Source organism: Cannabis sativa, chromosome 5 (assembly GCF_029168945.1).
Source record: "Cannabis sativa cultivar Pink pepper isolate KNU-18-1 chromosome 5, ASM2916894v1, whole genome shotgun sequence".
Taxonomy (NCBI): Eukaryota; Viridiplantae; Streptophyta; class Magnoliopsida; order Rosales; family Cannabaceae; genus Cannabis; species Cannabis sativa.
The window spans coordinates 67944197-68016285 of record NC_083605.1 but is presented as its reverse complement, the minus strand read 5'-3'; the positions used below and the strand labels follow the sequence as shown (position 1 = coordinate 68016285).

The 72089-nt window shown below is 29.5% G+C and overlaps 4 protein-coding genes across 6 annotated transcripts in view; 2 read left to right on the top strand and 2 right to left on the bottom strand.

The window, feature by feature from the left end:
- Positions 1-23188: 23188 nt before the first annotated feature.
- LOC115716529 (beta-1,6-galactosyltransferase GALT31A) lies at positions 23189-27863 on the top strand. 3 transcript variants are annotated; one of them, XM_030645341.2, is made up of 12 exons: positions 23501-23642; positions 23994-24074; positions 25004-25106; positions 25189-25250; positions 25386-25600; positions 25689-25752; positions 25835-25907; positions 26208-26328; positions 26433-26520; positions 26606-26731; positions 26850-26959; positions 27493-27863. In XM_030645341.2, the coding sequence occupies exons 2-12, from the start codon at positions 24070-24072 to the stop codon at positions 27639-27641; spliced, it is 1116 nt and encodes a 371-aa protein (XP_030501201.1). In that variant the 5' UTR covers positions 23501-23642; positions 23994-24069; the 3' UTR covers positions 27642-27863. The 3 variants fall into 3 exon arrangements, with proteins under 3 accessions (XP_030501200.2, XP_030501201.1, XP_030501202.1); XM_030645340.2 differs by lacking the exon at positions 23994-24074 and having other exon boundaries at positions 23189-23642; XM_030645342.2 differs by lacking the exons at positions 23501-23642; positions 23994-24074 and adding an exon at positions 24083-24586.
- A 5183-nt stretch (positions 27864-33046) lies between these two features.
- Positions 33047-34784, bottom strand: LOC115716931 (phenylcoumaran benzylic ether reductase Pyrc5). Its single transcript, XM_030645852.2, has 4 exons — positions 34130-34784; positions 33790-34027; positions 33481-33684; positions 33047-33385 (listed from the first exon to the last, which is right to left on the bottom strand). Exons 1-4 carry the CDS (start codon positions 34448-34450, stop codon positions 33219-33221), a joined length of 930 nt encoding a protein of 309 aa, XP_030501712.1. The 5' UTR covers positions 34451-34784; the 3' UTR covers positions 33047-33218.
- Positions 34785-41302: 6518 nt separating this feature from the next.
- On the bottom strand, positions 41303-43158 carry LOC115716930 (phenylcoumaran benzylic ether reductase Pyrc5). Its single transcript, XM_030645851.2, has 4 exons — positions 42680-43158; positions 42133-42370; positions 41812-42015; positions 41303-41691 (listed from the first exon to the last, which is right to left on the bottom strand). Exons 1-4 carry the CDS (start codon positions 42998-43000, stop codon positions 41525-41527), a joined length of 930 nt encoding a protein of 309 aa, XP_030501711.2. The 5' UTR covers positions 43001-43158; the 3' UTR covers positions 41303-41524.
- A 28719-nt stretch (positions 43159-71877) lies between these two features.
- LOC133037994 (uncharacterized) overlaps positions 71878-72089 on the top strand; it is a 1521-nt gene continuing 1309 nt past the window's right edge. Inside the window, exon 1 of the mRNA XM_061115878.1 lies at positions 71878-72089. This exon is cut by the window's right edge and continues 282 nt beyond it. Within this exon, the coding sequence (XP_060971861.1) occupies positions 71996-72089 (94 nt within the window). The 5' untranslated portion in view covers positions 71878-71995.

The following is a 72089-nucleotide window of genomic DNA, read 5'->3' as shown; positions in this document are numbered from 1 at the left end:
GGGTGGTGTTTGAAGCGAGATGGGTGGATTTGCAGAAATGGGGTTGGGATGAATCGGGGTGGGGTTTCTGGGTACTGGGTGGGGGGGTTTGTCGATCTCAACGTGTGGCTGCCAGAGAAGGAGAGAGAGAGAGAGCTCTGAGGGAGAGTGAAGAAAAGAAGAAGAGGAGGGCTAGGATTTTGGTTGGGGGTTTTGGTCTTGCACGCAGGAAAAGAAGAAGAAGAAGAAGAAAAGAAAAAAAAAAAAGAAAAGGAAAGAAAAAAAGAAAAAAAAAACAAAATATTTTTTTTATAATTTATTTATTTTTTATAATTTTTAAATATTTATAATAATTTTTTAAAATATTTTTTTCTGTTTTTTTAATTTTTTTAAATATTTATAATTATTTTTCAAAATTAATATTACGTGGGCCACTAAAAACTTGCCACGTGTACAAGTGTGTACACGTGGACAGTCCACCGTGGCACTTAACTGTGATTCTTGGACGGAGGTATGCAGAACAAAACGGAAGTGGAGTTCAGGTAGTTTAGCCGCCAAAATTTGAGTTTTGGTGGTTAACTGTCACAAACCCAAAAGTTTGGGGGGTTTAGCCGCCAATATCCCTATGAGAAATTATTGAGTGACTTTTTTTTAAATAAAAAGAAATAACAAATTATTAAATGTTGCTACGTAAATGGTCAACATCCATGTAGTTAATTAAACCTAAATATAATTAATCTACCTAAAGTATTGCAATTAATAATAAATTTGTTCATATTGTTTATTTTTTTTTTATTAAATTTTGATATTTAGAATTAGTTAAATTTTAAATATTATTTTTAAATTAAATTTAAATGTAAAAAGCTACCGATCAAATGTATCTACTCGCATATATTTACCATCATGAACAACAATCTATGATCAAATGTAATAATAATAGAAACTTACAAAAATATTTTTAACTAAATCAAATCCTCTATGATCATAATAGTGGTTTATTGTTATTGGTATTTAGAATTACTCCCCTCATATTAATTTATATTTATTAATGTACTTATTGTAAGTCTAAAAAATATTTTAGATTTAGTAATTTTTGATTTTATTTAAATCACTATTATGCTTTCAAATTTCAATGATTATTACTACATTGAATATTATTAATTTTAAAATTATGATATTAAAAAAAACTAAAAATTAAAATAAAATTAACATACGTTACGTGACTTGGCACGTAATATTTATCTAGCATATATATACAAGACTATGGTATGACCTAGCAAAAGTTCTCTACCGGTAGGAAACTTTTTTTGACTATTGATTTTAGATCATGTGGTTATTATAATGTAAAGTGTATACTCTTACGATAGGACTGCATGTATACAATTAAAACTTTAAACATATTATAATAATATTTAATTTTATTTTTTAAAAAAATAATATTAATAATTAAAAAATTTATATTTTTTTTTCAATTATTATTATTTTTTTAAAATTACTTTGAATTATTTTTATATTGGTATTTATTTTTAAAAAAAAAAATATTTTTTCTACTCATTTTTTTGTGGCTTCTCATTTTTTGGCTTTTCATAATTTACTGATGGTTTTTTTATGTTTACACCTAGTTTTTTATTTGTTTTGCTTTTAGGCTATGCGTAGTTCTAGTGTTATTAACTATTTTTTCAATAAAATTAAAAACTATTTTTTCAGTAGTTTTTATCTTGTTGCTTGGTTACTCTTTTGAGACGCCACTTATAAAAAAAAATTAATTAATTTAGTTAGATATTATTTTTTCTGTCCAAAAAATTAAGTTTAAAAGAAGCAAGTTGGTACGGTTCCAATTAAAAAGCATCTAAAATCATTCAAGTAAGCCTACATCAGAGGAACTTTTGAAAATAAATATCTATATAAAAATAATTTAAGTTATAAAGTCAAATAGCTTCTTTTTGTTTTTCAATCAAGTAAATATGAGTACAAGTCCAAAATATTTATTATTACGATAAACCTGATTTAATAAATTATAAAACAAAGAACTATTACTTAATCTTAATGGTGATAAGGAGAGAAAAAAAAGAATAGTAATAAGAATTTGATCTTGACATATATAGTAAACTAATGTACAGAGATTCATATTCACATGTAATTTATGTTATAGATATAGAGAGATTTACATATAATTATTGAGTCTTGAGTGAGGGAAACAGAGAACTATTTACAACAAAAACCAGTTAAGTGAATTGTTTCAGTCAATTTTTTTTAATTTTATTTAAAAAGTGTTTTAGCTATTCAACATATTTAAATATTTATTTGGTTTTTCCAATATAAGCTGATCACTTATAAAGCATCTAAATAAATAGTTAGCAGGAAAAAAAAAAAAAATCAATAAAGTAAAATATCAATTTTTTTTTTTTTATTTGTTAAATCAGTAAAATATCAATTAATAATGAAATAATCTCCTATTTTAGTTTTATACAATTTATCTACACTCTATTTTCTTAAGCTTGTGATTGGGTCAATTTGTTTCCCTATAGCATAGGGGCAAAACAAGCAGCCCCACACTAGAATTCCCCTATATATATATATATATATATATATATATATATATGTTTGTGATTTTGGATAAATATGTAATATAATGGATGAAAATAGATTTCTAATTGATAGAAGATCAAGGCTGTTATTGGAGAATTAGTGACAAACTAATGAGATAAGTGCAATTCTATACAATGCCTTAAATAAAATGTATGATCTTATAGATTATGAGCATTGATTGGGTTTATTATTGTAGATAATACAATACTCTGTATAGTAAATATAACACAAACACCACAACAATAAAAAAGGATTGGTTTCCAAACCAACATCAACAGTAAAAATATTAAAGAAAGACAAAAATAAGAAAAATCATATAAGATACATAAGAATAGTTGTAGTAGGAACATTAGTAGTAGTAATGATTATCATGATTCTTGTTAATGACTCAAGATTAGCCATTAACCGATCTAAACATATTCATTAGATTATGTAATAGTTATATTAATAAAATATATATTATTAAAAACATTTGAAACTAGAGGGCATGTCCTTGCCACAGGTGCTAAGAAACTTTTCCACTGCAATTGAAATATCAAGATTGATGATACCCAAAATATTAGCTTTAAAGGCAGTGCAAAGACATACTGCAGCTTCCAGATCAATTAGACCTAGGAGAAGGTTGCAACAGGGGGAGCTCCCTGGAGTCCCAATAATAATGTCCCCCAAATTACTTATCAAGTTTCCACAACATCCAAACTTAAGAGGGTTTAATGAACATATTGTCTTAGAATTAGGAGGTGATAGGTGGTGTCTATGATGACCCACAAATGGTGGTGGTGGGCAAATGCCATTATGGCAAGTGGAGCTAACCATGGTGAAGAACACCAAATTGAGGGATAGAAAGAAAACTATGGATACTTGAGCTTTAGAATTCATATTTTTCAAAATGTACAAGTAATTAATTACTAAGGATTTGAAAATATTTTTTATTAGCTCAATATAAGTTGATTAATTGATGAAAGATGTTGAATGTGATGTGCTTTTATAAGTATTCATACATACTTTATTTAGAGTAAAGAAATATGTTAAACTAAATTCAAGTATTATTAATGGGCATGGAATTGATAAGTATAATATATGGCTTTTACTTGTTACATATAGTTTTTGTAATTGAATGTTAGTTTTTCTTGCTAGGATATAGTTCGTAATTCAAAAGTATGGTTTGAAAGTTAGTTTTACATTTAGAGAGTTTTTGTGATTTATATTGAGAAGAACTATGAAGGCCAAGAAAAATAATAAACCTCTTTTTTTGTATTTTTTTTTATATTGATTATGTTATACTATTTATTAAATAATATAATATGGATTATAATATTAAAATGTGACAAATAAATATAGTATATAGTTTTAAAAACATTTTATATGTTATATAGTTATTGTGACCAATGTAATATAAAGAGAATAAAAACTAGTAACTGATTTTTTTGAAAAATAAAAACTAGTAACTAATTTTTTCGTTCGTAAAAATCTTGTATATTACAATTTCATGAGTGTAATTAAGAGAATTATTGTACAATTAATCAATTTAGGATCTAAATTATCAACATATAGATATTAGAGGAGATTATTACACTAATTTAAATTATTAAAATGCGATAAAAAAAAACATTAAAAATAAAAGAAGGTCGAAGAAGAGTTACAAAACTCTAAAACTTTTAAAATTAAGCCAGGGACATGTCGCCTAGCAGCAGGCAACATGGAGCTAGAGTTTCATGTAAAATTCCTTCACGACATGGGATTGGTGAGACTTGATTGATCCTAACTTCATTCTCTAATATCTGTGTTCTCATTTACATCCATTTAAGAACTGATAACAACAATAAGATGTTGAAAGTTTGAATCTTGAAATTATGGTTACCAAACACTATTATAGGTTCACTTTCTGGAGACTAGTTTCCATCAAGCACATTGTTAGAAGCTATTTTGCGGTAGGCGAAAATAAATTTTTGGACAGATGTATGGGTTGTTCTCACGCTTCTTCTATTTCTTGCTATAAATCTTTGTGTTTTATTTGCAGTTTGGTATTGTATTTTTTTTTCTTTTCTTTTAAACTCTATTTATATGTAACTTTTTTTAAAATTGGATTGGCTAGAACAACTGTAGCTGCCACCTAAAATCAAGATTTTTGCACGGGTAGTTGTTCATAATGTTCTACCAGTAGTTGATTCTTTGCTGAAATAAAATATTAATGAAGTAACTATCTCTTCTTTATGTTCAAGTGCTTGGGAAACAATTGGCCTGTTTGGTTGTAAATATGCTAAGCCAGTTTGGAAACATTCAGGCTGATGCGGGCCGAAGCTATTTATTTAGGAAGAAATTGAGAATTACCTCTTTTCTTTAATAACTAATCAAAAATAACTCCATATTAAATTCAATTGAAACATACATGCTTTTAAGTGTAATGTGCCTAAAATACCCTCAAGATTTAATCTCTTATTAAATTCTCAATTTCTCTCCACCGAAAGTTGACCATCACATTATTTTTGTATTTTGTATGAGTTTTTTTTAATCAATCATTACTTTATCATGTAATTGGGGTTTCTTTTATTTCAGGAATTTTATATATAAAAGTATATCTAAAATGAAATGTCTTCTAAGTATTTGTTCAAATGCATTCTATCTCTCTTCATATATAATCAAATAAACAACTAAGGGTAAATTGGGATTTTACTTATAATAGTGGGTATAAATTAAATAATATACAAGGAAAGGTAAAAATAAAAGAAGGTAATGAAAAGTGGGTATGAGGTGCAATTTCCTCATTTATTTACACCATATGGACTATCCAAATGATTTAATAATTATTAATGAGAATTTGATTGGCACAACGACTAAGGTCTGGGATTTTGAGTGGTATTAAGAGATCATTATGGGAAAATTGTGGGTGCTCTATCCAAACCAATGCAAAGTTATTATTATATATCTTTTTTCTTTTGATTAGGTTGTATATAATCTCTTGAGATGCAAGCTAAAGCCATGTTTTATGGTCTTGATTAGGTTGTTTATATTTGTTTTCATTCCATTAAAAAAAAAAAACAAAAAGCTTTCAATCCAATTACATTAACATCAACACCACCTAAAATAACATAACCAAACCTTAGTCTAAAATTACTCATTTGTAGACTATAATCGCATGAAATTGCAATTTTAAGATCATTAACCGAATTTTCTTTTTTCAAATTAAAAATACTGTATGAACACATTATATTTAATTTGTTCACATGAACGAAATATTTTTTTTCTTAAAAAATAATTCTTGTGATTTTCTAATAAAATAAAATAAAATAAAAGTGAAGTATCATGTACGGCACAACTGATAATTTAAAGAACGCGGAACTCTACCCTCTTAATTTTTTTCATTTTTTCAGAATCGAAGTACAAAATTAAAACGACATCAATACATAAAAAACGGCGGTGTAATTTGAGCCCACTAATTGTGATGATGCAAATGCATAAACTAATTCTTAGTAAATGTTTGCATCATAACTAAAAAACAAATAATTAATTTTTGAAAACAATTTAGTTTGTTAAAATTAAAAAAAATAAGAATTTTAAAAATAATAAAATATTGTTTTTTATTTTAAAAATAATAAAATATTAATTTTGAAAAACACTAACCAAAGATCTTGTCTCTAAAAACAATGTTTTTTGAAAATAAAAAAACACAAAACAATAACAAACAATTATTTCTTACTATGTTCCCAAGACATTTTAACTGGGAAATTAAAAATGAAAATATAACTGGGCATAGACGAAAATGAAAGATCATTAAATTTAAAACCTGATTTAACAAATTCAGACCAGGATCTCTGACAAGAAGTCAAAATAAAATTGGGAATAAAATTGGGTTATTTAAGCAAAAATAATAATAATTAAAAAATTAAACGTAGTGATTTTGCATAGAATAATAAATGGAAAAGTGAGAGATGCATCAGAGTCATGGAAGTTACAAGGCTGAACATGGCTTGTATTTAAAAATATCAAGCTTCTCATACCACAAAATAGTCATCGTCATTTGCATAACTTCTCTCCATTATTACTACATATAATATAATAGAAAATCCAAGACTATTAATAAATTAACAAATATATGGGATGAAGAGATGGAAGAATAGAATATCATATAAATTTTTAAAGCATGATTCGTATTTAGAAGAGAAAACCAGTCGACAATCCCTGACCCAAGCTAGGGATTTGAGAGCCGACTCGGTCGAGTTTTGGAAGTGGAACAAAGATTAGGTTATCAATCTTATGCTTAAATAAGAAAAGATAGATAACCTGGAATGGATCTCAATTGGAACTTATAACAAGCCCAAATTGTTGTTGGGCCCTTAACCCAGAATATGAAGGGTTTTAAAAATATCAATTTTATTAATCAATTAATTAAATTTATCTCTAATTTTATATTCAAATGAAACATACCTCTTTTTATATATATTGTTCCCAAAATACCCTGACATAAGAAAGTCACATGGAGAGTATCTTGAAGTGACAGGGGTAAAATTGATATAATCTTTAAAATAAAAGGTAAAAATGATAGACTTTAAAAAAAAGTAAAAATAAAAGAGGACAATATAAAAATGGTATAGGGTATAATTTCCTCACAAAAATATAGAAAAATGAAAATCTGTTTTGATATATATGATATAAATATTTAATTACACTAAATATGATATTTAAAAAAAAAGCTTACAAATATGAAAAAAAAAAAAAAGTCCTAGGGAATGCCATAAAAAACCTTAAATTTGTGTCTTTTTTCTTTTCTTTTTTAAGAAATAAAAAACTAAAATAAATAAAAAATAATCTCAATTGTAGATGCTGTTTTTTTATTTAAATTACTGTTTTTTTTTTGTTATAAACTAATTATTTCATTACAAGCAACAGAAAAAAAAAATAAAAATAAAAAAAAAACAGTTTCATCAACATCATTCTGAAAAAGAAAAAAACAATATAAAAAATTATAATCTAAAAATAATACAAACTTTAAAAATCAGTTTCATCAACATTGAAAGAAACTAATAATTTCATTAAAAGAATAAAAAAATAGTTTCACAACAAGATAATGAAAAAAAATTATCATCTAAAAATGATACTAACTTTAAAAACTAGTTTCATTAGTATTAAAAGAAACTAATTATTTAATTCAAAGAGACAAAAAAAAAATAATTTCATCAATAACATAATGAAAAATACACAATGCCTCATAACTAAACTTTTACAAACGATACTAAATTTAAAAACCAGTTTCAAACATATAAATTTTATTTCAATACGTAATAACTAAATTTCTAACTACATTCTTTATTTTGGTATTTAATTTTTTATTTGCTTGCTCAAAAACTAGAGTTGATTTAGCAAATATAACAAAGAGAATTAGAAATTAAAATCAAAGAGAAAAAAAGAAATAAAAAAAAATAAAGAGACAAAAATGCAATAAAAACTATAAAAGAATAACAAAAAAAAACAGTGGAATGTGAGAAACTAATTAGTAAAACAATCAAAATAAAAACTAGTTTCCAGAAATAATCAAATAAAAAATTAAAACTTAAAACTTAAAACGTAATTATGAACAACAATAAAAAAAAAAAAAATCAGTTATGAAAACAAATTACTTAACAAAATTAGATATAAAAATAATAAAATAATATGAGTGTCAGAAATTAATTATTTAGAATGTATCTTAAAAAAACAGTTGGTGACAATTATTGTGGTCTAATGCACACGAGTTTTTTTTCTTCATAAAAGGCCTAATTTTAACTTTTACTTAATGCTCCAAAATAATTAGGACAACCCTAAATATTATACATTATAATTATACCATACATTCTAACCATTTTTGAAATAATTTATATCATTAAAAAAACTCATTGAATCACTTCACTTGCATATTAGAAATAGAATGTTAGGAGGTCCGACTTTGGATATAGGCGGACTAAATCTATGTTTAGGGTTTATTTAGTTGAGAGATCCAAAGTTTTTTCCCTTTTTAAATTTTTTTATTATTATTGATTTAGAGAAATACTACATTTTTCTTCAATAAGAGCTTAAAAATAGAGAAAATTACATTATTTATCTATTTTAGTTTTTATCTTTATTTTTATAATATTTAAGATATACCCACTTTTATAAATAATGTTTCCATTATACTCTTTAAGCTAATGTAAATTATATGTTAGACTTAAGTGAAAAGTGAGGACATATTGAGCAACTTAGTACATTTTAATGAAATATAATATGAGAATAGAATATTTTTAATTAATGAATAAAAAAAATATTCCTCAATTTATCCCTTAAAAATATATACATTTTTTTTTATCACCCACCAAATTTGAAAGCTAAGCCCTGAATGTTTTTTTTAGGGAAGGGATGCTTTTATGCGAAAAGGAGAGATTCAGGATTGCATGGGTCATCACCAATTCAGATAGCAATTTCTTCTAATCCCAATGTTAACTTTGCCAGTTTGTGAGCAAACATGTTTGTTGAGCGATTAACATGATGGATTGTGGCATTAGGGAGATGAGATAAAGCTGATTGAATTTGCTTGATAATGTCTCCGAAAAGGGAGATATCCTCTTTGTTGGCAGCTAAGGCGTCTGTGATTCTTTTGCAGTCCGTCTCAATTTGACTAATAGGGAAGGATTCTTCAATGCACCAGAAAAGCGCTTTGAGGATGGATTTTGCTTCGAGAGTTGTAGCGTCTCCTCCTCCTTGATAAGGGGAGGCAATGGCTGCAATCACTTCACCATCGCTGTTACGAATTACACCCCCAAATCCTACTGAATGAGTTGACTGCATAGAGGCCGCATCAGTGTTAAGCTTGAGAAGTCCTGGTTGGGGGGGGGGGGGGGTGTCCACGTGGGTGGAGTAGCTTCTGAATGTGGGGGACCTTCTGTGTTGAGATTCCTTGTCCCTGTTGTGTATTTAGCCAAGTAGAGTTCCGCAAGAGTGGGAATAACATGAAGATGGTTCGTTCGTTGATGCATGATCTCCTTGTTTCTGTTATGCCAAATAAACCAAGAGATACAAAAAAAAAAAAAAAAAAAAAAACATTTCCACTTCTTTCTTATTCAAGTTAGTATAAATATTATAAGCAATTTCATGAAAAAGAAGTGTTATTATCCATGATGAGATAAGGATAGAAAATACTACCTTTCCAAACTCTTCGAATTCGTTTGCAATGGAATAAAGCATGAGGGACAGATTCCTCTTCTCTTGAGCAGAGGTTACAAACAGGGGAGTGGGTGATTTTCTTAAAGAATATGGATTGTTTAGTGAGGAGGGTTGATGTGGAGGCTCTATAGGTGAAGTGTTTCAATTTGGAAGGGGTATCAAGGTGCCATGAGTTTCCACCAGGATGAGGAGGAGGGGATAGTGGGAGGGGGTGTGGTGGGAGAAACTTCGGTGGTATCCAATTTTGACAGTGTAGGTGCCAGACATCGTGAGCTTCCAAATAAGCTTGTCTTCTGTCGGGTGAAGTGGTAGAGGGATAGACAGGATGTCATCGACAACATGGGGAGGGGGGAGATTGGTTTAGGCGAGATATATCCTAAGTCATATTACTAGAGATATAGAAAGCGACATTAGTGGGGGCAGGGGCCTGAGGGTGAAAGTGTTTGTGGGCAGGAATCCAATGATTGTGAATTGGAAAGGTGTTCTTACCATTGCCTATCTTCATGATGAGCCCTTTGCACATGAGATCTCTTCCCCAGTGGATGCTACGCCAAACAAAGGATGGGGAATGACCAATGGTGCAATTCAAAAACGAGGATTGAAAGTAGTACTTGGCAGCAAAGATTTTTGCCACAAGAGAGTGAGGATGGTGAAAGATTCTCCAAGCTTACTTGGCAAGTATGGCTTGAATGTTAGCACCCACCAATTCTTTGTTTGTAGAAATGAAAGGAATAATGAATAATGATATTGATGGCTATGGCTATTAGGGTTGTTCATAAAAATTGATAAACCAAAATCGACCATCAAACCGACCAGACTGTAACTGAATTTTCGGTTCCACGTCATCACCGAATTGGGTGGTCGGTTTCGATTTCGGTTTTTTTATATGGCGGTCGGTTTCGGTTTTTGAAATAAAAAAAAAAAGTTAAACCAAAAAATCACCAAAACCGCCAAAAACTGTAATAAACCACCTAAAATTACCAAAAATCGTCCAAAACCGCTAAACTGAAAAACCGCCAAAAACCATACGGTCAATTTTATACAGTTATAATTTCTAAACAGTCAATTACGGTTTTTGTAAAATAAAAACCGCAACCGACCAGTCAATTATAAAATTGTAAAAACCGATCATAATTGACTGATTTTCACCCTTAATAACAATGAGTGTACATAGAATAGAAATATGTACATGTACATGTACAATTGGAGTGACGTGTGAATAGAAAATAAAAAAGTGGGAAGTAGTGAGGACTGAGGAGTGGTCTGTGGTGTAGTGATTTGAATTTGATCACACCCATCTTTCTCTCTCCCAATTATTCTCATCCCCACCCACCTATATGCCTTTTTACCGCCCACACCTACATTATTCTTAAGTTTTCCTATCTGGGTTAAAAACAAAAACAAAGAATCGCGGGCACAATTTATATTTAACCTCTCCCACTATCTTTTTTTTTATTTATAATTATAATATATGTTTTATATATTTTTAAAAATTTAGAATAATTTGTTGTATGGAAATAAAACTTAAAATAGTTAGTTACCATGATAAAAAAAAATTAAAAATTGGTTGAAATTAGTACATGTTACAACACTGGTATACATTTAATTGGAGCTAATATTGTTATACATCTTTTATAATCGTCAGATCAATTATTGGGTTGAGATGAATCGGCTGTTACTTGATATAAATGTATAAAAAATGACATTAAATTTAATTCAAAAGTCATGACAGTATAAAACGATATGCATTATGTTTTTACAAGAAGGAAACAAATTAAATTCATTGTGCCTACTTTTTAATAGCTCACAATAAATAATGGGTAATTATTATTTTAGATTTTATATTTTGTAAAAATTATTAATTGAACTCTTTTTTTTTGTTAAATAATAAAATAAATCATATATTCTTTAAAACGGTAAATATAGAACCTGAACTTAATTTTAATAATTTTTTTTTTATGAATCAAAAGTTTCATTGCACAAACCTCTTTTTTTTTTTTTACAGTCTAAGCACTCCTATAAAAGGATGCAAAATATCTATACAAATAATGTTTACAAACTATCAAACCACATTCTATCTTCTTGTTTGATTTTCTTTGGTAACACACAAGAAATTCTTGTTTTGATCTGCCATTTAAGTTCTTGAATTTGTAGAGTTTTCGGGTTCTGCTGCCATAAGATTTCATTTCGTTGCAGCCAAATAAAATACACCAAACTAGCAATGACAGCCGAGAGGACCTGCTGCTGGAAGTTGCTTCTTTTGGACTTGCTAATGCTTCGGATCAAAGCATTCAGGTCAGATGTAGGGGACTTCCAACCGATCCATTCTTTCACCTGTTGGAGCATGCTGCCTGTTCTGCTGCATTGAAAGAAAAGGTGATCTTTACTCTCTATTTTATTGCTGCAGAAACAACAGTCATCTACCTCTGTTATATGCATTCTTTTAAGTCTTTCTCTTGTTTTAAGTCTGTCAAACACAACCAACCAAAGAATAAAACTATGCTTGGGGTGGTTGAGTCTAGACCAAACTTGATTACACCAGTGAGTTCGGTCTTGAGGTTGCTGCAGCTTCTTGTATCCATCTGAAATTTTATATTCCAAATCATGAACCTGACTTGAATCCCAGTTTCATTTCATCTCATCTTTTATTTCCACAAGCTTCCCCCAATACCAACTACTATGGATGGAAGCCTTGTGGTTCCAGCAATCTCCATTCTTCAAATAGACACTATGGATCCATTTGACCCATAAATTATCTTTCTTTACCGCTAGTGTCCATATATTCTTCATCAAGGCTGCTTTGTTCCAAGTACTGACATTTAAAAATCCCATTCCACCTTCAGATTTAGAAAGACAAATTTTCTCCCAAGCAACAACTCCAGCTCCAATCATATTGTTAGAGCCTTTCCATAGAAAACTCCTACAAATTCTTTCAATCTCAGCAACTACCCTCTTCGGCAATATTAGAATCTGACTCCAGTATGTATATATGGTGAGTAATACTGAGTTGATGAGAACAGCCCTACCTGCAAAAGAAATATGTCTAGAGCTCTAGGTTTTGATGCGAGATGTCATTTTGTCAACTAGAGTATTGCACTCATTCTGTGAGATTCTCTTTGAGTAGATTGGTATCCCCAGATATTTAAAAGGAATTGAGCTGCGGGTAAATCCTGAAAGCTGTGTCACTTTTTGGATCTCTGGTTTAGACATTCTTGCACAGTAAATAGCGAACTTGCTATTATTTGGCCATAGACCTGAAGATCTTGAAAAGAGTTTTAAGCCTTGAAGCATCAATCTAATGCTTTGCGGATCTCCTTTGTAAAAAAGGAGGACATCATCAGCGAAGCAAAGGTGGTTGAGCTTCAATTCTTTGCATCTTTCATGGAAGCCAAAATCTGCTTTATTCCCCACTTTCTTCATAATCCTACTCAGATATTCCATGCCAAGAACAAAGAGAAGGGGAGACATAGGATCTCATTGCCTCACTCCTCTTTTAGCACCAAAAAAACCATGTAGGACACCATTGAAGTACAATGAGAATCTGACTGTAGAGACACATTGCATGATCAAAGAGATGACCTTAGAAGGAAACTTAAAGGAAAAAAGAATTTCCTCTAAGAAATCCAAGTCTAAGGTATCATAAGCTTTTTGAAGATCAAGCTTGATCATGCAATTTGGCTTTACAGATTTCCTTCCATGGTGCCTAATAAGATCCTGACAGATCATAATGTTGTGAGCGATAAACCTCCCTTTTACAAATCCCCCTTAATTTTGAGCAACCAGATCCGGTAGTATAATCTTCAATCTATTACAGAAAAGTTTGGTAACGACTTTATAAAGAACATTACAACAAGCAATGGGCCTGAAGTCACTTACAGTGTTCGGACATTTGATCTTTAGGATTAACGTAAGCACCGTTGAGTTCAACTCTTTTAGTATTTGACCCGTTTGCAGAATTTCTTTAACAACTAGGCACACATCCTCCTCCATCAGTTCCCAATTTTCCTGTAAAAAAGAGCTACTATATCCGTCAGGCCCCGGGGCTTTATTCTCCGGAATACTGAAAACAATTTGCTTGATTTCCTCCCTTGTGCACTCTGAATTAAGAATGGCTTCATGTAGCTTAGTGATCACTGCCCCTTGCTCCATCACTTTTTTATTAACTGGCAATCTTCCCTGCATCTTTGTTCCAAGCAACCCTTGATAATACTTCAAAAAAGCTTCAGTAATGGCTGCGAGGTTCTCAACCCGATTTCCATCTCCATCTTCTATTGATAGTATCTTGTTTTGTCTTCTTCTTTCTTTTAGGCAGCTATGGAATAATGCTGAGTTTTGATCTCCTTCTTTTATCGGGGAGATTTTGGCTTTCTGCTGCATAAAAGAAATGTATGCTTTATGAACTGCAGCATAGTGTTCCCTGACTTCTTTTTCCTCTTGCTGGAGTGTGCTATTTAGAGGGTCTGTTTGTAGTTCTTCTTGCCTGGAGTTGAGCTCTTCTCTAGCTTTAAAATCAGCAGCTTGTATTTCTGAAAAGCCTCTTTTATTTAATTCTTTGAACACTCCTTTCAGCCTTTTCTGTTTGGAGACAATTTGAAACATCTTGGAGCCTTTAACTACTTGTTGCCACACTTTCTTTACTTCTTGTTTGTATTCCGGATGCATTGCCCACATTTTGAAGTACTTAAAAGGCTTCTTCCCACTTTGAATTTCAGGATACACTTTGATAATTGTTGGTGTATGATCAAAGAGACCTTCATTTAAGAATAAGGCCTCGACTTTCTGAAATAAATCCACCCACTTTTCATTTGCAAGAACTCTATCAAGCTTTGCATAGATCTTATCATGACCTTGTTGTTTGTTGCTCCATGTGTATAAATTTCCACTATACTGAATATCTTCTAGATGACATGCATGAACACAATCTAGAAACTCATTGCAAACATGACTCCTTACTTTGTCTCCTATTCTTTCATCCATTTGTAAAGTTGCATTAAAGTCACCAAGCACCACCCATGGTTCTTTTGTGTTTAGTTCTTTTAGCTCACGCCACAACGCTTTCCTTCCCATCTCATCATTGAAGCCATAGACAAAAGATAATTGGAATTGTAAGTTATTTCCAACTGTACAAATTCCTAAATGTATTACTTGACTTGAACATTTCATGATACTTACTTGGAATTGAAGAGGATTCCAAGCAATAATTATTCTTCCTCTTTTGTGCCATGCAATATTTGTTGTGAAGCACCACCCTTGAAACATTTGTTGGTATAAGGCCCCCAATTTGGAGGCCTTAACCCTTGTCTCGAGGAGACCAACTAACCCAACATTATGATGAGCAATAAATTGCTTTACTTCTCTTTGTTTTTGTTGAGAGTTGATCCCTCGGACATTCCAACTTAAGATCCTATCCATTAGGAGTAGGAGGTCCTCTCCCCTCCCCTCCTATGATACTCTGTATCTCTGCTACATTAGTTGTCTCTTCTCCATTTTGTTCTTGAGTCATCAGCACCTGGTACTGATTAGTGACTATGGTGGCAGTTTTTTGAGTTTTCTCTTGAGTTTTAGCCCCTCGCACAACCGGTTGGAAGTCCTCCTCTGCATCACCAGTTTGTTTCACCTGATCATTCAATTTTCTATTGTCTTTTTTAACAATCCACTCAGGTTGTTTGCCTTCTTTCCTTCCACAATCTGATGTTTCATGCCCCATACCTTTACAATGCTTACAGACAATTGGTTTCCACTCATAATCAATGGAAACTGAGACAGTAGCCCCGAACTCATCCTCAAATTCTATAAGGTTTGGGAATTCCTGATGGATTGAAACCTCTAACAGAACTCTAGGAAAATTCAATTTGTCTCTTTCCTTTGTAACATCATCAACCATTAATGGATTTCCAACTTGCCCGATTATCTTGTATAACGATTTCTGTCCCCAATACTTCAATTCCAGATTTGTGAGATGAACCCATACTGGAACCGAACACATATCTTCCTTTTTGAAGTTTATGTTAGGGTCCCAAGGCTTCATGATCGCAGGCCTTTTATTGAAAAAGGTATATCCTCCATTCATCACTTCATTCCTTTCCTCAATACTATGAAATCTAATTAAGAAAATTCCATAGGATAACATACCTACTTTGTCAATCTTATCCTTCCAAATGCGTCGAGCAAAGCCTTCAAGCACAGCCAATGGGGGGTTGGCTCCAAGCACATAGCGTACTAAAGATGATTTCCAAAATGAAACCTCATCTTCAATATCCTCATGTGTGATTTTAAACTTGGATTTGCCCTTTGATCCATCAAAAGCCGACCCCAAATTCTTAATGATGCCTCCTGTTCGAAGAACAGGTATTTGGGTTGAATTCCCAGCTGCAACTTCTTTCGAACACCTTAGGTTCGCCTCATTGAAAGATGAAAAATCATCACGAATTTCTGCTTGCCTCAGAATTTCAGACAGTGAGGATTTGGTAGAGAGTGGGGCTCTGAACATATCATGTAATTGAGGTTCAATTACAGGGCTCGAAGCATCCTCATCCGATTCCTCTTCTGAAATTGCAAGGGGTTCAATACAAAACTCGTTCTCCTGTACCAAGGAACCCTTCAATGCTGAATTAGGACTCTGCTTCTTCTTCCTTACAGAAGCTCTCGGCCTCCCCCGCCCCCTTCCTCGTGTCTTTGCCATGGCTTCAGCTCGCAGAGCTACTCACGAGAGAGAGAGAGAGAGAGAGAGAGAGAGAGAGAGAGAGAGAGAGAGAGAGAGAGAGAGAGAGAGAGAGAGAGAGAGAGAGAGAGAGAGAGAGAGAGAGAGAGAATAATTTTATTTTTTAATATAATAAACTTTAAGATAATTTTTAATACGAACAAATACAAAAAAAATGTAACAAGTTTTGTCATAATATCTCTAAATCTATTATTATTAAGTTTTATTTTAATAAAAAATTAGTTCAGAGTCCTACTTTTACAATTTTAAAAAATACAAATTTTATTTTATCATTAACAAAATAAATAGTCTAATTAATTATTTTAAAAAAGCATAAAATCTAAAATCGTATTTTTCCATAATCAATACTCAATACATTAAAACCCAATTCGACAATAAATCATCATATGCAACACATCTTTATCATATTCTAATAATGAAAAGAATGTCGAACATGTATATACATATATATATACTAGATGAGAGTCACGTAAATATTAGTTTTATATAAGTTCTAGTGGTTTTTGTTTAAGAATTCAGTAACTAAGCAACGACAACAACAATGGTAGATAGATCTATTTAAGTTTTTCATATTTGTAAAAATTATAAATCTAAACTTTTAATTTTCTTGATTTGAGATTTTGAATTGTTTTGATTTATTTGTTTATGAATTTATGAAATACTTGAATATTTATTTGTTCTGATTTTGAATTATTCTGATTTATTCATACTTGAATATTTATATTGATGATTGTTAATGAAATTAGTCTGTAGCTTTATGTTTCTAGAAAGAAAAAATATTTTTTAATATAGAGTTTAAATTTTATATTGATGATTGTTAATGAATTTAGTCTGTAGCTTTATGTTTTTAGGAAAAAAAATAATTGAGTCAACAATGGCACGTATTTTTAATTTTATTTTAAAAAATGTATTAATTTATTTTTTATTTTATTTTAAATTATTATGTAAATTTATGTAAATTATAAATCAAAGCATTTCTAATATAATTTATAATTTATGATATGAACAAATAGATGCCTGCAAATCGGCTTGATTAAATTCAATAGGAACATAGGATAACATTTTTTTCTAATGACAAAAGAAATACTAATTTACAGTAAGCCAAAAGTTAGAATTTAAACCCATTTAGACAATGTCTATTATTGATAATAGAAGCAAAAAAAGATAAAGGTCTTTACGATGATAAAGAGCTTAGGAGATGCTGAGAATGTTCTAATTCTAGATTAATCACCCTATAGTATATTCACACTCTATATGAGCAGCTCACCCTACAACAAGAAATGACAGGAACCCCTCCAGTACTCACTTTCAAAACCAGTTTACCAAAGTCTAATGTTTATTACCTCTCTCCTAGCATAAGTAAAGCGTAGCAATGGCCTCTCATTCTTATCAAAATCCTAAATTTTAAAACTTACAACTTGACCTCAAATCCTAAATTCTCTGTTCTTCTCCTTTTTTCTGCAATAAACATGGAATTTTGGTGTCTGCAATGGAAGAGTATTAAAATAATTTTTGCTGAAATGCATGAAATTAAATACAAATAAAGTATTATCTGGGTAAAAAGTAAGCACCTTTGGGCATGAACCTAAACCCAGGCTCGAACACGCCATTGCCAACCCTTATCCTCCCTCAACCTCTGTGGTTGGGATTTGGATATTTTCAGACTGTTTCACCTTGAGAGAAAGGCTTAAAGAGAAAGGATATTATATTAATTGAAGAGAATGCGTTCTTGATAATCTGGTCGTAGCTTTTTGGAGTTGAGGGCCTACCGTCTATTGAACAACTTACTTGAAAAGCCATACGTGAGATTGAGAATGATGATGCCATTTTAATCTAGCTACATCTATACAGATCTCTCACTCTTAATTAATTACCATTATTTATGTGATAATAGCGATTTACAATTTATTGAGAGAGAAATTAGGATTAGAACGATGTGATTAGTTTTTGATAGTTTATAGGGTTAGAAGATTTATTGATTGGTTATATTTTTCTTTTTCTTAGGGTTAACGGAGGACTTATTCGTAAAATCTCAAATATTTTACGGTTTGTTGAGATATGTGGCTAAGATGATTTTTTTTAATTTAAAAAAAGATTGTTTAATTTTTTGGTTTAATTATTGGCTTTATTTGTTAACGGGAGATCAAACCTATTAACATCGTTAAATTTAACCGAATATTCTTTTATTTTTAAGGTATATTCTGTTAAACCAAGAAATGACGTTAAATAAGCACTATAAAAATATGATTCATATAAAAAAGAATTTATATTCACTAACTGATTAGTTAGAAAAATCAATAATATGTTTTATGATTAAAAAGATGAAAAATAGTATTTTGTGGGATTAATATTTATTGTTATGATTATTGTTTATAATAATTAATTAAAAATACGATTGTAAAGATTAATTAAAAATCTGAAGAATTTCTAGTATTTTTTTTTTTGAGAGTTTTGTGATAGATATTTTTTATTTGAGTAATTAATGTATAAAGTTAAATAAGAAAAAGGAAAAAAAATGACAAAATACAAAAATTAAGTGAAAAAGTTAATTAACTTACGAAAATTTAAATTAATATAAGAAAGTTATATCATCAATATAAATATATTAAAAAAAATAATTAGCAAAAATTATTGTATATTATTGTAATCTAAAATATTACGCTACGGAGTGAAAACTAAATATAACACTAAATTAATTATCACGTGTATGTAGAACTTTTGGATGAACTTTTGAATTATTATTGTTTTATTAAATTACTTTAATCAAATAGAGTTCATATATTGAATTATTTTTTATTAATGAGATTAATTAATATATGATCAATAATTTGAATTAATCTTATAACTTTATAAAAAAAGCATAAATAATCAAATAGGGTTAGAAATACGGTAATTAAAGGAAATCTAGAACTCTATTTTTTTATTGGGAAATTTGAATTTCCATACTTACAAAACCCCATTATTTTTTTTCCTAAATACATACTTACTAAAATTGGTAATATATGCCAATTTTACTAATTTTCCAAAACTAACCCTCCCATTTGAATTCTACTCTCAGCCGACTCTCTCTCTCCCAACTCACCAACACCCAACGCCACCCATCAACCCTAAACGGTGACCCACGAAACGCTCACCCACGCTCAACCCCAACCCCAAACTGTCACCGACGCTCAACCCACGAAACCCGAAGAAAACCCCAACTCCAGCCCCCAAACCCCTCTCTCTTCGTCTCTCTCGAACTGAAAAAAAAAACTCCAGTGGTCCGATTGGTCGGACCCCATCGGACCACTTGAGTTTTTTTTTTTTTTCCAGTTCAAGAGAGACGAAGAGAGAGGGGTTGGGGTTTTCTTCAGGTTCCGTGGGTTGAGCGTCGGTGACAGTTTGGGGTTGGGGTTGAGCGTGGGTGAGCGCTTCGTGGGTCACCGTTTGGGGTTGATGGGTGGCGTTGGGTGTTGGTGAGTTGAGAGAGAGAGAGAGTCGGCTGAGAGTAGGAATTCAAATGGGAGGGTTAGTTTTGGAAAATTAGTAAAATTGGCATATATTACAAATTTTAGTAAGTATGTATTTAGAAAAAAAATAATGAGATTTTATAAGTATGGAAATTCAAATTTCCCTTTTTATTTAATAAGATTTATTTTATTATATATAAATAAAAAGTGACCCATGAATGTCTCATAAACCATTTTATTTTTAATAATAAACTATTTTATTTTTAATATAAATAAAAAGTCACCCATAAATTTCTCTATATAGAATAGATATTATACCTTATACCTTATACATTATACATTATACATTATACATTATACATTATACATTATACATATGATAAGAGTAGTAATACGTGGAGTAGTCAAAAATATTTTACACAATGACATATGCATATAATAAAAGAGGAAATTACACTCTATACTTTTTTTTTTTATATTATTCTCTTTTATTTTTATTCTATTTTTTAAAGTCTATCACTTTTATAATTTTTTTTAAGATACTCTCCATATGACTCCCTTATATATCAGAGTATTTTAGATACAATACATATAAAAAAAAGATATGTTTCAATTAAATATAAAATTAAAAGTAAATTTAATTAATTGATTAATAAAAGTAATATTTTTTAGCTTACCCCTGCATAAAATAAAATGTGAGTTTATTTGAATTAATTGGATATATTTCAAAGGAGACTCGATTTCAAAAATAATAAGTGCATATTTCAGTACTATTTTGTCTTTATACATTGGTGAGAGATTGAGTTCGAGTAATTGGGTTGAAGAAGTGCCAAGCTCTTCTCAAATAGTAGTATTATTTAAATATGCTATATATTTTCTCATTATTTAAAAATATAATATCACATTATTTTTAGAATTTTTATTTTAAAAAATACTTTAATAATATATTTTCAAAAATATTATAATTATAATTTCAAACATAATTATATATAATTTTTTTATTAAATTATTATATATATTGAACTTTTAAATTTTTATTTTAAATAAATATACTATTGCTTAACATCAATATAAATTTTAAAAATAATATCTTTATCTTTAATAGTATTTACTGCTTAAACTTTTCACCACATCAAATATTTTCCGAAAGGGAAATTTTATTTACACCCCAAAATTTTCTAAAGGCACCCTATTTTAATAATTTTAATTTAATATAAAATTTATATCTTTAGTTATACTAAATTTTTTTAACTTTTTTCTTCCAATTCATAAACTTAAAAAATATACCTATCAAATAAAATTAAATTATATTTTAAATATTATGACAAAAAAATTAAAATAAAATTTTTTATGAAATTTTCTTAGTAAAAAATAAAAAAAATGTATACATGAGTTAGAAAAAATTATGAAAATAAAATTGAAATAAGTATTAAAATTAACATAAAATAATGTGAGAAAAATTTTTAAAAAAATATCAAGAGTAATTTTTAAAAATTATTTAAGTTTATATTTTTTTTTTAATAATAAAGTGTATTTATAATTTGATGGGGTGCAAATAAAAGTCCTCTTTCCAAAATACTACAATTCAAGATACTCTTATGAGCTTCTTCCGCTTTTAGATTTTGAATTATGCCAAATAAGAAAAATCCAAACTAAATGCTACAGTTCCACTGTACTCTTACCCAGTTTCAGGTCCCCACTTTACTTTTTGTTTTGGACCAAACTACCCTTTCTTTATGGTGTTTGTTTCTTTTTCAAAAGGTACAAATTAGAACAACTTTTGGCTTCTCATTAATATATTTTTTAAGAAATAAGTAAAATATAATTCTTATAAGCAGTATTTTTAAGTTAAGCCAAAAAAAAAAAAATCACATTTTTTGAGTTCTGAAATGCAAATTAGTTTTTATCATTTTTATACCATAATCCAACTTAATTTTTTATATTATAAGTATTGTTGTGAAAAAGGTTGAGAATCTTAATTTTGATTTTTCATATGTATTATATTTTGTTTAGATTTCTCTCTCTTTCCTCTTCTTTTCACTTTGTTGTTGGTTGGAACGTTACTTCATCATTATGTTGGAAAGTGGTACATTCAGAAAAAATATAACAATAAATAAATTACACCCTCTTTGTTTTTCTTTTTGAAGGGGAAAATTATACTCTCTTTCAAGTTATTGATTTCTTTTTAAAAAATTTTTACAATAATAAAACAAAAAAAAAATGATTTCATCTAAAAGTCCTTAATTTAATACTTATCAAAAAAAAAAAGTCCTTAATTTAATTTACTAATTTACTTGAGCGTGTTGTAATTGGTATTTAGTTAAGTTATTCAAACCTACCTCTAAACGTATAAATTGTATATATTTGACTGTCTTAAGTGATTATGTACTTTTTCAGTAATAAATTAGGCAGTAATATTAATATCAATCAATAACTACAAATAAATAAATAATAAATTAAAGCATGTTGTTGTAAACTTGTAAATTTGTAATTACTATAGTAGCGTGTATTGAGCCCCTTAACTTTTATTTATTTATTTATCTGAAGCATTGAGCCACTAACTTTGAAGAAGTAAAAAAAAATCTGAAAGATCACCTTAAATTACTGGTACAAAACATTCGCATTGTTATCAATCAATCTCTTTCTTTGGTTAGACATACTTATCAAGTAAAACAATAAAATAATAATAATGAAGCAATTCTTGTTATACTTCATAGTTCATACTAATACAATAAACAATTCATAAGTACAGATTAATTTGGACATATTACCAAAAGGGCATCACTTATAAATCTTTTACCATCCTTTTTAGGGGACAATTTTGTACCAATTGTAGTAGTAAGTAGTAACAGATACATGTGAGTCTGTGACACCCACTATTAGTAACAATTTAAAACTCATCAATAATCCATTATAGGTATCTTAGCATGGAAGACACTTAATTATTATTATTATCTTTTTTAAAAAAAGATGGTTTAAGAAAATGATACCCACCACCACAACACCTAAACATATTATTTTTGAGTATAATTGGAAATTGGAATGGAAACCAATTTATTAGAATTAAATAAAATATGCCATGCTTTTATAGTAGCAGTGAAAAAATAAATTGGCGATAATAAAAATTATTAATTAATGATAAAAGTAAAGGCATTGCTTGAAAATAAAGGGGTATTATTGGTAAGCTATAATGTTGTCGTGACGTTGGTTATTTCAAATTATTAAAGAATTATTAATGTTATTTTGTTTTCTCGTGACAAAACAATGAAGTGTAACATAATTACAAAACACACAAGCCCATTTCCTTTCCTCTTCAAAATTTATGAGTTGTGAAAGCTTAGGAAGATCATATAAAAAAGCCTTGCCTTTTCTTCTCTTTACTCTTGTGTGTGTCGCTTTCTCCCTTCCATTTATGGGACTATTTTTTTTGACATAATTTTTGGATGTGGTTCCTTATTTTTCTCTAATGGGGTCCTCCTTTCTTTTCACTCTGTAACACCATCACAATTATTATTTATTATTATAAACCTTTCCCTTATACCCCTTAAGCTTCAAATAGGTGGGAGAAAGCTTCTTCTTTTTCTTACTTAAAGTTGAAGTCATTTCTTTTTTTCTTTTCTAACTCAAATGGGTCTGAATAGACCTCACAAGACTGGCAATGGAGTTTCTACCAGATGGGTATCTCTCTTTTGCATTGCTAGCTTCTTCTTGGGTGTACTTGTTGTTAACAGGTTTGTTTTTTTTTTGAATTTTCTCTCTCTGTGAACTGGGTTGGGTTGGATCTTATTATGTTAACTAAATCAGCTCTTAGATTTGTTACTTGCTAAATATGGGGCTTAAAAATGTGTGATTTGTAATGTTGAATTGAAATGAGCTATCTTTTATGACCCTTTTATTTTGTTTCAATGTTGTATGGTATTACTTTAAGCTTTATAGCCTATCTGAAAGTATTGGTTTCTTTTTTGGGTTTCTGGATTCATGCCTTTCTGGGTATCTTCCATTAAAGACTGAGTTTCAGTTTGGCTTTTCTACAAGGATTTTGTCTGGATAACAAGGACTGATTTTCTGGTCTTATTGGTTAGATGTATAAGACTTGGTGCTAGCTAGGAAGGATAATGGCTGGTCTGCACCTTACGATCTGTTGGATTCTATTTGGCAATGGAGTAAGTGAGTTGGGGCATTTGTTATTCGCTTAGTTATGTTACTTTTGCTGGTTAGTGCAATTTGAGTTTCGCAATCCCTGCTGATGGAATTTAAGTTCAATAGCAGACTGTGGAATCGGTTGTTCTGATAGCATATCCCTGAACAAGGATGATGCAGCTATAATATACAAGGAAGTTATTTTTTGAGCTCAGAGTTGGATGTTGGTTGATATGGGGATGAAGTTACTCTATTGATATGGGGATTTGGGATTTTACAGTCTAATTGTCAAGGCTTCTGCTATGCTCCCGGTCTTTTTTTTACATATATCACAGCTTTTACTTGGTTGGCCTATTTTCTTTCTCTTGTACATGGCCGCAGGATGCCTAACAGTTTGGGATTTGTTCTGAAAGTGCTTGTGATACAATATGATTTGTAAATTGGTTATGCTGGCATCAAGAGCTGTGCTGTTGAAAATTGCAAGTTACAGTGGTGCAATAATTTTGGATGTTGAAAGGAGCCTCTAACACAGAAAGTATGATGATTGTGAACTCCAGCTTGCTCAAAATCTTTATGTATAAATATGTATTATATATATATTATATTGGAATTATTTTCAATATGACTCAAGCCAGATAATTATATGTGGGAGCACATGTCATCAATCATCTTTAATCCTTACATCTGTTAATTGACAGCCAGACCATGACATGAAATAGGGTAGTACAGTATCGCATGAGCTTTGTTAGCTGTGTTGTTGGCTGTAATCGCGCCACTTTCTTCCTTTCTTTCTCTATTTGCTTCCTGTTTTTTGTTCTATTTGGATTAGTGTTTCCTTATGTAATCATTGTTGTAGGAGTCATTTTTCTCACTGAAAGGATTCACCTCTCTTTCCCATAAATATTCTTTTGTTTATGAATATGTGAGGTTGAACTTTAATGTGATTATGTAGATTTTGGGATGCCACTGATCCAGTCAAAATGGATGAGGAGGCTTCATCTTTGACACAACATCAATCGGGAGATGTTCACCCCTTAGTAAATTGTGATAAGAAGGCAAGTTTTATAATTTGGAAATCATCTTTAATGTTGTGGGAAGGCTATGCTGATGTATGTGATAATGCTGTTAATATTACAGGAGGTTTCAGACCAAGTGGGAGACATCCTTTCTCAAGTTTCACAGACACACGATGTAATCTTGTAAGCACACGAACATCTTATAAATCTTTTAAATCGGTGGAAGTTATTAAAGTTTTTACATTACTATCTATTTGTTTACTCAACTTTATCACTTAGATAGTTTGTATGGAATATCCATGTTGCAAATGCTTTCAGGACATTAGACAAAACAATTTCCTCATTGGAGGTGCAGCTAGCAGCAGCCAGAGCAGCCAAAGGTGACAACAGTGAGGAAGGATCTCCGGTGGTTACAAGACAAGGAACCGAGCAATTCAAGGAGCGACAGAAGGTTTTCTTTGTTATGGGAATTATGACTGCATTTAGTAGCAGAAAACGAAGAGATTCAATCAGAGACACATGGATGCCTCAAGGTTCATTACCAAACTTGAAAGCCAACCCTTCCCACAAGTATTTAGTATATGCCTATTAAGTTTTTTTTTTTTCTCGACCTCATTTCAGGAGAGGAGCTAAAGAGATTGGAGAAAGAAAAGGGTATCATAATACGGTTTGTTATTGGACACAGGTAGGTTAGCTCAAGATCGCAATTGACTGGCAAATTTTGTTTGCAACTTCAGAAACTAACTGAAGTGTTTTTTTGTCTCCAGTGCATCTCCGGGTGGTGTTTTGGACCGTGCCATTGACGCTGAAGAAACTCAACATAAGGACTTTTTGCGACTGGTATCTTGCAGACTTACTTTAATCAGATTTACTTGCTATTGCTGAAATAATTTGATAATTAGTTCACCTGTGGCCTGTGCTTGTATCTTTTTCACTGGCGTAGTATAAATTTGCTTTTGATTTGGTACATTGTCAAAAATAAGTTAATTTGCTAAATTTCCTTTTAAGACTAAAACATTTTATACATGGTCTAATTTCATTTTATCAAAATCATGGTCATTTTAGTTTTTATTTATTCTTTTATTCAAGTCACAATCGCGAAGCTTATACGTTTGCTTTTGATATTTTGGTCATCTGCAGAACCATGTGGAAGGATATCATGAATTATCCTCCAAAACACAAATCTATTTCTCGACAGCTGTTGCTAAATGGGATGCTGACTTCTTTATCAAAGTTGACGATGATGTTCACATAAATCTTGGTTAGTGTATGCACTTTAATGTAAATGGTCTATCTCTGGTATAGGAAAGAAAATTTTGTCTGCAGTTTCAGTGGCATTATTAAATAGTTGTTGGTGTTTGGCAGGTATGGTTGGTTCTACTTTGATGCGCCATAGATCAAAATCTCGTGTTTATATTGGTTGTATGAAGTCTGGTCCTGTCCTGGCACAGAAGTGAGCAATGAAACGTTTTCAATTTTCTCTTGTTGTCATTCTCATTCATCTTAAGTGCATATTAATTTCTCTCTTTCTCTCTCAGAGGTGTCCGGTACCACGAACCAGAATATTGGAAATTTGGTGAAGATGGAAACAAATACTTTAGACATGCCACAGGCCAAATTTATGTTCTCTCCAAAGATTTAGCCACTTACATCTCAGTAAATAAGTAAGTCTTTTGGTAATTTTCACATCTTTATATGAATTCAAACTGTCATTGCTTTGAATTCATGTATATTTCTGTCAAAAAGAAAATAACTGCTGACAATTGATGTTTTCCACCACAGGCACATACTTCATCGATATGCTAATGAAGATGTTTCTCTGGGTTCATGGTTTATTGGTCTTGATGTCGAGCACATTGATGATAGAAGCTTTTGCTGCGGGACTCCTCCAGGTAAATCTTTCTCTTAACATCTATCCATAGTTTATATCATCATGAAGCTTGCTTTCTTGTGTACCCACTATTAGAATTCCATATTGACTGTCGATATATACTTGATCCACTTAATAATGTGAGGGAAATTCTCCTCTAACAAGCCAGTTTTGTTTGATTGAGTTAAGCCTAATAGCTTTCCTAATATGGTACCTAATTGAAACTCTTCCAAATAATTAAAGTCCTTGATCTTCATTTTAAGCTTCCAACAAAATCTATAATTCCTTTATGGAAGACCAAAATCCCGGCTACAATTTCCACAAATAGTTTAGTCTTTCACTCTCAAGTCATTGTTGTTTAAAGAGTTTAATTAATTCTTTTGAAAACCAATGGATGGCATTGGTGTATCCAATACAAGTAACAGCTCCTTATGACATTACAAACTAGACTGAAAACTAAAATGTACTTGTATTTTGTTACACGCAACGCTTTGCTCATCTCTATGAAAACACATAAATGTTGTGAATTTTTAAACTTTTGATCACTGGATACAGATTGCGAGTGGAAAGCGCAGGCGGGAAATGCCTGTGCTGCATCGTTCGACTGGACCTGCAGCGGCATTTGCAAATCTGTGGAGAGAATGGACGAAGTGCACCAGCGGTGTGGGGAGGGTGATGATGCTATATGGCACACTAGCTTCTGAGATAACTTTTTTTTACTTTGTTTGTTGTAACATAAATTTGTATGGGAAGAAAGAAGAAAAATGAAAAGGAAAAAAAAATGGTTGAGACAAAAAGCCTCCTGCCCCATTTTTGTTTTAATGATTTGTGTTGGGACAGATGATGGCATTTTATTAGTTAATTTAATTGTTGCACATATCAATTATCAATCAAATCATCAAATGAAAAAGAAAAAGATTCGTAGATTTATCTGTTTATTTTCCCATGTGATATTGTAGATATTAAAATCTTTGAACAAGTTGGCAATGTCGTGGAATAAATTTTATGATTGGAAAGTTTCTAGCAGCCATGTTATTGGAATCAAAGAAGAAAAAATATACAAAAGAGTTCAGCTTTTTTCTAGTTAAATATTTGTGTGCTGTCGTTATCTATGGAGAGAATTAAAATGATGATCTAATCTCCTGTAGATATTTTTTATTTTAAAATCTGGTATTCTAGTTTTGTTTGGTGCATAGTTTTCTTCTCTATCCTTTACTAAATTCTACTTAGTTTATTTTACTATAAACTTTTAAATCACACTATCTATCAATTATCTATTCATTGTTTTTTGTTCTATCTTTTAATATATTTTATTTATTTTAAATATACAATATTAACATGTACACACATACCTATACATAAAAAGTAATATAAAACTATAAACATTAATAAAATAAATTTATAACAATGAATAATGTTACTCCATTGCTTGCTCGAAAAATTTATGTAAAATAGAATATTTCTTGTCTTGATAAACTTGTAGTCTTTTCTCTATTTTAAAGAAATACCAAGTTTAGGGAGTGCTCACTCTCTACCTATAAAATAGGAGTATTTGCGGTGCGAGTGGTGTGATTTTTGACCGTTTTTTCAAATTAACATGCACATGCAGTTTTTTCAATTTTTCAAATCGCACCTCCACCGTGATACTAAAAAACTGCAGAAACCGCACCGCAAAAAAATAGTGCGCTGCGGTGCAGTCACTAAATAATTAAATTATCACAAATACAACAAATGTTGAGCAACACTTGTCAAAAATACCATAAGACTTGAAAATAAATATGAAAAAAAAATTTAAGTTTCAATAATACAATAATTAGTGGACTTTGAGTTGAACATTCACATATTAGACCTAAATAAATATAAAAGTTGGTATTTTTATAATATGCGGTGTAGTGCGGTTTGAACCGCATATTAACAATTCAGCACTGCAGACCGCACCACATCGCGCGGTTTAAAAAAATTCAAACTGCATTTTTTTACGGTGCGCTGCGGGCAGTTTGATGAACACTCCTACTATAAAATAAAGATTCTCTAAAATATTTAAAAGAAACTAAACTAAAAATAACTTACATCAATGCCCTAAAGTTGTTCATCATTTTAAAATTTATTATTCTTACTTTATATTTATATATTTATAGAATACAATATATTTTATATTTTATTTATTGTTTTAAGTTTTAATGTATATTAAAGAAATTGTTGTATGGTGTTAGGGCTGAGTAAACATGGGCTTTAGGAAAGATAGGGCTGAGTAAACATGGGCTTTAGGAAAGATAATTTTTTTGAGTCCTTTTTATAAAAATAAATAGTATTTTTTAAAAATTATTAAAAAAATATATGTATATTTATTATTTTTTTTTTATTTGGCCCCTAATAGGAGTAGGCCTTAGGTGCAAGTCTAGTCCGCTTTAACCTAAGGCCGGTCCTATATGGTGTGTGCGGTAAAATATAGAAAATTAAACTTTTGTGATGCATTTTAAATAATAGAGTAGAGATTAGTTGTTGGGAACTTTTTTAAATTAATATGCTTTTCAAATATTTTAATATGAATTAGATATATTACACTAATAATAATAGTAAGTTAAAATATATGATACCCTATATTAGAATTTACGTGGTCTTCTATCGATTATTTTTAATTGGAAAATTTATATGAAAAATATAAAAACCCAAAAATATAACCCCATTATCCTTATAAGGTTATTCTTACAAGCATGTTCAACTTTTGTGATTCTCTTATTGGAGAAGTTGCGGCTTATCTGCTAGCCATGGAGGCACCATTTCACAGTATCATCCTTTTGTGTTAGTTATCAAGGCTCTGAAGGGTACTGACAACTATTGGAGCATTGATAACTATGTGTGTAATTGTAAACATCTCTCTACTTTTATGTTAAGTTGTAATTTTTTTATTTTTATTTTTAGAACTTATAAATTTGTGGCTCGTAACATGGGCAAGTGGATTTTACCAACAATGTTATAGGTATGGTAGACCTATCTTCTATACCCGATTCTATCTTTTGTAACGACGATGAGGTCTAACTTAATTTTTATTTATAAAATGCCTTATTTTAAAAAATAAAAAATAAAAAATACAAGGCTATTTCTATATTTTAGCATTGTTTTTATTTTATTTACACTCATACCTCTTAAACATCCATGATGTCATTATACCACCTCCACACACTATCTATTTTCCTTCTTTTCCTAGGAATTATTTCGCAAATACACAAAAATAACAAAAAAATTACAAAAATACGATTTCACAGAAATTTTAAACATTTTTAAGATTATTTTGGTTTTATTTACAGAAAATACGGTCTTTTTATGTTGTACTCTTGTTAATTTGTTGTTAATTTTTTGTTATATGCAGGTTATTTTTTGTTGTTGTTTTGATGTTATTTAAATATTATTTTTATGTAGTTTTCTTGTTGTTTTTATAGAAAACCGTAAAAAATGTAAAAAAAAATTCAGTAATGTAAAAATATAATTTTTTTACACTCATGTAATTATCTCCTTTTTTTTTTTTTTTCAACTTTCATTGTAGCTTTCTATTTAAAAACTTCTCCCAAGATCAAAACCATTTTTGAGCAAAAAAAAAAAAAAAATTGATTTCATCTATCTTCCTCCATCACCTGACCACGTTTTTTCTAATTTTTTTTTTCTTTTTTCTATTTTATAAAAGGTCATTATTTGGTCTTCATCTTCTGCATTGCTATTACTGAAAAAACCTTAAAAAATGAGTGTTAAATCTCTTGCCAATAAATCTAAAGGCAAATAGCCCGTTGTTGAAGATAATGATTCAGATTTTGCTCCGCCTAATAAATAAAGTGATCGTCACCCTGTCAAGAAGAAAGTAAAGTTTAATGTTGCTGAAAACATTCTCCTCCGCGGAGTTAAAAAATGGGAGAACCAAGCTGATGAGAGTCTAACTTTTCTTATTAAAATAGTTTCTTTAAGAAAAAAAAAATCCTATTTATTTATCTTTTAAAAAATATCTCTAAGGATTATAAGTTTTTTTTATACAAAAGTATTGATTATTTTTTATTTTTTTAAATGACTGATTAATTGTACCACCAAGTGTGTGGTGTAGTTGGTTGGAATGCTTTGCATAAGGTTCCTCATTTGGTTGTTCTTCGGAGTTCGAGTCCCCATGGTAACACTTATCTTGGACCTTAAAAATTGCGGTATTTTAATAATAAGAAAATTTTGAAGATTAATTGAATAGTCAATGTAGTAAGAAAAGTTTTGAAACTTCACATTCATGTGTCAAATATGATGTTGATAATGTTGTATGTTTCTGTTAATATTTTAGATATGTCATACAACCTTAAAACAATTATTGTGCAACTAATGAGTTGCTCATTGCAAAAAAGGAGGTGTTGTTGTTTATTGTTGTGTTTATGACCATGTTCACACATAATAGATATCTTGTGAAGTAAGGTTCTTTCAATTTTAGTTGCATGTAGAAGAATAGGCTTGGATCGTCATTTATCCTCAACGATTAGTATATTACTTTTACTTGGTATTTCAGTTGCAGTTGAGTGTTTTCTTGGTTGCATTCCAGCACCTGTTTCAGCTTGTATACTAGTTCTTCATATTTGCAATCTATTGAAATGTATTGGCCAGTAAATTTATAATTTACATAATTCGTACCTTGATCAAACTGTCCATTGCAAAATATAAGAAACGAAATTGCGTCTTTTTCTTGACAGTTTGAAAATTTAAGCATTGTAAGTCAACCATGGGATAACTGTCATGAAACTGTAATGCAAACAGTTATATTTGTTGTGAGGCAACTAATATTAAACCTTAAAACAACTAATAATGCCCATATATAATACAAACAAAACTTACCACAATCGAGTGTTCTCTGTTTGAGTCGTGTATTGCCAATTTCTAGCCCTATTTTTTTAAAATAATAATATTGTAGTAGCACAACTATTATTCAACTAATATACAACTTAAATGCAACTAGAAATAAAAAATTTGAATGGACATCGTCATAAAAAAATTTATTAGTATTTTTTTTTTTTGTCACTGATCAACAATCAATTGTACCTTAATATAATAATATGTGGAGAAACAACAATTAGAATTTTATAAACCAACTTTATAACAACCAAATGAATATATTGATAAAACTAACATGTTATAATCTTTTTTTCAAGAGCTTTGTGTTGGATTGTAGATATGAAACACCTACAAATATCATAAAATCTATTGTATCGTTGACAATTTGTAATCATTGATATGTCTAGTTTCAAAATATTAGTAAAATATTAATGCAACTGTAATGCAACTACGCAGAAACTTAAAAACTAGAACAACGTTTCTATGTACGTGGCTCTATAAGAATTCAATTTTTCTTTGGTATTCGTGATTTGATATGAATAAATTCACTATTAAAAATTTAGAAAACAACGTTAATGCAACGCGAGAAACATTAGCTAGTGTACATTTTTCTTCAGTTTATACCTGATTTGAATTGATCAAGAACTTCAGATCTATTTCAGACAAATCTATATTTTATAAATCTAAAAATTGATACTAAGAGGATTAATTTTCTATGGTTTTAATTGTAATTCAGGGCTGAATTTTAGTTTCGAACTAATTTTTCTACATGATTTCTCTTAAATGTGAAATTGTATGTGTTTAGATTTCTTCCACTCTTCTTCTGAGGTGACGCTGAAATTTATGGTGATTCTCCGTCTAACTTGGTTTCTTTTCAGTTGGCCTGTTGGTTTGGTTTTTGAAAGTTGTCTTTGTCGAAGAAGGTCTTTTAGCAAGGTTGAATGGATAGAGCAATAGATATTTTTGTAAATGTTTGTTCCGGATAAATATTTATAAGACCTGTCCAATATATGTGTAATAAAATAGGATAAGTTAACCTCCTCAAGGGAACACCTGTATGTACTCTAACTAATAAAATAGGATATGCGTACTGTGGTAGAGTCGTAGGATATGGGTAGAATCGCTATATATATACTCGTATACCCTACTGATTTCCTATACCGTACCATCCCAATTGAAACAAGAAATACTTATAAAAAAGATAAGGAAATATTTATATGATGTGTCCCTAGTTTTAAAGTCACAGAGTTCAATTAACTTGGATACAAGATAATGATAATATTTGCATTACTAAGAGATGTTCAGCCTTTTTTTTCTCATACACAAACACTGAAACAGAGACAACACCTTGTGTATTATGACTTATTTAGTGAATAATCAAAGATAGAAACAAGAGGAGGGGTGGCTACTCTAGCCCTCAACCTCCAACATCAGACAAACTGATTCAGATACTCATCCACAGTAGTGTATTTCACATCAGGATAAAGCTGTGAAGCTTCCACTCCAAACGAGGGTTCTATCTCAAAGTTTGTATGATCTCCTTTCACAAAAGCAGAATGGTTGATTGATAGTATCACATTGATTGGAATTGGGGACTCTGCAATTAATTTTAAACACTTAAATTTCAGAACAAATCTCTTATTGTGAAGCTAATTAATATTATAATACGAAAGTCCAGTTTCAAAAACAAACCTTGGATAGTCTTGAGGAGTTTGTCTTCAGGAACATACTCCTTCTCAAGGGTTTTACCAATCTTTTTCTCCCATAATGCCACAAGTTCATTAAATGAGTAAATATTGGCTGGTGGCCTTATGTACAAGATTTTGTTTAAGGTCCTTGGATCCTCCACAGCTCTTATAGTGTAACTTCCTATGTCTTCTTCCTTGTTAAAAATTGCTTCACATTTCAACATAAACCAAATATTACAATTGGGAATAAAATTTTAATAAAAGGAATTCGTAAATAAAATTAATAACAAAATAGTTTTACGATTAGTATTACCTTTAGGGGTTCCATCACCTAAGATAACAACTTTATCCCTGGGTGGAGCAGAGGCACCAACTTGGACGAGATTAGGAAGAAAATAACCAGCGAAATAGTTGGAGGACACATAAGTGTACGGTATTCCCTCTGCCTCTATAGCTCGCCGGATCTTAGCCTTAATCTCAAATGCCGATTTTGCTGGTTCAACGGCATGAACTCGATCCACGTCGTTCCCAAACTCCGAAGGGAAGAACCTCTAGTTTATTCAAATTTTATATACCACACATTTTATTTATTTAATAATATATAATTGCAATAAAATATATCTGATTTGAGGTTTTAATTATTCTAAAAGTACCTTGACATTGCCAGCTTCTTTAATGGCGGTGATGATCTTAACCTGATCGGGCAACTGACCATGGCCGACGGTCGAAATCACAACGTCGACCAGTTTAATTGCACTGAGCAGACTCTGGTGGTCGAAGAGATCGCCGTGGACGATTTTAACCCCCAGAGATTTGAAGCCATCGATGATCTTAACCTTGTCCGGATTGGAAAGAGTGGATTCACGGACCAAGACGAAGGTGTCGTGTCCAGCCTTTGCGCTCGCTTCCACGATGAATTTACCGATATACCCTGTTCCGCCAATGAACAAGATCTTGCTCTTCGCCGATGCCATTTCAAAAGAAGGTTAGGTAATTGTCTACGTACATTGCCATTGGCATGGCCTCTCTCTCATTTATAGCACAAGAAGATTCTCTCTGTGGTTTGATGAACTACTGTGAAAGTGAATGGAGACCATAAATCCGTCCATAATCATAATTTGCTATATAAAGGAATACTCGCTGTGTCTTAATGTGTGCCGCATTCCCTGTACACGACGTAGTAACACGTCACATTTCCTTTTTCAACTAACAAATCTATATAATAAGACTCCTTACAAAGGAAAAAAGAAGTCTATATACCATAAGACCCCTAACCTAACCCTCAAATTCTAACATGGTATAAAAAGCTTCCTAACCTAACTCTCAAATTCTAACATCGTATAAAAAGCTTCAGCATTTCCAATAGTGTACCATTTCACTAAATTGGTGTGAAATCTTCACACAATTACACTTTAATGACGCACCAAATTCTATACCATTGAAGATGTTGGATATTAAACTTTTTTTTAACATTCTAGCCCTTATTTTAATTTATTTTGAAAATTAATCTCATATAAATTTACCACAAGATTATAGTAGTTGATTTAAAGCATGCTAATTTATTAAAAATATAAAATAGTAATAACAAAATTAATAATATTTAATATAATAAAAACAACATAACATACACTAAGTTATGAAATTAAAAAACAACATAAATAAAAATAAATATTAAGTAAAATAATATTTTAATAAACATTTGGTGTGATTTTATTTAAGTTTTTTTTTTTTTAAAAAAATATATAATATTTAATTAATTTTATAAATATTTTATTTTATTAAATTATTTTAAAATCTTAAATTCTTACTAGTAGTCATGATACAATTATATTATAAATTAATTATTTTTGGTTATTAATGGAAATAATATAAAATGCGAAATTTTTTAAGTAAAATATATTTATTTAGTGTGATATTTGGTATGAATTATTGGTGTTGTTGCACCAAAAAGTAGAAGATTCTATACCAAATTAGTGTAGATTCTACACCAAATTAATATAACCCACTACAAAAAACTGCTACCTTTAGTGACAAATTTTTAGTTGCAATATAATTTTTTTTGTAACTAAATGTGACTTTTAGTCACAACAAAATGAAACTTGTGACTAAAATATAATATTTAGTTACAAGTTGTCATTAATTTAGTTTTAGTCACAACAAATTATAATTTTTGTGACTAATATCTTTAGCCACGAACCTTTTAGTCACGACATAGAAATAATAATTTATAATTAGTCACAAGTTTTGTTGTGACTAAAAGTAAAATTTTTTTATAGTGGCCATTGGAGATGGTCTTATGTGAGATATTTGTCAATGTGTCACAGTTTCTAGTGTTGGGATTTTTGACTTATTTCAAAAAGTTCATAATTTTTTCGACTTGTACATCTACAATTATTTTGAATTGACGTTGTGAGATTCTTTCAAATATCACGTTGTTGGAATTTATTTTACCAGGATCTTAGATCTACTCACAAGTATGTTGTTTAACACTCTAAATATGAACTTTCTAAAACGATAAATAAACATATATAAAGTTAAGAAAACCTTACATTGATGTAGCGGAATAATGTCTCCTTCCACTCAGATCTCTAACCCTTGTATCCTTTCTGTCGCAGAGTATTATCAAGATCAAAGCCCGAATGTCCTTCTCTTTGTGTGTGATCCTTCACAGTCTTCCAATCTATGATTGAGGTACCACTTGCTGTGTGTGGGCACTACTCTATCACTAAGGTTTCGAAAATTGAGAAGAGGAAAAGAGAGAGGTATAGGGTCGGCTATAGAGAGAGAAGTGGAAGGCTCAGTTTTTTTTTTTTTTTTTTTGAAAAGGCAATCTCTGATTTTCTGAGGAAAAAAAGGTTATTTTGAACTGAGCCATCACTTTCTATTTATAGGCAACTACTAGGTTTAGGTTAGTAATTATTTGACATTAAAATAATGAAAATATCAATTTGAAAAACCTGCTTAAGTGGTCGGCCAAGGTGTCTATTGGGCCTCACTTGGTTTTTGCAGTTTTCACAATTTTATTTCTATTTTCACAAAAACGCCAATTTTCTAATTCTAACCTTTTAAATACCAAAACTAATTATTTAATAACTAAAATAGATTATTAAATAATATTGTCATTTAATTTAATTATTAATTAGACATATAAAGTCTCTTAATTAATAAATAAACCTAGAATCTCTTTTCTTTACAATTTCACCCTTGCTTAGTGAAAATTCACAAATTAGACATAGTCCAACTTTAGAATTATAATTGATTAATCACAAATCAATTATTGAGTCTTACAAGCAGTATAGTCTCAACTAGAATGGGGACCATGGATCTATATACTGAGCTTCCAATAAGTGAACCGAATTTACTAAGTAAATTCCTACTTATTAATTCCTCGTTGAATCCAATCTTAGAACTTAGAATTGCACTCTCAGACTTATATAGAGCATATTATATGTTTCACGATATAAATATGATATCTCATTTAACCATTGTTATAATCTTATTGTGATCAAAGATCCTCTATATAGATGATTTACATCGAGATGGGATAATTATTTAAATATAATTGATATAAGTTAAATATACGATTATAATCTACATATTTTGACGAAATTATGTGTCTTTAGCAAGTACTTCACGCCTAGTATATATATATAAATATATATTTATATATATGGGTGCACTTTTAATGGGTATTACCCATGAATGGGTAAAATTAAAAAAATTGAGTTTTTATGCTTAATTTTTGTATCTAATTAAAAAAATCTCTCATTTTTATATCATATGGGCTGAGATTTTTCCATCGGTAAAAAAAAAAATTTTAAAAAAAAGTTTTTTAGCAAGAAAAATAAGAAAAGAAAAAGTTGAGTTTGAGTTAAATATTTTTGTATGAACATATTTTTGATATAGTGTAAAAAAAGATATCTTTTGATATGTTTTTTAATTAAGTAGTTAAATTAAGCATAGAAATTCAAATTTGTAGTTTTATTATTCGTTATTAGATCAAAATTCGATGGTTTGATATTTTTAAAATTAATATTTATAGTTAAATTTGTTTAGTAACCATTCTTGGGAGAAGTATTCCATATATATATTTAGGATTTTTCTTAGGTGAGAGCACCACTTTTGCTCTCATTTATGAGGGCATTTTCTTTGTATTATGATTGGTTGTATTTGGGAGGTGTATAGGCTTAAAATAGATCATAGAGCAGTGTAATTTTACTTCTTTCTCATCTTTGTGATTATCTTTGATTTATATTCTTTTAAAAAATTAGCATCATCACCACTTTTTGATTCAAATCAAATCTAATGAAAGTAACAAGTATGTTTCATTAACATCCCATATTACATGAAAGTAAATCATTACCATGGCTCTGAGGCTAGTTGTTGTGAATATTTTAACAGGATCTAGATTTACTAATAAGTATGTTTCATTAACATACTAAATATGAATTCTCTAAAATAATGAAATAAACACATAATAGTTTAAGAAAACCTTACGTTGATTGCAGCGGAATATAATGACTCCTTCCGTTGAAGATCTCTAGTCCTTGATTCCTTTCTGTAGTAGAGCATTATCAAGATCTGAACCTGGATCTCTTTCTCTCCTTCGGGTTTGGTTACCACCGTCTTACTCACTATGATTGAGTACTTGAATTGATATGTGTGGGAATGACACTCATTCACTATAGGTTCGAATATGGTAAAGGAGGCTAAAATCACTAAGGAAGGAACTCTCTCATTTAGGTTGGTTGAATAGTCCAGTTGACTAGAGGATGAGATGAGAGTATCATGTTCCTTTTATAGTGTTTCAACTAGGGCTTAGGGATGAATTATATGGATTAAAAAAAATAAAATATTAGGCAAAAATCACTTCATGGTCGTACACAATAATGGACCATTCTCTAGTTACAATTTTGCCACTTTATTTCAACCATTTATTCTTCTTTCAATAATACCATATTTTCCAATTCAATACTATAAATGCTAAAATTATTTATTTAATAATTATAATTAATTATCAAATAAAATTATCATTTATGTAATTTATTAATTATACCATGCAAAGTCTCTTAATTAATAAATTAACCCCAAAATCTTTTTTCTTCACCATTAAGCCCTTGCTTAGTAAAACATCATAAATAAGACATAGTCTAATTTTAGAATTATAATTGATTAATTAAAATTAATTAATTGAGTCTGCAAGCAGTATTATCTCAACTAGTGAGGGGACCATGGGCCTATATAACCGATCTTTAAATAAGTAGAATTGGAATTCACCAAGTAAAATTCCTAAATTATTATTAATTCCTCCTTGCGCCACTATAGATTTGAAATTGAATAACACTCTCAACTATATAGAATGCTCCATATGTACCACGATACAGATACGTTATGATTATCTATTGTAACAATCCTAATAGTCAAAGATCCTTTATAGATGATCTACACTGAGGGACAAATTTACCGTTCTACCCTTCAATGTAATTTATCCTTAAAACACTTAGCTACCTATAAATGATATTTCAGTAAACTAATATAATTACTAAAATGAGATCTCAATCATTTATCTCTATTCGCTCGAAGGAAATCATTGTTTCACTTCTAAATACTTATAGAAACTATAGATTCCAAATCTATGATCAGCGCTCCCACTCAATTGAACTACCATGTCTTTAATCTGTATGTCACGAGAAGATCCAATTGGTTGACTTTAACGAACAAATTGAAGAACATGAATAATAGAAGTAAGTTGAACCTAACCATATCAGGATTAAGATCCATAAACCTAAGATCAACCATTGTATTGACTTAGAAAGATATAACGGTAAGTTTATGATATCTTATCTAAGATCAATATTGGTCCCTTCCAATGTATACTCCATACATCTGATACTGGTAAACTTTGCCAATGCCCTGGAAAGGACATAACACTTATCCAAGGTGTAAGTATACCTTATCGCTGATTATCATGCCAGTCTAAATCCAGTGAACTGACAAATTATGGAAATTAAATTTTTGAACATATAATCATGATTATATTCCACTGTGCTGACGATACTATAATCATGAACAAATATATATATATATTTATATGGGTGCACTCTTAATGGGTATTACCCATGAATGGGTAATATTAGAAAATTTTGAGTTTTTATGATTAATTTTTCTATTTAATTAGAAAAATTTCTCTTTTTTACATTATATGGGCTGGGATTGGTCCATTAGCTGAAAAAAATAATAAAAAAAATTTTGTCATTGAACAAAACAGAGGATCCAATTGGTAACTTTTGCAAAATACAGGGTCCAAAATAGTATTTATTCTTATTTTTATGATAATTTCACATTATTTAGAAGGATTGTGAGTCTTCACATATGCATTATAAATAAATTACTTCTTTTGTTATTTTTATTTGTCTAGTTAATTAGTTCTAGTTATTAAAATGCATCCATTCTATAGTCTATAAAGGAAAGTGCAAATGAGTTTAGCTGATTTTTGTATAGTTTTTTATTCTTTTCTGAAAAAAATGTAAAATTTTATATTTTGTTCCAATAAAAAAAAGGTTATTTGATTTCTTAATCACTTTACTTTTGAAAAAAAAAATTCACATGGTTTATAAAGTGTGAGTCTTTTACATAAATACTAAAAATAAAAATAAAAATCTTTTGTTCATTGTATTTGTTTAAAAAGTAGTATTATATTTTTTTTTCTTAATTGATATGATTGATTTATTCGCTTGAAATGATTTTGAAGTAAGAGTTGTAAGATACTATTTATTTAAATGAAGTATTAGATTAATTTTTATTTTTTATATTCTTTGTTAGAGATAGTCTCATTTCTTAAGTATTTTAGCTGTAATTTTTTAATAAGAAATTACTTCATATACTATTTTTTTTATTTTTTTTTTCAAATTTATAATTTGGATTTCTAAAGTGGTTACAGCGCTAGTTGCAATAGGAATTTTTATACGGTTTTTTGTTGCAATTTAGGTTGTAGTGCTAGTTGCAATAGGGATTTCTATGTAAAATTTCGTAAAAATGTAAAAAAAAAATAAAAAAATAAAAAAAAAAAAAAACTGTTTTGAAGTGTAAAAATGAAAAAGCCTATTTTTAATATTATATCAATAATTTAATAAAAATATTAACAACTTGAAAGAATTAAAATTACAATGAAAGATAATGCCAAATGGGATTTAGTTCGCTAGGTAAGAATAAAATATAGTATAAAATTAAAGATGCAAGAGTTCAATATTAGATAATGTATAAAAGGAAATTGAATAGTTAAATAGACCTCAATATATAATCAAAACTATTGGCATGTTTACTAATAAGTAATGGGAATCAATAGTAAGTAATCATTCACTTACATTTGTTTACTTGCATTATCAAAATTAGGAAAGGGAGAAGTTGATTAAATAAGGGAGAAAAGAAAGGGAGAACTTCTCCCACCAATTTTGTAAGAAATGCCATTAAGGGTAATGGATTTTTATTATTTTTATTTTATTTTTTAATATTAAATATATATGACAATTTTATCCTTTAAAATATGTCTCGCAAAATAACTACCATATAATATAGTTTAACTCAAAAAGGCAATTTAGTCAATTTAAGCATTCCGATTACGTTTCCTAATAAAGTAAACAAGATAAATCACAATTATTCCATTTCTAAAAAATTTTAGTAAACAACATATTACAAATATTGATTCCGATTATTTTTCATTTATTCCGTTACATTTTTCCATTAATTTATTCCGATTCTGATTACTATATAGTAAACGTGCCATAAGTGTGATGATGTGTAATCTTAAATGAAGTGGCACAATATCATTTGTGGTAAGTACTCCATATAATATATAATTTTATTTGGATATATAAAGTCATAAAAAATCTAATAAACTTGATTACTAAATAATATTTGCCTTACTAAGAGATGTTGAGTACAAAAACTAACATGTTGTGTATTATCACTTATTAGTGAATAATCAAAGATAGAAACAAGAGGAGGGGTGGCTCCTCTAGCCCTCAACCTCAATAACTCAACCTCCAATATTAGACAAACTGATTCAGATACTCATCCACAGTGGTGTATTTCACATCAGGATAAAGATGTGAAGCTTCCACTCCAAACGAGGGTTCTATCTCAAAGTTTGTATGATCTCCTTTCACAAAAGCAGAATGGTTGATCGATAGTATCACATTGATTGGAATTGGGGACTCTGCAATTAATTTTAAACACTTTTATTTCAAAACAAATCTCTTTTTTGTGAAGCTAATTAATATAATAATAAATATATAAAAATATCTTACAAAATTCAAGTCTAGTTTCAAAAACCAACCTTGGATAGTCTTGAGAAGTTTGTCTTCAGGAACATACTCCTTCTCAAGAGTTTTACTAATCTTTTTCTCCCATAATGCAACAAGTTGGTTGAATGAGTAAATATTGGCTGGTGGCCTTATGTACAAGCTTTTGTTCAAAGTTCTTGGATCCTCCACTGCTCTTATGCTGTAAATTCCAATATCTTGTTCCTTGTTAAAAATTACTGCACAATTCAACATCAACCAAATATTACAACGAATACAAAAATATATTTTATTTTGCAAACAATTAAAAAAAACACTTTCCTATCAATAATAAATAGTTTGATGATTAGTATTACCTTTGGGGTTTCCATCACCTAAGATAACAACTTTATCCCTGGGTGGAGCAGTGGCACCAACTTGGGCGAGATTACGAAGAAAATAACCAGCAAAATAGTTCGACGACACGTAAGTGTATGGTATTCCCTCTGCCTCTATAGCTCGCCGGATCTTAGCCTTAGTCTCAAACATCGATTTGGCTGGTTCAACTGCATCAACTCGATCCACATCGTTCCCAAACTCCGAAGGAAAGAACCTCTAATTTATTCAAATTTTTTTATAATCGTAATAAAATATTATTATTTTTGTTAATAGAATAAAGTTTTAAGGGGTTTTTTCATTTTTACACTTTAAAATATATATTTTTTTTCATTTTTACGGAATTCTACATAGAAATTCCTATTGCAACTAGCGCTGCAACCAAAATCGCAACAAAAAATCGTATAATAATCCATGTAGAAACCACCGGAGAAACTATTTTAGAAACTCAAACCGTAAATTTAAAAAAAGTTAAAAAAAAAACAGTACATGGGTAATTCTCCAAGTTTTAATTCTTTTGAAAAGTACCTTGACGTTGCCAGCTTCTTTAATGGCGACGATGATCTTAATTTGGTCGGCTAACTGAGCAAGGCCGACAGTCGAAATCACAACGTCAACTAGCTTAATCGCTCTAACCAAACTATGGTGGTCGAAGAGATCGCCGTGGACGATTTTGACTTCCAAAGACTTGAAGGCATCGATGATCTTGGCCTTGTCTAGATTTGAGAGCGTGGATTCACGCACCAAGACGAAGGTCTCGTGTCCGGCCTTGGTGCTCTCTTCCACGATAAATTTACCGACGTACCCTGTTCCGCCGATGAACAAGATCTTGCTCTTCGGTGAAGCCATTTCAAAATGTTAGATAAGTGAGAATGAGAGATAGAGAAGAACGAAGGTTAGGTAATTGTGTGCCTACATTACCATTGGCGTGAACTCTCTCTCATTTATAGCACAAGAACATACTTCTGTCTTAATGTGTGCCGCAATATTCCCTGTACACATTTATACATCACATTCAATTTGTAACTAACTAATCTATATAATAATCTATTTGGCAAGAAATATACTAGAAACATCCCTTAATTATTTGTAATCTCCAATAGTTAATTATTTGTAGGGTATTTATTTAATTCAATCATCACTATTTTACTATTTTACTCATAATACATTTGATATATTTTAAGTAAAGATTTTATATTTTAAATTTAATTTAATTCTTTCAAATCAAATTCAATAAAATCCGAAGTACAAATTATTTCACTTATTTTTTATTAATTATTTTTTAATATTAAATTATTTATTACTAATTTATTATAAAAATATTTTTTTACATAACTAACAACAAATAAAATAAATTGTAGAAATTAAGTTTAATAGGTTTTTATTTGTTTTAATATGTTTTAATACTCTTATTTATACATTTCACATTTCTCTCTCTCTCTTCCCCTTTTTTCCTTTCTCTTAGGTTAATTAGTCTCTTTCTCTCCTTCTTCTTTCTTTCTCTCTATCTTATTTCTCTCTCTTCTCTCAAACTTTAAAAATAATTTCTAATCACGTTATTACTCAAATGAACCTAAAAATAATACGATTATAATCTACTTTTCAACGTGAACATTTCAAGATGTATGAAACATATATATATTTTTTCAGAAAAAAAAACTATTTGATTACTAATATAGTGATTAATTACTATTTTATAAATTTTCTAAATCTTAGTTAACATTCAATTGAGAATCAAGTTAATTAAATATATTACATTATACAATAACTAATTAGCTTTCAAAATAACAAAAATGTATAAAAAGTAATCGCGGTATATAAAAAGAGGAATTCTCAAAAATACCTTTCTTTTATGTTTTATTTACAATTTTACGGCCTAAAAGTTTTAATTACAAAAATACTCTTGTAAAGTTTTGAAATTACAAAAATAGACTTTGTTCAGCAAAAAGTAAAGAAAAATAATTAAAAAATAACAAAAAATTAGCCCCACAAAAACTATAAACAACTATAAAACAACAAAAAAAAATTTTCATGACAACTATAAATAAACTATAAAACAACTAAAAAATAGTTCATTATTTTCACTGAAGAGGTATTTTGTAAATAAAAAAGATCAAGGAACAAAAATAAATTTTTTTCCGTGTTGATGTATTTTTGTAAATTTTTTCAAAATTTTGGTCTATCATGTAAATTTTTATACAAAAGTGGTAGTTTGTTATATTACATGAGAACTCATTAGTTTCAAAAATATTTTTTAAGGTTACTTAAATGTATTTGAAATTATAATCTATCATAATATAACTTAAAAATAACTAATTAGTTACTAAGATGTATACAAATAAGTTTTTAGAGAGTAACCAAAATGTTACGCAAATTATATGATATAAAAATAATTATTTTTATATAAAGGTAACTAATTGGTTTCTTATCAATACTATTAGTAACCAAAAGTTACTTTTAAAAACAAAGAAAAAAAATTAAAAAAAATCAAAAAATATCAGAAACGTTAAATTTGGCTGACGTGGCACATCAAATAATAGTAGTAACGTTATTATTATAAATTAGATGCGAAAATTGTATATTATTGTAAACTTCTCATAAATTATTGGGGAACTTACAAAAATACTAGTTTTGGGGCAAATATTTATAATATTACTGCCACATGGAAAAAAATTACATTTATACTGCCCTAGCCCTTTTTTTTCTTTTATGTTGTAGACACAGAATAGCAAGAACAATGTCTCCATCTTCAATAGCGACGCACATAACTACCAGAACAACACAAAAATACCCAAAAAAAACCATTAATCCTGACGAGATTGAGCAAAAAAAGAAAAATCGATAACAAATGAACACCCAATATCTTCTTCAAAGCCTGAAATAAACGAAACAAAGAGGTTAGACACTTAAGTCCACCCAAAATTCTTTTAAATACTAAATTAAAAATGATGCCCAAACTTAGATCTGGAATTCATAAATAAAAACGGGCAGTAGCATCTAAAAATGTATTAATATACATGCAAGATTAAGGAAAATATAAATTAATATACATCACCCTTGAGAAAAAAAAATCGATTATTAATTCACATTGAAATATTATACGTTGTTGTGAGTCGTTCTTGGTTAATAACCTGCATTATATTATAAATTAAGGATATGGATAATAAATGGGCACCCAAATCATAACAGGACCACAAAAACAAAATAAAAAACGTCAATTTTTTCAATGTTGTTTTACTGTTGTTGTATGTGAATTAAAATGTTGAATTATTAAATATTGGGAAAATATTACAGGTTATGAAATCTATACCGGTTCTCTTAAAGAGCAATGGACGATGGGAAGAAAGAAAAAATTGTGTCTATTATGAGACTAGTAGAGAATTCGTACCAAAAGATTGCAAGTATGGACAACTCGTATAGATTCTACTTTCTTTATTAGGGTGCGACCCAACAAAAATAACCCTACAAATCCAGTACCAAGCAAAAAAGGGAATACCACCGATTAAAATATTCAACGATGCGAGTCTCTTCTTTTACTTGCAACTAAAGATCAAAGAAACTGATTTCACCACATATCCATTATGCGTCAACACACAGAACAACATCACAACAGCTACTGCAATAGTACCAATGTTCACATAAAAAAAAACCCAATATCAAAAAAATGTGAGAATGCTTGAGAATAACGCGCCAATAATTGAACCGTACACACTGGAGCAACCAGAAGAAGAAGACGAAACTAAAACAAGAGAAGGTGACAATGACCAATTTGACATAGTTGACCATGCAAATCTTGTTGATGAAGAAATGGTAGAAAACTTGGAAAATAACAATAAAAAAATAGATCCAGAGATTGACGTCAACAATGCAAAGCTCATAATAGACAAAAACCACCCTGAAGTTGAAAAAGATCAGGTATACAAGGACAAGGAAACACTCAAGAATGTCCTTAGCTACTATGCAATCAAAAATAACTTCTAGTTCAAGGTGTGGAGGTTGTGCTCTCAAGAATACAGTCTGAAGTGTGTTTATGAAAGTTGTAAATGGTCTCTACGAGCATCCAAAAATAGGTCCAGTCTGCAAGGCCCTCCTGGCATCTAATCACAAATCTAAAAGAGATAGAATTCAAATGCGCTTCCAGATACTCTTCGAGAAATTTAATTTTCTATACTTACATATACCTAATATTTTATCCCTAAACTAATACATATCACCATTGAAAATATATGACCACTTTATCTAAAACCCAAAAATACCCCTCTCAAATTTTTCATACTTTTTTTTAGTGCAAAAACATAAAAAAAATAAATAAAAAAATTGGTAGTCTGATGGGGTCCGATGGTGGTTCGATGGTCACCTGATGCTACTTTTGTATGTACAAAAACATAAAAAAAAAAAATAGTAGCAGATCTGGTCCGATGGGGTCCGATGGTGGTCCGATGGTCACTTGATGCAATTTTTTTATGTATAAAAAACATAAAAAAAAAAAAAAAAAAATTGGTAGCAGATATGGTCCGATGGGTTTGATGGTGGTCCGATGGGTGGTCCGATGGTGTAAATGGGGGTGATATAAATGTAGGGTATTTTAGGGATATCATAGAAGTTGTCATATCCTACAAATATTAGTTATTATTTGTTTAAGAATTTTTTTTTAACTAAATGTAAGCATAAAAAATCAAATTTCCCACCTCTTTCTAGTCTTGTGCCATATAATAACTAATTGATCTAAAACATCGCAACAATAAATTCCTATTTCTCCTATCATAACCTTCGGCTGCCACTAAGTAAATGAACCTGTTAAAAAAAATATCTCCCACTATTCTATGAAAATTTTAATTACTTTCAAATAAAAACTCTAGCTAAACTATATGTATATCTTAACTGCATCACCGAATTTCTATTTACTCTGGTTGATATCATTTAAATAAAACTACTTCTAAATACTTTTCAAATAAAAACCATGATTTGAAATATTCTAATTAGGGGAAATTTTAATATTGTATACATTATTTAATTTTATTACAAAATATGTGCATAATAAATTAATTACATTTAGACATACAATATATTGATTAGTAAAAACTTATTTTTATTTTTTCATACAGTATATAATAGGAAAGTTTTCTTAATTAAATTTGAATATTTATTTTGTTAATAAATTATAATAATCAATAATCAATAATTTTAAATAATAAACATATATTAACATTATTATTGATACAATAAACATGTAAGTCTTGAAAATCTTTATATATATAATTTTTTTTTATGATGTATTCACATAAATGTTTAAATTTTAAGCAATTTTAAGCGTTTACATTTTAATATTTCAGTTAAAAATTAAAAATAATCAACATTCTTAAATAATAAATATAAATCGATATTTATACATATTCTGTATAATTTTTGTCCAGTTAATTTTTAGTAAATATAATATTATATAATAATCATAATATAAACATAATTGTTTATATATTTTAATTTTAGTATTTATTTTTTAGTAACTTAATTAAAAATTGAAATAAATAACATTTATAAATAATAAACATACATTGAATTGTTTATAATATGCATATGTAGTTTTATTTGTATATTTTTATTTTAAAAGTGTTTAATTTTAATAAACATGTTATAGTAAAATTATTATATTATAAAATTGTTTATATTTTAATTTTTTTTAAAGATGTATATTTTTTAAAAAATATACACATATTGACATAATTATTAAAAAAAACATATATTGATATTGTTTATTAAACGACATACTTTATAATTTTATGTGTATAATTTTTTATAAAATAACATTTATGTGAAAAATAATAAATATTTATATTTATTATTAACTGGTTTAAGAATTCCTTAAAAATATAAAAATCAATTTAATATAATCAAATAATTAAATAGTTAAGGTCAATTAATTTGAATTTTGAATAGTAGTATAAATTTTATGCAATTAATGTAGGAAGATGTTTATTTCTTTTGAATATAAATATATATATATATATATATATATATATATATATAAATGGTAAGTTCTATAATTAATCGTATTAATGGACACAATACATTAATTATGTACCTTATATATTGAAATATTTGCACCAATAACTATTATTATTAAATTATTTAAGAATTTACCCTTACCTATTTTAATACTCACAATTTAGGTATTTCTTTTTGATAGGTATACCAATGTATATTTATTGTTTCTCTCTCCTAAACTCTGCCTACATGCTAGTTTTTTTTTTTCTTTTTCTTTTTCTAGACAGTAGCTTTTTTTTTTTTTTTTTAATAAAAATCTTATTTTTTCAAAATAACAGTAAACTAGGTTGATCAAATATTTTTTTTTTACATTCTATTCTTTTTTTTTTTTTATTTTACATTCTTTTTTGTTTTTTAATCTAATTAGTAGTTTTAGAAAAAAATAATTATATGTATCAACGTGAATTGTATTTATGAAATTTTCTTAGACCATTTTATTGTTTTAAATACCGCTACACGCCTACTAAAATTAAAAATTAACCATATATTTTTCTTTTACATTTTATTGACTCTCCTAGTTGATATACAATCAGATTTTTTTTTTTAAAAAAAAAAAAATTATGTGAATAAACGACACAAATTGTTATTATTCTCACTTTCTTTATTTTTTTTTATTTCAAAAGTTTTTTCAGCCACACAATTTATTATGTGGACACAAAAATTACACTATTATAATCTATTTTTTAAAGTGATCATTTTGACATGTTAGAAGAATATATTTTTCTGCTACAAAAAAAAATGACTAAAATTAAAAGTTAGACTAAGGTTTCTTAAACAACAAAATAACACACTATAATTTAAAATCTAAACAAGAAATTATAAGTCTCCTCCAATATTTATCTTTTTACTTTTTTTTTTCCTTTTTGTTTACTTCTTCTTTTTCTGACATTATTATCTTCTTCATTTATTTATTAATTTATTTTTTTGAAAAAATCTTCTTCATTTATTATTATTTTTTTATTATTCTTTTTCTCTAAATTTATTATTTCTCTTAGTTTTTTTTTATTTTTCCTCTAACATTTAGATATCTCTCTTACATTTTAGTATGTGTTAAAAGAAACTTTTTTGTTCCTTTTTTATATTTTGTAACAAAAAGTAATAAAATTTAAAATTTAATAAATTTTAACATATCAAGTAACATCATAACTTAACTTAAAGTCTTTTGTTATTTTGTATTTAAAAGTTAAAATATAGTATACTAATAATAAATTTATTTAATAAAAAGAATTTAATATGTTAATAAAAAAAACTTATAAAGTTACCAAATAGTATCTAAAACATAATAGAATTAGTTACAATATGAAAATTATTATATATATTAATTTTAAAGTTATCTCATCAAAATAAGCAACCAAATGTGTATGAGAAAAAAATTATCTTGAATTAATTTTTTTCTAATAAAAAGTAACTAATTGATATATTATTTACATCAAAAGCAACCAAAAGGTTGCTTTTTTTAAAATTTGCAAAACACTAAAATTTCTGGAAGCGAGATTTTTTTATTTTTTTCAATTTTCGGTAATTATTTTATATTTCGGTATTTATGCTGACGTGGCAATCGGTATTTGTGCAAATAATTTTCTTAAAGGTATTTTTATAAATAAAATCAATATTAGGTATAATATTGAAAAGACCCCTTATATATTTTGTATTAGATTATGTAAATATATTTTTGGAATATTTACGTCTGCACCCTTAAAATACATCTAATTTACATATATACCGTAACTTTTAAAATTATCAAAACTACAATTATATTTATACCGTTTTAATTTTAATCATGTTTTTTTGGTTCAGTTAAGACTTTGTCTTGCCTTTTTTTTTCTTACTTTATATATGTGAAATATTATTTAATTTTAAAGGATTTTCTCTTTCCTCCTCGTTTTTCACTCATTTTTTTTTGGTTAACTTTACAATTGTAATAAATATTAGATATTCTTTTTCCTCCTCTTTTTATATATTTTTTTTAAAAAAAATGGCTACTCCACTAATTATTTGGCACGAAGAATTGTGTCATTGCAATCTACATTCTAAGATGATTATTTGTATAAGTGAAAAGTATATTAGAGGTAACATTTTAGTTTATTTCAAAAAAAAAAAAATATTTGTCAAAAATTTCTTTTAAAATCATTTTATGAAAAATAATTCATTGTTATCATAACCAATTGATCCAAAAACTAAGCATTATTTATAATGATTTTCAAAATAATTTGTAACTTTCTTCTTTATTTAATTAATCAAAAATTTTATATAATTCACATTTAAAAATTGTGGGTAACTTAAACGTTTATGAAATATATACTTTTAAAATATAGTTTACTAAAAGAGAAAATTACATTGTATACCCACTTTACTTTATTTATTTTAATTTTTACCTCCATTTTTATATTCTTTAAAATGTACCTATTTTTATAGATGATGTCCCTATTAGATCCCTTATGTTAATAAAAATTATATGCTAGACTTAAGTAGAGAGTGAGGGTATATTAGGCAACCCACTCAAAAATGTGAGTATATTTCAATAAAATATAATATAAAAGTATTTTTTATTAATGGATATAAAAAATAAAAGAGGTATTTTCAACTTATCCCTTACTAAAATAATAGCATGTTATACTACATTACAACTAATTAGTTTTGAAAATAAACTTGATGGTACTCAAACCTATTAATATAACCTAAAAAATAATTAATTGATTATTAAAGTGTTACACAAATAAGTTTTGGAGGTAACGAAAATGTATTTTAAATTATATAACATAAAAATAATATTTTTATTATATAAAAAAGTAACTAATTGGTTTCTTATCATTATAAGAGGATATTTGCGGCATAAATACCATATATTTTCGGTTTTATACACTTAAATATCACATGTTTATTTTAATATGCCAAAATAAACTAATAGATTTATTAGCATATATGATAGTATAGCCTATACGAAAAGACTATTATGTAAATAAAGAATGAAAATTTGTTTCAATATACCAAAATAAGCTAATGTATGAGTATAGGCATAGTATAGCCATCTATGGCAAATAAACTTATGAGCAAGACATTTGATGTGAACAATGTATTTTATCATATTTAAATCTTTGACAAGTGCATATATTGTCTAAGTTTACTATGTAAGACATGTTACAGTCATGTACTTTGTATACAGCCAGATTTGATTTCTAGACTTGAAAAAAATAGACTAATTAGTCTGTTATTTTATAGCACACATTGTGTTTGAAATAAAAACTGAATTGTAGTTCCAATATACGAAAAATATACTAATAGGTTTATTGGCGCATACATTATGTTTGACTATAGTTTACTTTGTATTGAAAAATTAAAAATGTTATTCCAACAAACAGAAACTAGTAGGTTTATTGACATATATAATAGTAGGCTATATGAAATAAAATAAATTGTTGTTCCAATATACGAAAAAAAATCAAAATTTGTTTCAGTATGCCAAAATAAACCAATAGATTTATTAGCATATACGATGGTAGGCTATACGAAAAATGTAAACAAAGAATGAAAATTTGTTTCAATATGCCAAAATAAACTAATCCGTTTATTTGGCATATATGAGTATATGCATATTTGATTATAGGATTTTTGGTCTGATCATCATCTTTTTATTTTGAAATTGATAATTTTATCAAAAGTAACTAATTGATATCTTATCAAAATCATAATTAATTGGTCCAAAAAATGTGTCTTATTAGTAATGATTTAAAAGTTATTGTAATTTCATTCTTTATTTAACTAATCAAAATTCATGTATTAATTTATATTTAAGAAAATATGGGTGACTTAAATATTTATAATATATATTTTTTTAAAATACAGTTTGCTAAAATGATAGGTTATTGGACGATAACTTATTATTTTTGAAAATAAACTTGAAAGTTACTCAAATGTATTAATATAACCTAAATAATTAATTGATTATTAAAGTATATACATGTAAATTATAGTAACACATTAGTATATCTTATTGTAACACAATAATTTTTTAAATAGTATGAAAGGTAACATAAATATTGTTACACTAAAAAAAAACATAACATAAAAGTATATCTTAATCAACATAATATAAACTAAAAATGAACATATAGTTTAAAATAACTAATCTAAAAATTAAAGATTATCTATAAGAGATATTTTTATTTAAAGTGGATCATTTTATAAAAAGTAACAAATTCGTATATTATTGAAATCATAATTAATTTAAATATTACTATAAACTATATTAAATAAAATTATTTCATATTTATGCTCATTTATTATACTATATGAAAATTAATTAGTTTCTATTGTAAACTTAAAAGGTAACTAAAAATATAACTTTAAAATAACTAATTAGCAATTTACATGCTTACTAATTTTACCAATAAGTTTTGTGAGGTTTTTTTTTTTAAAAAAAAAAAATTATTGTAATTTATTAGTTTTAAATATACTTGAAAGTAACATAAATATTTTTATATTTACAAAATAAAAAATAAGTAACGTAAAAGTATTTAAAATAACAAATTAATTTCATATAATTTGAAAATAAACACATAAGTTTCAAGGTAATAAAAAAGGTATAAAAAATAATTGGTAAATAAAAATACTAGCTTATTATATTATATGACAACTCATTAGTTTTGAAAATAAACTTTAAGGTTACCCAAATATATTTTAAATAATAAAATAGCACAATATAGCTAATTGATTATTAAGATGTTTACAAATAAAGTTTTAGAGGTAACCAAATTGTATCTCAAATTATATAATTTTAAAATGATATTTTTTACGTAAAAGTAATTAATTAATTTTTTATCAGCATCATAAGTAACCAAAATGTTACTTTTGAAAACTCGGGAAAATAATAAAAAAAATGAAATTTGGGATTAATTTCGTTTCAGGCATATTATTTTAAAATTAAGGTATTTTTTAATGACGTGGCAAGATATTATTGTAATTGAGATTTATAAAAGTATTTTTGTAAATAATTTATATTTAAAGTATATTATTGAAAAAATCCCTATATTTTTTTGCACATATATTGTAATATAATAAGTTTAGTTGTACATAAATGAAAAATGCCCTTCTAATTATTTACATAATAAATAAATGGCTAGACCTATACGATACAAACCAACCAAATATCTAATTTTTAAACACTATCTATTTACATATAACTTAATTACTCACACAATTATTTAATTTTTAAACAACAACTAAGTATTATATTCCAAGATCATTATCCAATTAACCCTTTAATTTATTTAGTCAAACTTTATAATCACCCAAACAGTAACTTTCGCATTCTTTGATTATAATAAAATTCAAATGTCTAGAATGCAACGATTTTCTTTTTCTTTTTATTATTATTTTTATATTCCACCTTAGCTCATAAAAATACTATAATATTTAACAATTAACACAACTTTGCTTATCTTAACAGAAATCATCACTAATACTCATCTCTATACTCCTAATCTGTAGCAATAAAATGATAATTATTTTTTCTTTAAATCGGGTATTACACATCACCTCTCTTCTATCTTGCTCATTCACATCCTCTTCAATAAAACTCAATTCTAATGAATCCTCTATCAACTTCTTCGTTTCCACTATATTGTCCATAAGATCAACTGAGAAATAATTGTCACTGGCCTTGGGGAAAGTCATTGCCTCAAGAACATTAAAAACTATGTCTTCCCCTTGCATCCTTAGCTGTAATTTGCCATTCTAAACATCTATCAATGCTTGGCCAGTTTCCAAGAATGGTCACCCAAGGATAATGGACACGTTGCTATCTTCCTCCATCTCAAGAACAATAAAGTCATTTGGAAAAATAAACTTATCCACCTGACAAGGACATCTTTGATTACCCCCCTTGGATAAGGCAACGAGAGATCAGCTAGTTGCAAGGTTACAACTGTAGGCTTTGCTTCTCTCGATTGCAATCTCTTAAAAACTGACAAAGGCATCAAGTTAATACTTGCCCCCAAATCACAAAGAGCATTTATCCCTTCTATCATTTTGATGGTGCATGGTATGGTGAAACTCCCAGAATCTCTTAGTTTGGGAGGGAGCTTCTTCTGCAATATAGCACTACACTCTTTAGTTAATACCACTACCTCAAAATCCTTTATCTTCCTTTTCTCAGACAAGATCACTTTCATGAACTTTACATAGTTTGGCATTTTCTCCAAGGCCTCTACAAATGGAATGTTGATGTCCAGCTTCTTGAATACTTCCAAAATTTTAGAAAGCTACTTGTCCATGTTGTTCTTGCAAAGCCTCTACAGATAAGGAATTTTGACATCGTGCTCGATGTTGATATGTGGTGAAACTTCTTTTGAAGTAAAGACCCTCAGAAGTGTTCTTTTCCTTTGGTGTTGGTCCCTGTTGATCCTGATCCAATTCTTCCACTAGTTATTTGTCACTGGGCCCCTCATACTTCTTCCCACTTCTCAAATGAATTTCCTTACAATTCTCCTTTGAGTTTACCTCCGTTGTACTAGGCAAATTACCTTGGGAGCAATTAGCCATTTGAGTAGCCAACTTCCCCATATGAGTTTCTAAGGTTTTAATGGAAGATCTGGTCTCTATCATGAACTGAAGTAGCAAATCTATTTAAATGTTAGACCCTCCACTAGAACCTTGTTGTTTGGAATGTTGTTGGCTTTGTTGGGGCTGAGTTCTCTATTGGTAGAAACCTTGATGCTGCTGATTTGAAGACTATCCTTGATAATTCTGACGACGACCCCCTCCTTGGTTGTAACCATAGTTATTGTTCGAAGAATAGTTCTTAATGGCTTGAGCTTGATCCATTGACAAATTGTTCACATCCACCTGGAAGGTGTCATATGAGTGAGCCCCCTCCCCCCAACATAGCTCACTAGTAATTGAGCCCATTTTATTTGAGTAGTCATCAACTTAGTCAAGGCCTCTACTTGTGCTATCAACTTAGTTATGGCATCAACTTCGTGCATACCCACAATTTTCTTCGATTGGCTTCTCTCAGTAGGCCATTGTTGGTTATTCATGACCATCTCTTCAAGCAGTTTATAAGCCTCATTCGCACTTTTCCTCATAAAAGCCCCACCAGCTGCGACATTTATGAGTGTTCGGGTACTACTACCCAACTTGTTATAGAATTTATGGACCAACATCCACTTCTCGATCCCATGATGTGGAAACTTTCTAATGAGATCCTTGAACATCTCTCAAGCCTTATAGAGAGATTGGTTGGTGAGCTGACAAAAATTATTAATCTCCTCTCGCAGTTTGGCAGCTTTAGCTAGAGGAAAGAACTTTGATAAGAACTTCATTGCCAAGTCAGTAAATGTAACAATGTAGTTGGGTGGCAAAGACATAAACCAACTCTTAGCTCGCTCCCTCAACGAGAATGGGAACATCCTTAGGCCAATGGCATCATCATTAACTCTATTTACCTTGAATATCTCACATAACTCGACGAAGTTAAATAGATACAGGTTTGGATCTTCTGATGGCAGTCCACCAAATTGGACTGAAGATTGTACCACTTGGAGTATGGTTGGCTTTATCTCAAAATTGTTGGCTTCTAAGGTGGGTCGTCTTATACAAGACTGAAACCATTTCAATGTTTGAAGAACATAGTCCCTTAGACAATGGTCAGGTGGATTATGACCATTTGCCTAGTCTTCCACGACACCCCCATTATTGTTGTTATTGGCCATTACCTCTTCTTGCTCAACCCTTAATGCAAGTCTTTCTACCCTCTTGTTCTTTCTATTCTATCTATAGGTCTTCTCAATCTCAAGATCAATAGGCACTCTTAAACTTGGTCCTTGACGTCACATAAACCAAAAGCACCTGAGATAGAATAAGAAAAATTGAGACAAAATAGTTAGCAAGAAGTAAGGAAGAAACCAAAGTAGAATTTAGTCCAATTTCTGTAATATCAATTTTTAAACAATTTTTCAGTCTTGATGCCAAAAACTTGTTATGAAAATTATAAATAGCTACGCAAATACACATAATCAAGTAGTACTCACACAGGTGAGGTTGAACCCACAAGAAATTGAACTGAATACCACTAAAATAGACTTATTTTCTATTTGGTAGACAATAATCACTACAACAAACACCATTAATAGGGGCGGAACAGTCCGCTGGTAATAATGCTGAAATCCGCCGGTAAAGCCCATTAGCGGCGGGCATCCGCCGGTATTAATCCGCCGGTAATAGCCCGTCGCTATTAATCATTAATAGCGGCGGACTGACACATCCGCCGCTATTAATGATTAATACCGGCGGACAAATAGCGGCGGGGTCCGCCGGTAATTACGCGTAGAATTAATTAATCTGAACCATTATTACCGGCGGGTGTCCGCCGGTAATAATGGTTTTTAAAAAAAATATATAAAAATGAAATAATTTTATTAATAAATATTATAAATAATTATTTAATTAAAAAACATTTATATTTAATTAAATATTATAAATAATATTAGAAATATTTTTTCTATATTTATTTAATTAACTTTTTTCAAATTTATATTATTAATAAATATCAAAATTAAAATTAATAAACCCACAAATTATCATCCATACATTATTTAAAATTTAAAAATTAAAAAATTATTATCCATACATTAATTTAAACTTAAAGAAATCCAAACATAATAAAAATTAAGATACACTAATTAATATTGTCTTGATTAAACAAATCATCTTCAAAATTTGAGCCAGTAGCATTTAAGTTAATATCAGGATTTGGTGCATTGTCCTGAGCTTGCGATACTGGCGGTGATGGGTAATATGGTTGCTGAGCAGATAAAATCTCCGGAAATTGTCGAGTCTGTCGTTGTTGTGCTAAATTCGGAGATTGTTGTTGTTGCGAAACATTTGGAGATTGTTGTGGCGAGAAGTTCGGGGGTTGTTCTTGGCCCGACCAGGAAAAAAATATGGATTTTGTGGACCGAAAAATTGACCCGGAGAAGTTTAAAGGCTCAAATCGAGTATTTAAGCATCTAACACACGGACACCTAATTTTTCCATCAGAATTTTTATATGCTGAAGCCATTGCCAAAAATGCTTGTAAACACTCCCAATATTATTTACCACGTTTTCTCCAAGAAGTCCAAGATTTATCCATAGTCATCTAAAAGTGTTTTAAAACTTTATGAGTTATAGCAATGACAATAATATAATTATGAAAATTTTATGCTATTTTATGAAAATTTTATGCTATTTTATGAATATTTTATGCTATTTTATGAATATTTTATGCTATTTCAATTTACTTTGTCTTTTATGATTTTATATTTAATTTGCATTATTATTATTTCAAGTTTTATACATTACCATATTATTTATTGTGTTTTCATATATAATTTTTATTGTATTTTTTTTAATTAAACAAATAGTTGAAATTATATTTAAGTATATTAAAATTACTTTACTTACTAAGTATACTAAAAAAATATTTTAGTTGAAAAGATTTTTTTTTTAACCATTTAGTATATTTTAGTAAACTTAGTAAGTTATTTTAAATACATTAAATTAACTTTAAAAGATTAAATTATTTTTTTTCAGAAAATTAAATAAAAAAATCTTACTAATTTAACTAATTTAATTATTTTTATTCAAAAAATTAAATTAAAAAATTGTTTTTATTTTTTTTATTAAAACATATAAAAATTTATTTATGAATTAATTAAAAAGAATTAATTACTAAAATTATTTTTATTATTTTTTATGATAACATAAAAATATATTAATTCATTATTCAACTTCATTATTAATATTTAAAATTCTAAAATATTTATATGAATCTAAATTAAATTTCATACTAAAAATTTATATTAAATTCTTTTTTTTTTTGTCACATTTTTATTCTTCTAAACTTCTAAAATTTTAATTTTAAATAAATTTCATAACATAATATCATATTGTAACTTACAATCAAAAATAAACAACAAACCAATTATATATAAAATTATACATTTCACACATACAAATAAATAAAATACCAATTTAAGAAAATTAAATAAAATTCCTAATAATACTAAATAAAATAAATTTAAATATACCATATTTAAATAAATATTTATATATATAATATTAAATATATGAATATTATGTATAAAATATTTTATATAATAAAAGTTTTATTTATTTTATTTATAAAATATAAAAATATATATAACATAAAAATAATTTTTTTCATTTTAATTATATACAATAAATATATATTTATATATTTATATTTATACATAAATATATAATATATACAATAAATATGTATTTATATATAAAAATATAATATATACAATAAATTAATATTTATATATAAAAAAAATAATATATATACTTATATATTAAAAAATATATAATATATAAAACATATATTTATATATAAAAACTATAATATATACAATATAAAATTATTTACAAATTAAAAAATACAATATATATAATACATATACTTTTACACAAAAAAAATATAATGTATATAATACACCTATTTATTTTATATATTAACAAAAAAAATATATTTATACTAAGAAAAAATATATTTAAGTGTATATAAAAAATATATACATTTTATATATCACAGCAAATAAAAAAACCCTAAAACTAATATATAACACAAATTTATATTACATACCAAAATAAAAAACCCTAAAAAATCACAAATCACACATTTATATATATAACTAATATATAACAGAAATTTATATTACATAACACAAAATCTCACAGAAAATTAATTTATTTAGAAATTTCAAACTAATTACAAACACATACATATATTACACAGAAAATTTATCAAAAATAAATACAAAACACGTACTTGAAACTAAGAACCGACGGTGATGGTGCGAGGAGGTCCACTGCCACAGTGCAACCGAGAGAGGAACCAAAAAAAAAATATGCAACCAGAAAAAAAAATAAGTTTGTGGAAATGTGAAAAGTGAAAATGTAAAGGGAAAATTAGTTACCTGAAGCAGTGAAATTAAATCGGTGGTGGAGCAGAGTCGGTGGTGGAGCAACGCCGGTGATGGAGCAAAAATATGGCTGCAAACCGAGAGAGAAGTGGGGCAAAATGGCTGATAAAAAATGAGAGAAGTGGGAAAATGGGGTATCTGGGTTGGGGTTTTTTTTTATAGACAAATTATTACCGGCGGGGCCCGCCGGTATTAATTAACCCGCCGGTAATAATATAATTAGCGGCGGACCCCCGCCGGTATTGGTCCGCCGCAAATAATAATAGCGGCGGACCCCGCCGGTATTGGTCCGCCGCTAATAAATTTTGAATTCCCCCTGCTTCGTTTTCCCGCACTTTACATATCACTTCAAATTAGCGGCGGGCTGTCCGCCGGTATTACCAAATGCCCGCCGCTAATTATTATTTTATTTATTTTACAAAAATAAAAATCTGAAAATTTTGATTAATACCGGCGGGCTCCCACATCCGCCGGTAATAACCTTATTATTAGGGGCGGACCTTCCCCGTCGGTAATAGGTCCGCCCCTAATAACCAAAATTGTTGTAGTGAATTTTGTTCAAGATAAAAAATTAAAGAATAACAAGAAAAATAAAATAAAGCAATAAAAGTGTTTAATCAAAGGATAACAAATTATGGAAATAAATCTTGTTGTTTCAATTACCCGATCGTTAATGCTAATAAATATTCTGCTTTCTTTAAGTGAATATTAGATTATAAGATTAACCTAATCTTTTAGGTCCTAAATCATATGTTATCTATTGCATCTTTGAGATAGAGTAACATACAATCTGCATTAAACAATAACCTAAATGTCACAAAGGCCATGTAAATACTCTCGTTTCACATCAAAATCAAAATTTATTCAATTTTAGCATTCTCAACTCTCACTTTTGTAATTTTGTATTGAGATCATAAGTCATTGCTAAGGTGATCAATCTCAAACATGTAATTAAGCACAAATATGAATAAATTTACAATTAAAGAAGAAAAAGTAGTAATTAACATTAACTCAAAGCATATACAATCAATCCACATTCATCATCTCCCTAAAAAGGGAGTTTAGTTCATAAACTCTATAATCAAATCCAAAATCAAACTTGAAACAAAAATTGACGTAAGAAAACTAAAAAGAGAGAGAAAAGATCTGATGGAGAAAATTATTTGGATCGCCACAAGTCGCTCTAGAGGTCCTCCTCTTTTGTTTCTAGGTCTAATTTTCTAAATAATGGACTCCAAAATTCATAACCCTTCTAAAAAGAACAAGGTTACAACTTAAAATCTTGAAATTACAAAACCACTTGCGAATTTGCACTGAAGGTGTTGCCGCTACCACAAATGGTCTAGTCGCGGCAACCGTTGAAGCTCAAAAATCGCGCATTTTGAAAAGTCTCTCGCTGCGACTGTAAACAAGGCTTATTGCGACAACAATAATTGGTCGCGACTCCCTCAGTGCTCGTTGCGATGAGCTTTGCAAAATTCAACTTGAATTTTCTCTCATTTTTTCTGGACTTTGTCCATTCTACTTTAATGAATTTTCTCTTTAAACACCCGACGAATCTGAAACAGAGAGAAACAAACATAAAATCATCCTAAAAGTGGAAACAAAGAGTGAAAAAGTGACCCGATCAACTTAGGCTAAAAATAGCCTAAGAATAGGTTGGTTCTTGACAGGAAGACTATAAATGGGGCTCTTGAGAGTGAAAGAAAGAAGAAGAAAGTTGATATTGCAGATTTTCCTTCACAGCGGCTAATATTTGATTAGTATTTGGTTATCAGCTTTCATTGACAGTCATCAGTTTTTAATAGTATACTATTTGCCACTTTTGACTTATGTAAGTGATACTTTTTGATACACTATTGGATAGAGAATTTGATTCATATATGACATTGTTGCATAAATCTTGTCCAGTATATGCTTTGTTGGTTTTTTTTTTTTTGAAATTGCTAGTGCAGATCCATTAGATATGGATTATTAGTAACATTTACTACAGATCTATTTACATAATTTGTCTTTGGTTTTTCCCTTTCTCAATTTTCATCAGGATTGATAATGTTGTGAATTGATACACCATGTATTAGTTTTGTGACATACATAGATTATAGACAACAGTACATGAAACCTTATGTGTCATTCTACATTTATTGTTGCTAAAGTAAAATAAAGATATACAAGTGGCCTAAACTATATATGTACAATAACACGTGATTAGGGGAATTACTCAAAAAAACAAATGACTACTATTTTAACAAACAACAAAGAAGAAGATATTTACTCAATTCTTTGGAGTTGGTGTTGCTAATTTATGGACATTTAATGTGGTTCAGTATGTACTTCACAAGGATTCAATGGTTGCAGACCAGCTGAATCCTATTACGGTTAAGAAATATTATTTGGTAAGCTTGTGGATGTGTTACTTGTATTGATAGTTCATATGGAATATATACGATTCACTCTGAGATGTTTAGGTGGTGAAATAATACACACCAGACTCAAAATCTTGTGCTAAAGATTGTTGGGATTCGAAGTTCTCTACAAAACACAATATTAAATATATTTTCATTGAATTAAAATAAGTTGTGTAGTGATGTTTTCCATCTGATAAATAAGAAGTCCGTTTTGAAATCGCACACCCATTCTTGAGTATATGCTTCAACATGAATCATATAAGAGTTGATAGAGTTGCGGAAAGATAATAGAATATATAAGATGAATGAGCTACTTCTTCCATTGCCAATTGATTTTGACATGAAACCTCATGATTCTCTGATAACTGTCTCTATTAGGAATTAACGACGTCTTACCCATTTAGTGCCTTTTTGTTTAATCTTATTGGCTCTATTTGGCCGAAAGTAGCAAAAAATTTTAGAAAGGATGTACCAAATTCAAATCAAGCCATTTCAGATTTAACAAACTCCAAATTATTACCTGTAGTTGGCCTGCAGTCGCGATAGAGCGTGGGAAAGAGACTAGTTGTGAGATGCCCTAACTAGTTAAAACACAAAATTACACAAAATGTATAAAATTAAATTAAAATGTAAATCTAAAAAATAATAAAGAATCAACAACTGAAACTTGAAATTAGATGAAATCACTAATGGACAAAGAAAAATGTTGAATAGAAGAATAGAGATTAAGAAAATGAATCCCTCTCAAAAACGTACGCCAAACTCCACGTTGAGCAGTCTACATGTACTAAGAATGTGATTTCTATTAGAATCATAGTGATGTATTTTTATTTTTATTTTTATTTTTATTTTTATTTTTATTTTTTTGTAAATTTTTGTATCATTTAGTGGTAAATCAACAGAAAATGTTAGGATATTGTTATAGAATCACTCTATGGACTATGATATTGTTAAAGAAAATGCTAAAGAAACTCTTTTTGCACCATCTTTATAATTTAAGTGACAATGTGTAACTTTAAATCTAAAATAAGGTATTCTTGAATTATTATTTTTTTTTCCTTCTGAATACAATCTAAAAATTTACATGATTTATGATTTTTTATAAATATGTACAAAAATATGACTTTTTCAAAAGAAAAACATTTTATGGCTTTTTCCTTAAAAAAAAATTAATTTAATATGTTTGCTTTCCCATATTTTCGCGTAAAAATTAGTTTGTGCCATAGTTTAATTGATAATTATATAAGTACCTTTCCCATGAATTCTTAACTTTTTTGAAAAAAAAAAAAGAAACTTACAAAAATACTGGAATTTGGGTTAACTTTTACAAAAATACTGTCACACGGAAATTTTTTCAAAAATACTGTGTTTTTATAAAACACCAGTAAAACACAAAGCAGAACAACTCAAAACAACAGTAGAACACCAGTAAAACACCAGTAGAACACCAATGAAAACTTAACACAGTATACTGCAGTATGAAACTTATAGAAAAACACAGTAAAAAAGTAAAAAATACCGCCTGACAGTATTTTTGTAAAAAAATGGCAAAAGTTAGTATACCATGTAAATTTCCCATAAAATTTTGGAAAAATTATTGAGGAAATTACACTCTATACCCTTTTTATATTGTCCTCTTTTATTTTTACCCTTTTTTTTAAAATCTCTTTTTTTAAACATTGTACCAATTTTGTCAATGTCACTTCAAAATACTCTCCATGTGACTCTTTTATGTCAGGATATTTTGGGTACAATGCATATAAAAAGAGGTATGTTTTAATTAAATATAAAATTAGAGGTAAATTTGATTAATTGATTAATAAAAGTGGTATTATTCAACTTACCCCAAAATTATTTTGCTCAATTTTTTGCAAATAATAAGTGTAAAACCTATAATTTGAAATTTCCCAATATAGCATTTCTAAAAAAACAAATTGGGTATTTTTAAATTATATGTTATATACATATAAATTTGCTTCAAATAGTGTTGAAACTTAAAATATGGCATTTTTGAAAAATGAATGTAGATTTTTTTTAAAACAAATTTTGAACGGGAACCTTAGGCGATGGCCCAACTTGCTCCACTATTGGGCCAGCTCTCCATAAAATACAAAATTCAAATGTAAACATTATAAAATGTAAAATAGTGTTGATATTTAAATGTAAAATAATTAAACTATTAAATTTTATTTTTTGACTCAAATCGGTATCTTTATTAATTAATCAAATCATTAAAAACAAATAGAACGTGCTTCAGAGGAACAATCCTCAAACTGAAGCACACGACCTGAAGAGAAACAAGAATCTCTCGCTAAACAGTGAGCCAGCTTGTTTGCAGATCGTTTGAAAAAAATACAATTCAACATTGTCGAAAGATAAAAGCAACGCACTAACATCATGCCCTAAAAGACCAAAAGAAAATGACATAGAGACTTGTCCCCAATTGTAACGATCAATCCAACTTAATGCTTCTTTGATGCCAATTATCTCAGCAACTTCAGGTTAAACCCTCCCTACATGACCTCGATTGAAAACCTCCACGATTTTACCATGGCAGTCGTGAGCCACACAACCCCACCCAAACCTGCCTCTAACCATCTCAAACCAGACAACCATAAAACATCTCAACTTAGAAAACTTAGTCACTCAAACCAGAAAACTTAGACTCTCAAACTAGAAAACAATTGCAAAAACCAAAACAATCTCAAACCAATAACCAAGAACCAAACTCAGACCATAAAACAATCACACCATGTCACAAAGACAAGACTTACGGTAACGGAACCGAACGGAAGACAAAAGACAAAAGACAAAAGACAAAAATTTTACTAGATAAACTAATAACAGTAAATTAACTAAGAATCTATCCCCATAAAAACCTAATTAGAATTAACTACTAACAGAAATTAAACCAAACTCAAAACAAGATTCCCCTGTCGCTGCCTACATCGCTACAGAATCCCATCGTCGAAATCATGGTGCGTGATCATCGAACAACCAAGGACTTCAAAACAGAGACCAATGTGATCACATGGAAGCGGAAACTTCAATACCAGAGTGCTTTAATAACAGAGACCAACGTCGTCGTCGTCCCTGCAACTTCGTCGCTGACGTCGTCGCTGGAAGCGGCTGGAATCACATGGAAGCAAGATCCCGTCACTGCCTTCGACTGGGACTGGGAAGAGCGACCGCCGACGCACTGACCAGCACCGTCGACTGCGAAAGGGAAGGCACCGCCGTCAGCCAATCGACCAGGCCAAACGATGAAACCCTAGCCTTTGCACTCTCTCCAGTTAAACTATTAAACTTAATTTATTATATTATAGAGAATTTTAGTAAAAATGTATATATATTAATTTATTCTGATTATTTAGGCGGGCTAGAATAATATTTGACCCAACTAATATATTTATTGAGCGGTTTAAATTTTTTGTTAGGTTATTCAGGTTGTATTTTTTATCAGTTTATTCTATTTTGTTTGGACAATTTATTTGAGTTGGGCGATTTGTAATTTTTTTTTAACACCCCTAACAATTAGGGTTCAGCAGACCCTTAGGACGTGTCTCCTTAAGAGAGACGCACCTACCTTCCCTTATAAAGGGCCAGACTTGGCTTGATGGGGGATTCGAAAATTCATTATTCATAAGCAGAAACTGGTTTTTATTTCTTGCACTCCAGAATTTGTTCTTGACCTACAACCCAAATTATTAAAACACAAGGGCTTACCAAGACGTTGACTCCACATCGGTGTTCTCATTAGTTACGACTCCACGTCGCGGTTAGCTAAAATAACCCGTCAACAATATATGTATAATGAAGCTTTAAAGTTACAACTATTCTCGGTAAAAAAATTTAAACTTTTATGTTCATATATATATATTATTTGTATTTTTACAGTGATCTTGAAAGCAATACAAAAACAACAAAAATATTATATAAAAGTAATAGAAAAATAACATCAAAACATAAAAATAATATACAATAAACAAAAAAATAACAACAAACTAACAAAAGTACAACCATTAAAAAAATATGAAAACATCAAAAACTTTATTTTCCATAAAATTATTTAAAATTTCATACGAATATTTTTTTTTTCTTTTGTACATTTCTGAACTAATTTCAATAATGTAATAGTGGTAAATATATAAATACTATAGAAACAGTGCATACTTCATTCAAAGCCTCTACTTCTTATGAAAATTCAGATTGATCACCAGCACCAGTATGGTTATTGGTTATTCCCTAATTAATTTACCTTCCCTAGACCTGAAACCAAAAGAACAATCTCAAATAGCTTTTGCTGCATTGCAGTGATGATCTCCCAACACGCAAAGTCATCAATGAGTCACCTCAACAATCTCAAATCTAATACACAGTACAAGTGTCAATTTTTGTGTATAGGACGTTCTGTTCTAGGAAGTTTAATTTAATCTATTGGTTATGGTTTTGAGAGAAATTGCAGGGTATTCGTCCTTAGCCAATATCTGTGAGTGAATAAGATAAGAGCCACATATGATCTACGTGTGTATTTGGTTTGGGGTGGCTGGCCACTCATTTCCCTTGTTCAATTTAAATGTTCCCCAATCACAATATTATTCTTAACTTACTTATTTTGGATTGCAGTTTCGTTTACTCTTCTATACTATTTCATCCAATTAAATAAGACTATACGTTATACATCAAACAAGCATTTTGGGCTTTTTTTTTTTCAGTTTTAACAAAAATAAATAAATAAATAACAATAGTTTAATAAAAATAAATAAATAACAATAGTTTAATAAAAAAAATAATAATATTATAAAAATACTTCTAACCAGCATAAATAAAAAAATTACACACATTTTCAACCCATAATTCATGCTTCTTAGGCAACCATCGCCCAACCATACAGCAACCAAACGCAACTGAAACGAAAATTCAACTAGAAACAGAACCACCATTTATTCCAGCGACTTCACTTGAGAAGACGATCAGAATCAATCAAAACAGGGACTGTTTTGAATTCATGAAAAAAAAAGTATAGAAAAACTACTACGGAACTAAAATTCAACTGGAAATCCAGTTTAATTTGCATAAAGCTAATGTCTTGACTTTAATTTTTAGATCCATGAAATGCAGATCTCAAAAAGTTGAACTAGAGTTCCTAAACAATCCAACTCAAGTATAATCCAAAAACAAATACATTAATACTATAGTAAAATATTTATCTCCTTGTGTATTTTCGTTGTTTTCCAAATTTCTAATGATGAATTTGTTCATATTAAATTATGAAAAGACATGTAGACAGAGTTACGTACGTGGAAACACCGTTCTAATCTTTAATGTTTCATAACTGTTGCATTATAGTTGCATAAACATTTTGCTAACAGTTATTTCGTCTGATTGAAACCTTCGTCTGATGTAACTTTCGGCCAACCACCCAGCAAATTTCGTTTAATTGAAACCTTCATCTGATGCAACCTTCGGCCAACTATCCAACAACCACCTAGCAACTTTCGTCTGATTGAAACCTTCGTCTGATGCAATCTTCGGCTAATCACCCAACAACCACCTAGCCACCTTTGTCTGATTGAAACCTTCGTCTAATGCAACCTTCGGACAACTGCCCAGCAACCATCGTCTGATTGCGTAAGATGTATTTTAGTAATTAAAAGCTAGCACATAAAAAATATAAATATTGTCCACACCTTATGAAAGTATTTTTGTAAATAAAGTGTCAATTTGTCTTGTCCGTGTAATAATTTCTAAATAATATTACTGGACTTATAAATATCTTCATATTATTATTTTTTTTAACATATTTAAAAACATATTTTTATTATTATTTTTTGTTTAAACTTACTGTACATATCTCAAAAAAATATTTTCCTATTAATATTTTTTAAAAAAATAATAAAATAGACAAAATATTTATGATATTTGACTTTAATACTTATTGTAGATATCAAAAAAAAAAAACCAAAAAAAAAATCTTTCTATAGCTTTTCTAAAAAAATATAACAAAAAATATACTTAATCAAAATAAAAATTAAGAATATAACTAAGTATACGTGTATTATATATAATATTATCTATTATATATACATGGGTTGTGTAGTATTGTGTCATGCTAATTTTAATAGGATAGATCGATCTGACACGATTTATAGGCCTTGTATTGTTGTGTTGTATTTGAATTATTGTACTTTATTCGGACTGACCTATTTTTCTCAGAAAAAATTCAACATGTTTTCTTATACAGGTTCAAATTCATGTTCTACTTTTTTATTTTTTTTTAAAAAAAAATAATAATGAGCTAACTATACTGAAGTACGAGTATTTTTTTTATATGTATAAGTTTAATTAATTTTGTATAATTTTTGAGCAATATATTTTACACAAAATCTTATAAAAATAATTATAATTATTAGAATGTGAATATTTACTCATAAATGCTCAAATTTTTAACTCACAACCCTTAAAATAAATTAATATGCAGTTTTAATTTTATATTTTTAATAGTTTTAATTATAAAATTATAAGAGTTACTGTTATATTTAAATTTTTATTATCATTAATTTATATATAGTTTATGAATAAATATTAATAATTATTATCATCAAATTATAAGACTTTTCAACGTGTCATACTCACCATTAGTTTGTTTATGATTATGTGTTGTTTTTTTAGGCTTATCGTGTCGTGCTCAATCACATATTTTTGTGTCTATCATGCCAATATGCAATATCGTGTACTTTGCAAAAGAGTATATCACCTTATGTCATGTTCGTGTTTTTTAGACTCGTGCGCTTTCATAGCATGTCAAAAAATTTAACCTATATTTACAGATCACTATTTGGGACAAAAAGTCATAAACTTCACTTAATATACATTAATAATCTAACTATATTTTCATGTAATACAATATAAATTACATGAAAATAATAATCTCTAGCAGTCTAAGTTTTGGTTATTTCAAAAATAATAATGTCAGAGACTCAGAATTGTAATTTAAAAATATATTAGTCGCTTATTAATATTGAATGTTAATATTGTAAATCAAATTGTGTGTTCATTACTATGCCATACACAATACTATCTTGTGCTAATTTGGCATAAATGTTTTTTAATTCACTATTAGAGAAGTATTTTGTTTACAAAAATGCTAAAATATGACATTACATTATAAATTACACTAAAAAGTATTATATTATTTAATTAATAAATTAGATTATTAAATAATTATTTATTTTTTAAAAAGGATTATTTAATTATTAAAAAGTACAAAAAAAAAAGTAAATTGCAGTTGTCTACTAGTGCCCACTATTATTAGTGGGACACTGTAGACTCCCACCACAATAGATTTACTTTTAGTGTTGGGTTGGAGACTTTTGGTGAAAAAATTACATCATATTTGGATTTTTAAAATCCCATTGGAGATGGTGTTGTTACTAGAATTTCACAACACCAAGAAGTGTAATTTAGCTGGTAAAAGATAGAATTATTTGAAAGATGATAAATGCGAGTATTCAACCTAAAACGGCGAGTACTCAAGTAGGAATGCGAGAACAGACAACAAAGCCGGAAAGAATACAGAAGACAATGAAATATAGTGGTTCAGTCAGATTTTGTTCTGCTTAGTCCACTGTAGCAAGGGATTCGTAGGTGCATTTTCACGGTGGATCACCCCTTTATATACAAAGCAGGTGCCCAATCGGTTACATGAGGATCACATTTATTGTTAATCCATTATTTACACATTAAATTGTCATGACTAAACTCAGACAACGTTAACATTAATAAATATATGACAGTTACTGAACTCATCAACGTATGCGTCCTTCGCATCTGCGAGTTGACCGTTCGTGTTCCGTCTGTTGAGTTCGTAGGGTCGCACGTACGTTTGGAACGTCTGCGTCCTTAGGTGATCGCTCGTTACAGACGTCGCATGCTGAAGTTGGTAGCATCTGGACATGCGAACTTACATTGGTCCGTTAGGGCTATTGGGTCGTTGGGACCAAAACTGCATCATAGGGCATTGGCCTCTATACTTGCCGCGGAGGTATAGAGGGAGGCACTCGCACATGTTCTGACATATGCGAGTTGGGTCTACCCTGTATGATGAGGATTACGGTTATGCGGTGTGAATTAAGTCGCATCCGCGATACCTCGCTGGTTTTATCCTGGGCGAGGTCTAAACTTCGAGAAGCCTCTCATGGACATTTCAGCCTTCACTGGAAGTCTGGATACACGTGTCCTTCAAGGAGGAGTCTGGTCTCGAGTTTCTAGGTGAGAGAAATCTCACTATAACACATGCCCCTAGTTTCGCGATGTGACTTGAGCGGTCACTGAGGGAAACTACTGCTCGAGAGACAGGTGAAAGGTTGTCACGAGGAGGTGACCTTTTGGTTGTCCCATCGAGGGTTTCGAAAAATGACGGCTGCAATGATTAATTTTCATTACCGCTGGGGTGCCACGTCACGAAACTCTTCGGTTTTCGTGTAGGCGTGGCCATAGCTGGCCGTTAGATTGGGCGACCTTAGGCATTCTGGTTGCCACGTGTCACAATCCCAATAAATAAGGGATATGGGTATTTAAACGCTTTGATACGAATCAAATATCCCATTTTTCCCTCCTTTCTCTTAACTTCTCCCCAGTATATACACCCCAGAAAAAAGAAATTCATTCCAACTTTTCTGCCATTTTCCACAGCATTTTCATTCTCAGAAGTGATCGAGAACAACCGCGGGAATCGAAACTAAAGGTTAGCTTCTAAATCCCTGCATTTTCGTTTTTCTGTTTTTTGGGGAAAATGTGCTTTCTTTCTGGTTTTGGGTGCTTATGGAAAACTCTTTTAGGAGGGTATGCTAGTGGGTATTTATGTGTTTTGGTCAATGATACTGGGTAATACTCATAGTGTAGGGCCTGTAAATTGACATAACCGCAAAAAAACTGATCACTACTGATTCACGTCTTCGAATGTTCGCGGACATTCGGATGAACAATTTGAATACTCGCGAGGGTTCGGTTGAACAACTTGACTAATCGCATGTTTCCAAACTTATTTCTGTTTAACTGTTGATTAGACCTTTTAGGATCTTTTCGTGTCGCGGGCTGAGTGGTAAGAGTATTAATTGCCATTTCAAATGGTGGGTGTGTCACAGTATTCTAATGGCTATATACGCGATTATATGTCCCTTGAGATACTGTGATACGCCCAGCCATTTGTTGACGTGCGTTAATGCTCGAATGATCGTACTTTTTGGTTGGTAGGTTGTCTCGAAACGGTGGGTGTCTCCCAGTAACTTCAGGGTTATGCTCGAAAATGCATACTTCTTGAGTCACTGGGATACGCCCAGCCGTTTCTGGAGGTATACCACACAACCGAGGATGCGTGAATTACTCGCCCAAAGATGGTTACATTTCTCCTCGCATATCGATAGGAGGGTCAGTTTTCGCACAGAGTCTGACTTTCTTGCTGAATGCGACTTTTATAGTTTACTGCGGGTGAGATCACTTATCTTTATTTTTTCACACATTCATCACGCTGAAAAGATCTTGTATCTTTCAGATGAGCGATCTATCGGATAGCCAGCAGCTCGGATCAGGAGGTCGCGCCTTTGACGGGGAATCGGACCAGGAGAGGGACAGTTTTCTCCCTACGGACATCTCCGAAATGGAGGCTGCGGAGATAGAGTTAGGTCCGATGTCTTCTGTAGAGATCGAGAAGATGGTACAGGAGCTTACTGAACCTGGGGCAATCGATATCCGAGATAGCGAATCCACAGTGTCAGCACGCGACTACCTCATCCATACGAGGCAGGCTCCTGACATCGAGGTCGAGGAGGTGGAGGAGGGATGGACTACTCCAGCCCGCGAGTCAGGTGGGGAAGAAGAGGAAGCGGAAGGGAGCGGGACGGACTCGGTTGACGACTCCCAACTGAACGAGCCTTTCTCATGCGAAGACCTAGTCTCGAGAGTCGTCAAATCTGACTTCACCACTTTCGTGAGGTTAAATTTGTTGCGGCTTGCGTTTCAAAGTCCCAAACCCTCTCAGAGAGCGCATCTTCCGTTCACCAACCCTGCGATCATCCCCACAGAGGACGTGGTCATCTCAATACCCATTCTTCGATGTGGTGTATCAGTCCCATTTCATCCTTTCGTCGCAGCCATTCTTAGACGCTATGATGTATCGCCTTTTCAGCTAACACCCAACAGTTATCGCACTGTTCTAGCCTTCTATGCGATGTACATGGAGTACGCCCATAGAGCTCCGTCAGTAGAGGAATTTAGTTACTTTTATGACATAAAGAGCGTGGGTCTTCATAACGGCTTCTTTTGCTTTAGTAAATGGGCGACTTCTGAAATCAACGGGGTTGAGGGGATGGTTTCGAACATGGGCGACTGGAAGTCAAAATGGTTTTATGTTTTTAAGGTTCCTGGGATCAGAACCGACTTTAATCGCAGACCCAGTATGTCGCATATTTGTTGACTTAGATAAAGTCTGTTACTCTGTTT

Excerpts from the sequence above, each read along its gene's own strand:
- LOC115716930 (XM_030645851.2), bottom strand. The coding sequence starts at position 43,000 with ATGGCTTCACCGAAGAGCAAGATCTTGTTCATCGGCGGAACAGGGTAC. Across the intron at positions 42,371-42,679 it reads AAGAAGCTGGCAACGTCAAG|AGGTTCTTTCCTTCGGAGTT; the intron begins GTACTTTTCAAA and ends TGAATAAATTAG. Across the intron at positions 41,692-41,811 it reads ACTTCTCAAGACTATCCAAG|AGTCCCCAATTCCAATCAAT; the intron begins GTTGGTTTTTGA and ends AATTAATTGCAG.
- LOC115716529 (XM_030645340.2), top strand. The coding sequence starts at position 23,539 with ATGGGTCTGAATAGACCTCACAAGACTGGCAATGGAGTTTCTACCAGA. Across the intron at positions 25,107-25,188 it reads TAGTAAATTGTGATAAGAAG|GAGGTTTCAGACCAAGTGGG; the intron begins GCAAGTTTTATA and ends TTAATATTACAG. Across the intron at positions 25,251-25,385 it reads CAGACACACGATGTAATCTT|GACATTAGACAAAACAATTT; the intron begins GTAAGCACACGA and ends AAATGCTTTCAG.
- LOC115716931 (XM_030645852.2), bottom strand. The coding sequence starts at position 34,450 with ATGGCATCGGCGAAGAGCAAGATCTTGTTCATTGGCGGAACAGGGTAT. Across the intron at positions 33,685-33,789 it reads AGGTGATGGAACCCCTAAAG|CAATTTTTAACAAGGAAGAA; the intron begins GTAATACTAATC and ends TGAAATGTGAAG. Across the intron at positions 33,386-33,480 it reads ACTCCTCAAGACTATCCAAG|AGTCCCCAATTCCAATCAAT; the intron begins GTTTGTTTTTGA and ends AATTAATTGCAG.